Source organism: Trichosurus vulpecula, chromosome 2 (genome assembly GCF_011100635.1).
Source record: "Trichosurus vulpecula isolate mTriVul1 chromosome 2, mTriVul1.pri, whole genome shotgun sequence".
In the NCBI taxonomy this organism is placed as follows: domain Eukaryota; kingdom Metazoa; phylum Chordata; class Mammalia; order Diprotodontia; family Phalangeridae; genus Trichosurus; species Trichosurus vulpecula.
The window spans coordinates 14991099-15063187 of record NC_050574.1 but is presented as its reverse complement, the minus strand read 5'-3'; the positions used below and the strand labels follow the sequence as shown (position 1 = coordinate 15063187).

Sequence of the window (72089 nt, the reverse complement as noted above, 5' to 3'; positions counted from 1 at the left end):
CCCCCCACCAGAGAAGGGGCAGTTCAGCCTATTTTCAGCAGCTAAATGGCTCAGGGGGAGACACTCTTGTTGCCTTTGGAGTCAGGAAGACTTCAGATCCTTACTTAGCTGTGAGACCCCGAGCAAGTCACTTGTCCTCTTGTCAGCTTCAGTTTGCTCTTCTGCAAAATGGACATCCTCATAGCACCTACACTTGGAAGGCTGTCAGGATCCAATGAGACCCGGCATTGCTCTGTGCCACATCATTACAGAATCCAACACACTCTCCTGTGGGCAACAGGTGGTTCGGGTAGGCAATAGTCCTGAGAGGGGTCCCTCCATGCTTTGGGGCCACTTTTTAAAAAGGCAAGCTGCGGGGCTCTCAGCAACTTTCCACATAAAGGTAACCTTCCATAGGTCAGCCCCATGTAGTCTATTTTTCTCAAACAGAATACAGTCTTCTCATTGAAGGTCTGGCTAAAGTATTCTGGAGTCATAAGGGATTTTGTTTCTCACAACTCTGAAGCCTGTGGATTGTTGGTTCGTCAGTCATTCTGTCAACAAGCATTTATTAAGCACTGAATATATGCCAGGCATGGGGCTAAGAGTGGGGGATTCAAATACCAACCAAGAGAAAGCCAGTCCCTGCCCTCAGTGAACTTACTTCTACTGGGTAGGGGGATGTGGTTGGCGACAATGCCCAGGAGTTTGGAGGGCACAGGGAAGATGTGGGAGTATTAGCTTTGGGAGCTGGCACATCTCGCTGCTGGCCCACACTGAGCTGAGCATGGGATCCACTGAAGTCCCCAGATCTTTTCCCAGAACAGTTGCTGTCTAACTAGGCCTCTCCATCACATTCTTGTCAAGTTAATTTTCTGGACTGAAGTGAAAGACTTTATATTTTCCCTATGGAATTTTACCTTATTAGATGCAGCCCAATGTTCTTGCATGTCAAGATCCTTCCGGACCCTGACTTTCTTCTCCAGTGTGTTAAGTTTTCACTCCAGGTTTGATGATATCTGTAAATTTGGTGAACTCTCTCTGCCTTGATCCAAAGTTTTTTAAATGTTCCTGGGCCCTGGGACAAGTACAGATCCCTGTGGCCATTCCACTAAAGTCCACTCTTTGAACCCACACCCCAGTCGTATTTCATTCATGTAGACCCCATCTCTCCATCTTCTTCACAAGGATAGTACGAGGTCCTTTCTCAAAATCACTGCTAAAACAGACCCCCAACATTTCCCTCATCTGCTCCATCTATATGAACAATACATTACATAGGTCCCCCCAAGGTGGAAGAGTCATTATAACACTGGCATGCAAATTAAACATTTGAAATGAAAATTAATTTTAATAATTTTTTTAAAAACTTGGTTCTTCTAAAGTATTCAGAATTCTCACTCGCTTCTATTGGTCCAGGGAAGTTTTAAAGGCCTTCGTGTAAATGGATCTTTGGTTCATGTGGCTCCATTACTCTGGATTCTCTATGTGTACTAAGCGGAACTCTGAGAGCCAGGTTCAGGATTGAGAGGAAGGTAGAGGGTCTTCCCTTTGGATGGCTGGGCCAACAGGAGGTACAGAAATTTGCCAGCTTAGTTTTATACCAAACAACCAAAGAAATACTTTTCAAAGGCAGATAAAACAATAAAAAATTTAAAAAAACTTCATCTCTAGGGACAAAAGATCTAAACTATCTAAGGAAACAATGAAAACATGACCTGGAGTCAGGAAGACTCACCTTCCTGAGTTCAAATCTGACCTCAGACACTTACTAGCTGTGTGACCCTGGACAAGTCACTTAACCCTGTTTGCCTCAGTTTCCTCATTGGTCAAATGAGCTGGAGAAGGAAATGGCAAATCACTCCAGTATCTTTGCCAAGAAAACTACAAATGGGGTCACAAAGAGTCAGACAGGACTGAATAACAACCAAGGGATAATAGCCCTTCCAGACCATAAACTAAACTACAAATCAGCAACCATCACTAACATTTGGTACTAGTTTTAAGTGGAAAAGACCAACTGCACTGACTAGACATGGTCATTAAGTGAACTTAATAATTCAGTGTTTGAGAAACTTGAAAACACAAATTATCATAGAAAAGCCAGAACTTCTGGGAAAACTGGAAAAAAATCTGGACAAAATTAGCTTTAGACAAAGACCTTATACATCAAACCTCCAAATGAATTCCAAATGAGGATGTGACCTGATTATTAAAGACTCCTCATAATAAGTCAGTAGATTATCCACCTATCACACTCATGGTTAGGGAGTGAGTTAGTAAACAAATACAGAAGAGAGTCAGACTTCTTATTACAGAAGATAGAAAAACCTTCACATGAACAAAATGAATGGATCTAAGAAAGGGGAGTGACAGTCAGGTGAGAAAAATCTTTGTCTTCAATTATTTCCAGAGCTGTAAAAGCAAGAATTAGGTTCTTTCTCTTGGCAGAATAGAATAGAGGAAAATAAACCATGGGTAGAAACTTCAAGAGTCAAGTTTAGGATTGATGGGGGAAAGCCCTTCCTAATGGTTAGCCAAAAGTGAAATGGAGGGGCTGTGATGGAAGGCAATTGGGTTTCCCCATCACTGGCTGTCTTAAAGTACGGACTAGATGAATTGGGAAATGATTAACAAAACAAATAAAAATACAATAAAACAGAGATGATGTTAATTAGTTGTCTTCCAAGTCAACATGTGGCCACTACACTAGTCTCAGCTATGGACTGTCTCATGTCCAGTAAGTTGTATAATCTAATGGAAGGCTTTCTCACATTCATGACCCATAGACCAACAGAACCCCCAAGCTCTGGGTTTTAGAGAGACCATTTTCTATCTTAAAGGGATCCATTGATTCTCATTTGGTCACCACCCTGTTTCTGTTAGTAATTTCAGGCTGGAATTCAAATATGTCTTCTCATATGTGTATAAAAGGATTTCAATACCCATGCAAGCTCCTGGTATTATATGAGAAAAGCCTTTATGTTACCATACTTAAATGGAGAACACCACAAATGGAGAACACAACCACTACAACATGTTTGCCCACAAACTGACAATCAAAGTCTTTCTAGATTGGGAAGGTGATACACTGCCTAGGAACCTAATATAATTCTTTAAATTTATAGTGCTATGTTGTGGCTTGCACTCTTTCCTATGAAGAAACCAATATAGTCCTTCAGTTGATACAGAGGAAAATAAACAAAGCTAAATGCATAACATACACACTAATTGTCCTGAGATACTGGAAAACATGTAGAATGGACAATACAAGTCCTTCACTCTGGGGGTTAGCCTTCCTAAACTCATGACACATAGATGTTCACCCAAGGGTTCTTGGTGTCCTACATCATGGAAACGATGTAAATGGCTTTTTCTCCTTCACTTCCTATTTTGGAGACATTTGAGAGGTTATGAGGATCAGAGAAAATGTCTAGTCCTCAGTATGGCTGGTTGTAAGAAGTCATTCTGAAGTTTTCTAGGCAGAATGAATTCTCTCTCTGATGTCAAGTCAGAGAGGATTTCATGCAGAAGGCCTTCCCATACTGATGACACTTATGTGGTCTCTCACCAGTATAAATTCTCTGATGTCCAGTAAGTTTATCCCTGAACTAAAAGGATTCACTACATTTAAAAGGTTTCTCTCCAGGGTGAATTTTCACATGGTGAGATAAAACTGAGTTCAGTCTGAAGGCCTTCTCACATTCTTGACATTCATAAGGTCTCTCTCTGGTATGAATTCTTCTATTTGGCAAGACCTGTTTTTTTTCCAAAACACCTTTTCATGGGCATTACAACTAAAATGCCCTCAAAATTCCTTTCTACCACCATGATATCGAGAGGGTTTCTTTCCAGTGCGAATTTTCTGATGCTCTTTGCTTCTGTCAAAGCCTTTCCCACAGTTAAGACATTGATGAGATTTCTCCCCGACGTGAATCCTGTCATGAGAAGGAAAGAACAGGTGGTCACTGAAAACCTTACCACATGTATTATGGCCCCAAGCTTTCTCTCGAGTAAGAATCCTCAAATGAACAACAGATTCTGGGGAAAACCTTCTAACACTGATTCCCTTCCTGGGATTTCTCTTCAATATCTATTATCAGATGGGAATTCATGGGTAGCCTATGCCTGAAGGCTTTCCTATAGTCATCATATTCATTTGAATCCTCTTCAGAATGTATTGTGAGATATTCAGTGAAGTCAAATCTAGAACTGAAGAATTTCCCACAAAAATTATACTTAGAAAACATTTTCCTTTGAGTAGATTTCCATTTGTTATTTTGGTCTGATAAAAGATCAAAGTTCTTTCTGTCATATTTATGGAGACTTTTTCCTGTAGATGCAAAAAGGACCAGACCTAGATGTGAGCCTTTGCCATACTTACTACTTGCTTATGGGGAGTTTTCTTTTGGGGGAAATTTCACCTAGTGAGAATGATTCTTTTCTTTGTTCTACTATCTGCCCAAACTGGCATCACATTCCCAGGCTTCTCTCAAGCTACAGATCAACAGATGGCCCCTTGTAAGATTCTTCTGAGAAAATGTCTCCAGAGAAAAATCATGCTTGACAGATGACTCTTTGCTTTCTGAGCTAGTCTCCCCATCAGGAAATAAATTTGAATTTTATATGCCTTTCTCACATCCACCTACTCTGCACTTATACCTGACTTGAGTCACCTCCATGAAAAAATATACATCGTCAAGCTGTAAACAAAACCAGAAACACATCCTTGGGGAGACCTTTCACATTCACCCTCACAACAGACTTGACAGAAAGCAAAGTCAGCTTTTACATCTGCCAAATGGCTCAAAGAGATTTAACACATGGCTATTTAGTGACAAAAACAAACTCAAGCCTGGATCTCCTCAATTCTATTCTGGAAAATGGTGAATCAAAGATGAAATTCCATAGGATCAAATGGAAAGTCTCAGTCCTAGGTACAAAATTTTTCTCTCTATTTGTGAAGAGATCCAACCAATCTGGAGAGCAATTTGGAACTATGCCTTAGTTATTCTTAAGAATACAATAAACCAAGACAATTCCAAAAGGACTCACAATGAAAAATGCTATCAACTTCCAGAGAAAGAGCTGATGGAGTATGAATGTAGATCTAAGCAACTATTTCTCACTTTCCATATTTTTCATGTTCTTCCCCTCTTTGGGTCTGTGTCTTCTTTCACAACATGGCTAATATGCTAATACATTTTCCATGATTAAACATGTATAACCTATAATGAATTGCTTACTGTCTCTGGGAGGGGAGAGGCAAGGGAGGGAGAAAATTTAGAACTCAAAATTTTTAAAAAATGGATGTTTAAAATTCTCTTTACATGTAACTGGGGGAAAAATAAAATATCATTATCAAAAAAAACCCCACAAGAACAAGTGGGTGTGTCAAGTTTAGGCAATGGTGTTCTGAAAAAGATTTGAAGTCTCAGTGGACTGAATATTTAGAAGGAGCCAATAGTGTAAAGTGGCAACCCAAAAAGAGAATTCAGTCTTGGGCTGCATGAAGAGAGGCATGCTTACCAGGAATAAAGTGATAATCCCTCCATCATGTAGCCCAGTCAGGGTGTGTACACATTGATAAAAAGGTTGATGCACACATTGCCAGAGCTAGCTCAGTGTTCGGGAGGCTCTGAAGGAAAGTGTGGGAGAGAAGAGGTATTAGACTGATTACCAAACTGAAGGTCTACAGAGCTGTGGTGCTGACCTCATTGTTGTATGCCTGTGAAACCTGGACGATCTACCAGCACCGTGCCAGGAAACTGAATCGCTTCCATTTGAATTTTCTTAGGAAGATTCTGAAGATCACCTGGCAGGATAAGGTACCAGATGCTAAGGTCCTTTCTTGAACTTAACTGCCAAGCATTCAGACTCTCCTTCAGAGGGTGCAATTCTGATGGGCTGGCCGTGTTATTCGAATGTAAAACATATGTTTGCCAAATAGACTATTTTATGGAGAATTTACACATGGCAGGCATTCACATGGTGGTCAGAAGAAGTGATACAAGGACACTCTCAAGGTCTCTCTTAAGAACTTTGGAATTGATTATGTGACATGAGTGAATTAGCTTCCTGGAGAGGTAGCAGCTCCCTTCTCCCTGGAGGACACTTCAAGCACATTCTGACAGACCACTTGTCAGGGTAGAAGAAAATTTCTGCCCTCAGAATTTTCAGTGTATGTCCACCAAAGATCACCTAGTAACACACAATCATTTCCAGTTGGAGAGAGGATCAAAGTTTCCATTCTTAAGTGAAAATCTCCCTCTACCAAGTAGCAATGTCCTATTATATTTTAGCATCACTGAAAAAATGTTTTAATTCTACAGAAAAGTTGAAAACCTTACATCATATCACACAATTTCTAAATGGATGTGTAACCTTAATGTTAGAGATCATACCATTTGAACATTATAAAAGATACAAACCTTTCACAGCTTTGGGGAGATATAATCTCAACCAAACAAATAGAAGTAAATACAAAAGATAAAGGAAGTAAGTCTGATTGCATGAAGCTGGAAGGCTCCCACACAAACAAAATTAATGCAGCTGCTGTAAGAATTGGAATGGTCAAACTGGCAGAAAATCTTTGTATCAAACTTCTCTAATAAGGGTTTGGTATTCAAGATATTTTGTCAACTCCCAATTCCCAATATCTGAACATCCAAAAGATTGGAACAGACAGCCATCAAAAGAACTACAAGTTATTGACAAGCTTGTGTAAGAATGTTCCCAATCACAAACAAGAGAAATGTAAATCCAAGCAATCCCCAGGTTTTGATTCATATCCAGGAAGCTGAGGAAGATGACAAATGACAAGAATAGTCCACATTAGAGCAGTTGTGGGAAGAAAGGGATGCTAGCATTGGAATTATGAGTCAATACAAACATTTTAGAAAGCAACTTGTAATTATGCAAATAAAGAGATTAAAATGCCTATGCCCTTTCACCCAAAATCCACTACTAGGCTAATATCAACAAATAAGATAAGAACGAAATCCCTATACAAACCAAAAGATTTCTGGAAGCATTTTTCGTGATAGCAATGAATTGGACACAAAGTTGATAGCTACTGATTAAGGGATGGCTAACCAAGCTGTGGCACAGGGAAGTAATGGAATATTACCATGGTGTATAAAAAATGCACCTGACAAACAAAGGAAGTCATAGGAAGATTTCCATTATGTGATACAGATTAAAGAAAACAAAAAAACTCAATCACTACAATAATCTAAGCGGAAAGAACAACCACAGAAAAATCAAATCTGAATATTAGAATTGCAGGAAATCAACATAGCCCCAAAGAGGAGATGGGAGATGAAGTCTCATCCCTTTGTAGAGGTGCAAGGTCCAAGGGTGTGGTGCAATACATAAACACTGAAGGTGTTTTCTGGATGTAGTGGTTGCTTTGGTCAAAGGAATGTCTTTCAGATGAGGGAAGAGAAGAGATGAGAACAAGCATTTATTAAGGACTGGTCAGTCTGCTAAGTAATTTACAAATATTCTCTTGTTTTATTCTCAAAACAATCCAGGGAGTTGGGTGCTACTAGTATCCCCATTTTAGAGTTGAGATAATTCAGGCTGTCAGAGATTAAATGACTTGCCTATGGTCACACCACTAGTAAGTGTCTGGGGGTGAATTTGAATTCAGATCCTCCTGACTCCAGTCTCAGTGCTCTGTCCACTGGACCACACCTAGCTTCTGGGAAAAACTTTGGTGATGTATGACAGACAAAAAATATCAATAAAGATTCATCTTCAAAAAATAGAAAATAGGGCTACAAAGTCTTGGTTAGGGTTTTCCATTTGATGAAATGGACCAATAGCAATGTTCATTCTGGAGGCCCACCCTTATGGAAAATAAGCCCTGAATCAATTACTCCCTCTTTGCCCATTCCCTCTAAGGATTCCCCATTCAATCTGGAGCAAGGGGAAACCATAATATCTCTATCAAATTGAATCAAATAAAAAAGATGTTCAGTCCTAGTTTGGACCCAGAAAAATGTCAGGAAATCAAGATCACGTCATTGGTGGAGCTTCCCTATCTTCCCCTCACCCACTTTTGTTCTGAATAAACGTAAATCAAAAGCATGGTCTATAGTCATTAACTCCAGGATCTCATTTTGACTTGTTATCTCTTTTTTGGGCTGTATATACATTACTCTAGTATAAGGAATTTCCTTTGTTTTATTTTCATATTTGAAATGAAGCAAAATATTAGGATGAAAAGAATTAAGTGCATGGGTCCTACCAGTGTATCAAGTGCCTCACATAGGGCTGAGGCTCAAGGGCATGGCCTTGAACATGTAACAGGTTGTGCTGGTGGTATTACAGAAGGCAGTATAGTAGGTGGAGAGAAAAAGTAGAAAATCAAGACTCGAGGGTCTTCAGCCTTTCAGTCTCCTAGCCAGGAGCCAAAAGTCTATGAAGATAAGGGAAGCTGCCTGGCATTAAGGGGTCTGGTGTGAGAGTAATGGGAACTTGAAAGTACCATGAGTCTGGTGCCTGGCTGGACAGGACATGGTCGGTTATTTGTATCTAGAGCCTGATTGTCACTTGTCTGGAATAGAACTCATTCAATCCAACCCGTTTTCCTCTGTGCTCTCCTTACATCCACACCTCGGGCTCTGATGTACCCTGAAATTGGGTGGCTTTAAAGGTTGTGTTTGGAAAGTATTGATCATCTAGCCTGGACCAAAGATCTGACATTCTTCTAGGAGTAGTTAGGAAATGACTAGGCTCTCCTCCGGAACTGATCTCCCACACATCATGGTAATAATCTAAATCCACAAGCATCCTGCACAGGGTACCTGCAGGTTCAGACCCAACTTATAAGATGGATGGATAGAGCATGAGATTTGGAGTCAGGAAGACCTGAGTTCAAATCCAGACTCAATCATGGCAATGGGACATTGGGTAAATCACTTCATTTCTTCTGCCTTGGTTTCTTTAATTGCACAATAGGGTTGCTGTAAGGATCAAATGACATCATATCTATAAAGGGCTTAGTGCTGTTCTTGGTATAAAGTGGCCATTGAATAAGTGGTTCTCTCCCCACTCTCTCCTCCCAAAGAGAAAGGGGGGTACATAACCATAAAAGGAACATTAACATGGAAGGTGCATTGTGGAAGACATGGACTTTGTGGACACATTCATTGGGAGATTTGTTTTGCTTCATACGCATAGTTCTTACAAAAGTTTTAAATTTTTTTTCCCAGTAATGATGAGGAAAATGGGAGAGAGAAAATAGATTTTTCTACCTTAGAAAATATAAAATTTTGTTTAAAAGATAAAAATAAATTCAAATGCAGGTAGCTGGTGATGTGGAGGTGGAATCTGTGGGATGTGATAAGGTCATCAGCTGATAGGGCAGAGGAGCCAGGATGGAACCATGGAAGTATCATCACTCTTACATATTCAAAAAATTTTGTCTGAATGAGGAGGCCAAGAATTTTAGGGGAAGAAATATAAATTATTGTGGATGACAAGGATAAGCAAAGATTACTACATGTCATATTAATGAGGCTGGTGACCTTGCACAGCCCTCTGTCACTCAAATCAAAGTCAACCGCAAGTCAGGTCATCATTTCCCTGTTGTCATGGTCCTCTCTGAGAACAAAGGACAAATAGGACACCAACATGTCACATTAAAAGTAGTAATTGTAAAGAACTCTTGGATACTGGTTTAAAAACATAGAGGGAGAAATGTGGAATAGATTAATTACTGGGAAAATTACTGGGAAATTTGACTGTCAGTAAGAAACATTGAGACCTGGGGCCCTTTGCTTTTCTTTGTTCCTGGGACCCTTTTGGTAGTGTCATGAGGCCAAAAGTATTGTTTTGTTTCATTTTGTTTTGAATAAGTTGAAGAAAATGTTAAATTTCAGTGAGTATCTCACAGCCCAATTCAAAGACTTTCTGAATTCTAAGCAGAGACTCGATAGGTGCCTATGAACCTCAGGATGAGAAGCCTTGGCTTAAACCACATTATGTATCACAATAAACCCAAAATGGATAAACTGGTCAGATTATCATAAACTGGCAGGATACAGGATTGGTAAATTATCTGGAAATGGACCTGTCCAGGTGAAGTTGGAATTCTCTGAAAAGGGCCTGGTCCCAGAGTCTCGAGTGTCCGCCCTAGACGTGCCAAGTCCCCTTCGCAGCTCCACATCTTACATTTGAGAAAAGTGACCCTCAGATGAAAGCAGACATCTTGCATGCAGGGTCTCATCTCTTGGGTGATGTTACTACTAACAATAGTGAATGTTCGTGTGGCAGTTTCAAACTTCCACTTTACAAATAAGTCATTTCTTCAGGATCACCCTGTGAGGTTTGTGCTTTTACTATCTCCACTGGATAGATGAGAAAATTGAGGCTCAGAGAGGGTCAGTGACTTGGCCAGGGTCACACAGCTAATAACTGTCAAATTCAAGAAGTCCTGTCTCTAAGATCAGCACAAAAAGCTGAGCAGGCCGCCTGGCTCTCGGTCCTTGGGGCTGTAATCCCTGGCTTCCATGGAGGGTCCCCTCTCTCCAAGCGGCAGATCACTTCTGGCTTGGAAAAGCGAGTCCTGCTCCCAGAAAAGAGCAAAGAGGGGGGGAAAGTGTCGGCTCAGCTATCAACATATCACGATTGAAATTAAGGTAAACTGAGGCAATTGATTTATCAATGTAGCATGAATTTGCCAATAAATAGGGCCTCAACCTCCTCATCAATCACCCAGAGGTGAGGCTTACAGGTCATTTTTATAGACAAAAGGAATAGCATCCACAGGAAAAGGTAACATCATAGATTGGGAAAACCACATGGTTAGTCACAAGGCCAGCAGCATCATGGATGGGGACAACAAAATTTCTGGCTGGAGATGGGGTATATAGGACTAGCAATGACTCCTCCTTCCACCTGGTTGCTTTCTGGTTGTGTCCGTCTGCAAGGTGAGTCCGTGGTACACGGATAAAAGACCAGACTTCCTGGAAGAACAACCAGTGGGATTGAGATGACAGATTTCCTGGACATAAGAACAGACAATTGATTTCACAGAAAAGCTGAACTCCTAAAATTACCTTGGAGAAAATGAGTAACTAATAGGAAAGCTGAACTTCTAAACTTGGCTCAGAGACAATTGTACATGATTTAGGCAGCTACAAAAATATCACTGGTAATACAGAATGAAATCAATTGTAAAGTAAAACCAATTTGGTTTTTTTCCCGAATCTTAACTCCTCTTTTTGGGAAGAAGTGGGAGCTAGGTTTGTCCAGAGACAGAGGACAAATGACCCTTCAAAGATGTTCTCCATTCTATTCTTAGCAACCATGGGTGTGAGGGAGGAGCGGGGAGGTGGGGACATTTGTCCAAGACTGAATGTGGATTCATTACAAAAATCTATTCACTGGACACTTTGCAGGATGAGAGGGTAGGAACATTTTGGATCTTTGGGTATCAGAACTTGAACTTTAGGGGATAATCTTAGACCCTTGGGAACAGAGAATAGGGAAGGTACAGGGTCAGACCAATAAGGGGCCAGTTTCCAGGTTTACAAAGCAAAAATCTCCCATAAAAGGTAAGCTCCCTGAAAGCAGAAATAGTCTTATTTTGTCTTTGGGTCTTTACTTCCTAGCACAAGGCCTGGTAGTAGAACTGCTAAAAGGTCTTTCACATAGGAACTAATAATACATTAGGTCTTAGCCCATGAAAGGACCAGCAGTCTCAAACCTCTTCATGCCACACATAACAGCTCAACTCCCAAATATTTTCCAAATGAGGCAACAAAGTTCATTCAATAGACAGAAGCTGACTCACCCAGGGAAGCTGTTCTTACCCAGATGGACCAGGTGCCCATAATCCTCCAGCATCATATGCCTGTACAGCTCCTTCTCAGAAGCGCCAGGTATCTCCACTCCTCTGGGCTGAAGTCCACGGCCATATCCCTGAATATCACTGATTCCTACAACAACAAATGCATTTTAGGTTCACCCAGGGACCACCCCCCACAGGAATCTTAGTGGAGAGGTGAATCTGGTCTGTACATCAGGAGGTAATCCTCCTAGATTCAGCCTTTCAAGAGTTCCATAGCAAATATCTGTGGTTCAGTTAGGGACAGTTCCTGAGTCACAGCAAAGCACAATCTTCCTTTTTGGGGAAGTACCAGTGTGTGGATGAAGGCACGCTGGAGCCTCAAGACCACTGTGTCATATTGTTGTGTGTCATCCTGCTAACTGTTATAAAATACCCTGTCAGTCCTTACTCAGGCTCTTTGGTCATTAAGAGGGACCAATGATAGAATCTATTGCTCATTGCTAATCTAAGAGATTGATTGTATTTGGAACCTTGTCTCTCAGTTCTATGCAAACACCCATCTTTTCTTATCAGGTTAATAAATGTTATCTTGTGTAAAGAATTGCCTCAGTTTACCTTTTTGTTAAATTGTAAATGGAACAGCATAATGTTCTAATGAATAATTTCCAATGAGAAACAATATGGCAATCCCTTTCCGTGATGAACTGGACGCTATTTCTATTGGATCACATAAAGAACCCTTGACAATTTCTTCCCAAGTGTTCAATTTCAGAGTAACTGAACCATTATGATTATGGTAATGCCAAGGGGGGACTTTTCTTTTACTCCCAAAGTCACCTTGGACTCTTATAATCTACAAGTACTGCATCCCCTGGGTGCTCCCTGTGAAGCCTGGTTCTGACATGGGACACAGCAGAAAGGTCTCCGAAGGAGCCCAGATGTTCCTCGGCTGCCTTGAACTTCACCAAACCCTTCTCCCCAGCACTACACCCACCTAGAAAGGCTTTAGGGTGGTCCTGGACATCGACTGTCTGCTTCCCCAGCCCTCAGAGCCTGGCCACAGGGTGACAGCAGTGGCAGCTCAGGACCGAAAGGACAAAATGGCCCCAGGCCAGTTTGGCCTTTTGCCTGTGCTCCAATGACAGGGGCAGCATGTTGGAGAAGGGTCTTAGGGGGTCTAAGGATCGTGGGGTTTGTAGAGGCTGTATCAACTTTACTCTAGTGTTGGTCTGACGGCTGTGAAATGTAGGACAGTCCAGCAACCAGAGAATGGACATTTGGTCAAATGCAGGAAGGAAATCATAGCAGCTCTGATAGTTTCCCATCTGAAGGAAACCAGAGCAAAGTAGGAATCAGTCAATTACTTAAGTGTCCATTTTCTGATCTGCCCTGTGCCTGGCCCTGAAGATAGGATATAAAGTGAGACAGTGCCTGCCCTCGTGGGGTTTCCATTCTCCTAGGAAGATATGGCATGTTCATACGTCACAATCAGAGACAGAGCTGACATTCATATAGGACCTTCAGTTTTGCATAGTGAAGTTCAGGGTATGTAAAAAGTGACAGGGGTTGGTAGGATGCCGTGGTTAGAGAATGTCTGGCTCTGGCCTCTTGGTACCACTGTGATAAGGAGCCTGATGGGGAAGCAGCCCCGGCTCTGACTTCTTGCCATGCCAAGGACAATAAGTGGGTGCTGCCCCAATCTTTATTTTGAGCTTCTAGACGTTGCCCTTGAAGGTCTGGAGGGCACAAATCTTACAGCTCCCTGCAGCTGAGACTTTGAAGGGAGCTGGAAGATCTTGGCTGAGTTGAGGAGGGAGAGGGCTCAGGCTTGGGCAGCCAGTGGAAATGGCCCCAGTGGGAAGCAGGATTGTCTTTCTTATTCCACCCCCTCCCTAGCCATTCTCTTCTCCGCATGGAGATAGTTTGGGGGACAGGTTAAAAGCAGCCACTTCTCCAATACTGGAGCCAATTCTCTAGGGCTAGTGAGCTGCTGACTGTTAAATTTTGATTTACTGTTTTGTTCTTTGTCTAGATTCAAGGATATGGTGGGGAAAATGTAAGTAATACAGATTGAACTCTAAAGCCTAGCCTATATACATTTTTTCCCCTGGAAAGTGGGGTTGTTAAACATTTACTAGCACACCACTGATCGAAATGTATACACTGTACACTCTAGACTAGGGGCGCTTAACCTGGTATACATTACCTTGCTTTTTAAAAATATGCTGATACCTGTATTTCCACAGAACACTCTGGCCCAATCTCCCAGATGCCCCCACCTCTTCCAGGACTCAGGGAAGTTTCTGCTCCTTCTCCAACTTCCTTTCCCCTTCCCTGTCCAATACACTGTAACACACTGTATCCACACTACTCCTCTTATCTAAATGTTCCCTGCATCCTAATTTGGCCTCAAAAGTAGAGGAATTAGAGATAAATGTAAATAGAAATTAGGACCCAGAAGCAAACCTCAACCCTGATTTTAGAAGTTACCAGTCAAGGTTGCGTGAAGTTATACAATCTCACATGTACAGACAAAATGCCCAACTGTCCCCAAATAGCCTGTTGGGCAGATTTAAAATCAAGAAACATTTTACCGAGTTGGCCAAAGATAGATAACAAAGGCTGCTTGCTGAGTATTTAACTGGTGCCTCACTAAGTGCTCAAAGGTTCCTTTTCAAGCCACAAACAAAAGAAAAACAAAGGCAGAGAAAATTGTTCCCAGGAAAACATGGTCCAGGCTGAGCTTTCCAGACCACATGGCAGGCCCGTCCCAGGGGACTGAGGCCTGGGGTCAGACAGAAAAGGCCCTAGAAGGTCTATAAAGTACTTTGTGAAGGGGATCTCTCTTCAGGCTCACAAGTGGTAGTGGCGATCATTATCCTCACTTTACACATGAGGAAATTGACACTGCTGATTTTTTCAGATCAACCTTTCCTGCCCCAATCTCTGTTCTGCCTTTCAGACTTCTCGAGCTGTATATCCAATGTGATATATCGAGAAAACTCAACATATCCAAATAGAACTCACTATCTTTCTCCCTAAACCCTCCCTACCTCCTGACATCACCTTCCTGATGTCATGGTCCTCTTTGGGAATGAAGGACAAACCCCAACAACAGGAGGGGCTAACACCAACCTCTCAGTACTCCAGGCTGAAAACCCAGGAATCATCCTGGACTCCTCCCTTTCTCTCACCCCCCAAATCCGACATGGAACCAAGACTGTCGATTTCACCTCTGCAACATTCCTCAGACATGCCCCTTCTCCCCTCTGTCACTGCCCTTGCCACCTCATGCCTGGACTATTGGAATACCCTGCTTGGGGGTGGCAGGGGGAGGCCTGTCTGTCTCCAGTCTCTTCCCACTCCATTCTATCCTCCACTCAGCCACTAAAGAGACTTTACTAAAGCCTAGGTGTGATTATGTCACACACACACACACACACACACACACACACACACACACACACACCCCACTCAATAAACTGCAGTGGCTCCCTATTGCCTCCAGGATCAAACACAGAATGCTCTATTTGGTGTTCAAATCCCTTTATAAACTCTCCCCCTTCTCCCTTTCTAGCCTTCTTACATCTTACTCCCCAACACATATTCTTCAGTCCAGTGACACTGGCCTCCTGGCTGTTCCATGAACAAGACACAACCCTCCCAATTCCAGGTGTTTTTACTGGCTCCCCTTCACCCACTGAATGCTCTGCCTCCTCACCTCTGGCCACTGCCTTCCTTCAAGTCCCAGATAAAATCCACTTTCTACAGGAATCCTTGCTTTGTTGTTGTTGCTCGGCTGCGTCCAACTCTTCTGGCCTCATTTGGCGTTTTCTAGGCAAAGATACTGAAGTGTTTTGCCATATCCTTCTCCACTCGATCCACTAGGAAACCTAGCTGCCCCTGGAAGCCTTCCCTAAATCTTCTTAATTCCAATGCTTTCCCTCTTTCCCCATTTCCTATTTATCCTAATGTATAAATTGTTTTGTCTGTTTGTTTGCGTATTGTCAGGGCAGCTAAGTACGCAGTAGATAGAGCTATGGACCTGGGGTCAGGAAGATTTGACTTCAAACCCAACCTCAGACACCATTTACTAGCTGTGTGACCCTGGACAAGTCACTCAACCCTGTTTGTCTCAGTTTCCACATCTGCAAAATGAACCAGAGAAAGGAATGGCACACCATTCCAGTTATCTTTGCCAAGAAAACTCCAAATGAGGTCACAAAGAATCAGTTAAGACGCATAGCCAATACCAGTGAAACTTGTTCATCCAAGTCAGTGTAAAACAGAAACCAGAGAAATTATACAGAGGAGAATATGTACTAGGTCAGGGCTGTCCACCAGCCAGCAGTGTGATTTATGTGGTGGCCTACAAGCATAGAAATTTACATAAATGCTTTAGTAAACAAAGCCGAGGTACTGCAGAGCTCTCACTAAAATGGCAAATCAAAATATATTGTCTATTGTTTCAATAAAAACCTAAGGTTGGACAGCCTTGTACTAGGTGATACAGAGTGGATAACCCTTCCATTGGGAGTGAGGCAACTTAGCTCAACCAAAGAGAGAGAAGCCCAGATTTCATCCAAGGGGAAGTTCCCTCAAGTCTCTAGTGTACCAAGCTGAGGACAGGGCCATGATGGGGATTGCCAGCTCCTTTCATGTCAGCTTCTTCCCAGAGACCTTTTACTCACTAACCTGAAGTGGGATTGACACCATCCGTCTTCTCTCTTGAAGCTAGAGGTCAGAGAAACCCAAAACAACAGCGAAGCCCTAAGAGACTGAAAAAGAATCTCCTGAGCACAAAGAAAATGAACCTCTCCTCTCTCCTATTCTCTCCAACTCTGCTCTGTCCCTCAAGTAGAAAAGGGGCAGGGATTCCTACCAGCAAGGAGAAAGTCGCATCCTAACGGGCTTTGGGGCTTGGGTTATAGGACTTTTACTTTCAATGATTTTGACTCCCTCATAGTCTGCTGTATCCCTACTTGGACATGGCATCCCAAGGCTCCTCTCATTTCAGAGCTCAAGAGATGATTACTTAATAAATTTATAGGAGAGGAAGATTTGATAAAAAATGCCTGGCTTTGGAAATGACTCCTTGGTATTGTGGGAGAAATAGCTCTTCTCCAAGTTCATGTGGTAGCTATATATACATATATATATATATATATATATATATATATATATATATATATATATATATGTATATATATATATTTATCATATATATGCCAAATATATATATTTACCATAACATAGAAATTATAGAGGTAAAAACCTAGGTTTTATTATTATGCTCAAGCATAGGCTCAGGCCTCAAAGAAAACCCAAACCACCATTGTGGGGTCCAAAATTATCCAATCTATATTAAAAAAAAAACCACTGAGGCAGAGCTCTGAGCCAATAACCATTTATTAAAGGGAACAGACCCCTCAATGAGTGGGACCTCAGATCTTTTGCACAACCCGAGATGCTCCATCTGTCTAGGGTCTTACTTTTATAGTACTTGATACCCAGACACATAGAAGAGACAAAGTAAAATACTGAGTCTCATTGGTTGATAGACCTTGATTTTGACCCTCCAGGTGGGCCAGAAATGATGCATCAGCATGGGTGGTCTCAGGATGGGCAAGGTAGCAGTCACCTCCACTGCCTAAGTGGCCATAAGATGGTCCCCTCCTCATGTTGGGCAGGAGAGTGGGGTCCATAGGTACAAAAATAAGTCAGGGGACTTTCCATATCACGTCAAGACATCGACTCATGCTGGGTGTGGTCATCAGCATTCTTGTGGTTAGGCAAGTGAACTTTATAACTTAAAAATCAGTGGTGAACAGCAGATTTGTAGTTTTAAAGTTTGAGGCCTACTTTAAGAAAGAACCTATCTTATCTAATTATCCTTATATACTATATGTAAAACGTGCATTAATACAAGAACCTATACTGATGTTAGATGACCAAACCAACTCGTTGTATATTACTAGATGAGTATATTACTTATAATTGCTAACAATCATTACCTCTTATGGAATCACACTGAACTGATTAATGCTGATGGGAATAAAACAGGGGTCCAATAAATAATTTCCCTCATCATTAGGACTCTAACTAGGCTTCTTCTAGGAAAAATTATGTCAGAGTGACAGAAAAATCATTCTTTTACATACTGCAATCTTGCACATTTCTCTTAGGCTATAAAAGTTAAAGGGGAGATAGATCCATGATCCCATACTTCCTTTAGTGTCTAAAAGCTGAACAAACTTAGCGCAACAGAGTCATAATTTCATAATCCCCTGAAGAAATAAATCTTCAAACAAACTCTACAGGTAAACTAAGTCAGGTTACAGATTAAACTCCATTTAGAGGATTCACAAATAGATTGATTGAGGAGAAGGACCTAGATTCTTTCTCTGGCTTCTGATCTAAGGAATGTTTAAGGCTCTAGGTAAATTTTTACAACCCATGGGACAGGTTTTGGTCAGACATCATTAATGGTGACCGACTTCTTGGGAACCAAAACTTGCAGGAGGAATAAAAAGAAATTGCAATCATGGCTAGGCCAGCAGTAACTCTTTTTGATGGCTCACTTATAAATCTATTAGCCTCTGCCCTGAGCATATTAATCAACTGGACTTATGCATCCACTCCTACAGGCAGACATGAATATTGGAAACACTGGATACACAGTAAAACAAGAATAATGTAACGATAATCAATATTAAAAAACATAAAGTCTCCTTGATTCAGCTTGTTCCTGGATGTTGTTCAGTCAATCAGTCGTGTCTGACTCTATGTGAAAGTCCACGGGGTTTTCTTGGCAAAGATACTAGAGTGGTTTGCCATTTCCATTTCCAGTGTGTCTCCATTTTACAGATGAGGAACTGAGGCAATAGGGGTTAAGTGACTTGCCCAGGGCCATGCAGTTCATAAGTATCTGAGGCCAGATTTGAACACAGATCAACTCCAGGCCCAGTGCTCTGTCTACTGCACAACCTAGCTGCCTCTTTGTTCCTGTAAACCATTCCAAATGTCCCTTTAATTGACTTATTTCATCTTAGGTCTTAGCTGTCCCATAGAGCTGTCTAGTCCTTAGATACGTTTTCCTTTGGAGATACTGAAATAGGCCTCATCTCTAAGGTCATTCTGGAGGGGGCTCTTCCCAGCAGATCCACTTCCCCGCCTCCGGGTCTCCTGCAGAGATTCCCTAAATAATGCCAATAAGACTCCAGAAGGATAAGTAAGACCTTACACAGCCTCTTAAACTTGGTCTTTCAGTAATTTGTTCATGGGATGAAAACCAATTCCAATATTATGCATCTTATCTCATTACCATTCATTTGATCATTGATTGTCCTTTGCTTTAGAAGAGGACCATGACATCAGGAAGATAATGTCATAACTTGCAAGTGAATTGGATTTGAGTGAGGGAGGGCTATGCAAAGTTACCAGCCTCACTTTGTCCTCCAGGGCCATCTGGATGCAGTGGCAGGATATAGATGAGGATGACTGAAGATGGCCCTGGATACAAGTGGGAGACCCTGGTCTTTTTAAGCTAAGGTCTTCCCCAGGTCTCAGTTTGACTGAGGAAATGCCCATTAAAGCTAGGTAAGAAATGAGACAAAGAAAGGTCTCTTTTACCCAGACAAAAAAAAAATTCAACCTGGGAGGGGAAGATCCTCAGGGTTTCTGACCAAAGCAGAAATAATTGCTATTTACACCCACTCTGAGCCGTCAGAGCCCAAACAAGCGAAGCTTGGGCTGGGACCTATTGCTGATCAATCAATGAGAGCGACAGTGATTTGGATTTAAAGCCTAAAGGTCTTGCTACAGAAGGAATGGTTAAAAAGTCAGAGGATCTTTGCTCTTGAAACGCTGAGACTCAGGAATATATATATATATATATATATATATATATATATATATATACACGTGTGTGTGTACATATATATATATATATATATGTAATAGTTATCTTCAAATATTTAAGTCCAACCATGTCAACCACCATTCAGTAAACTCCAGAGGTTCCCTATCACCTTCATGAGCAAATATACAATCCTCTATTTGGCATTTAAAGTCCTTCACAATGTTGTCCCCTTCCTGTTTTCTACTCTTCTTATACCTTACTCCCTGTCAGGAGTTTTTTGGATCTAGTGACACTGGCTTCCTTTTTGTTCCATGAACAAGACGTTCTATTCTTTGGCTCTGGGCATTTTCTCTGGCTATCCTTTATCCCTGGAATGCTCTCCTTCATTTCTGCCTATTGGCTTCCTTGGCTTCTTTGAAGTTCTAAATAAAACCCCACCTTTTAAAGGAAGCCCTTCCCAACCCCTTTCAAATCCAGTGCCTTCCTTCTAATTTCCTATCTATCCTGTGTATAACTTGTTCATACATATTTGCTTGCCTGTTGTCTCTCCTATTAAATTGTAAGCTCCTTGAGAGCAAGGACCATCTTTTGCCTCTTTCTGTATCCCCAGCATTTAGAACAGTTCCTGGCACACAGCAGGTGCTTAATAAATATTTATTGATGACTACTTAAAGAGATGTCATAGGGAAGAATTAAAGATGTTCTGTTTTGCAGTACTGGGAAAAAGGTCAAATTAATAACTGAACAATTTCCCACATTGATGTTAGTTAGCAAATAAATTATTTCATTAGATCCTGTTACAGTTGCTTTGGTCTGAATTTGGTCTAACTTTATGTGAACCACATATGGAGACTCTTCCCTACAAGTCCTCTCGAAGGGGAAAAGGACTGGACATAGACTCAAGGATTGGCCATAATTTCCTGCCCTCACGGCCTCTCACTTTAGTGGGGCATTTATGCTTACATTTCTCCTCTTTGTTCTGTTGCCTTCCATAACTTGTCACCACACCCTGAGGCTTTTCTCAAGTCGGAGACAAGGGGAAGTTCTCTTGCACACTCTTTTTGGGATAAAGGTTCAATGACAATGTCCGACTCTGAGGATGACTCCTTGGTTTCAGGCCTAGACTCCTGATTTGAAAAAAATTTTGAAATGAGAAAACCTTCCCACCCCCACGCTCTTCCATTGCAAACATAAGCTGATTTCTTTCTCTTCCAGAAGCAACAAGAGGAAAGAAATAATTCCACCATCATGTATTTGTATAGTCATTTATAGGTTATCAAGAGCTTTTACAGTCATCCTCACAATATGCTTGGGAGGCAGGGAGGTCAGTTATGAAATTTTCCAAATAAGGAAACTGAGGTTCAAAGAGATTAATAAGTTTCTCAAAGTCTCACCAAAAAATAGCAGAAGAAACAGAACTCGATTGATTCTGAGCTGCCCTATCACAATGGAGCAAAGTCTTCAGATGTAGAAATAAATAAGCAGTGATTAACCTTCAGGTGGTGATTACAAGGACTCTTGCACTGAGCAGAAGGTTGGACTAAAGCTTTTTTTTAATGGGATTCTAAGCTGGGAGATTAAGAAAATGGATATGAAATTTAACTAGGTTTTAGGAAACGTTTTGATAAAGTATCTCATACTATTATTGTGGAGAAGATGGAGAAATGTATACTAGAACATAACATAATTAAATGGGGTCAGACCTGATTGGAAGGGTGAAATTAAAACAAAACAGATTTCAGAAGTTCTATGTGACTGGGACAGGAAGTCTTCAATGACATAACCCCAAAGAACACCTGGGCTTGGTCCTGTGCTGCCAAGGCATAGATGCCTTATTCATCCAATTTGTGGACACTAATAAGTTGGGAGGGATAGCTAACACAAAGAGTGACAGAATCAAGACCTCAAAATTCCTCAGGCTGAATCAAGTAAGAGGATATTTAGCGGAGATAAACGTGAAGTACTATGCTTGGGAACAAAATATTGGTTTCACAAGTACAGGATGAAAGAAGCATAATTAGTGATTTATCTGCAGAACATTTTGGAGTTTTCTGTGGATGTCAGGTCAAACATGAGTAGGCATCATGATCTGAGAGCCAAGAAAGCTGAGTCCTGAGCATCGTGATGAAGGGCAGAACTGCCAGGAATAAGGCCGCCAGAGTCACTCATTCCTCTGCCCTGGGAAGGCTACATTTAGAGGACCGTATATATGGTGAAGGGTCTGGAGTTAGTACCAAACAAGGATTGCTTGAAGGAACTGTATTTCCTACAGATGATTAGCCTCAGAAGACAAGAGGAGACTCAGGGGAATATAGGAACTGTCTTCAAGGATCTGAAGGGGGACACTCTTCTACTTTTTGCCAAAAGTGCACAAGTGGGAGCAATTCATGGACATTTTAAAAGAAAAGTTTGACTTGGTGAGGTTAAGACCAAGGCCACACAATGCATACCAGGAACACCAGGACCTTTACTTTTTATATGTAAAAATATTACCAGTACTCTTATGACTATGTACATATGCATATGTATAGATGTATGTGCATATTATATGATATATATCATATACTTTTCATGTGCATTACTGTCGATCAGTTCACCCATCAATAATAAGCCTTCATTTCAAGGGCCTGGGCTGCAGCAGGCCCTGAGTAAGAAATAGTTACCCATTAATGAAAATGGGGGTAGATAGGTGGCAAAATGGATAGAGTGCTGAGCCTAGAATCAGGAAGACCTGACTCTAGCTCAAATCCAGCCTCAGACCCTAGCTGTGTAACCCCAGGCAAGTCACTTAACCCTGTTTGCCTCAGTTTCCTCATCTGTAAAATGAGCTAGAGAAGGAAATGGCAAATCACTCCAGTATCTTTGCCAAGAAAACCGTAAATAGGGTTACTAGGAGTTAGACATGACTGAAAAACAATGGTGACAATGACCTTTTGAAATGTGTCATGTATGTTGTTGCATATTTATTGCTGCACTTGTGCATTTCTGTATATTTGAATATCATTTATTTTGCTGTTATGTTCACAAGATTATGTTTTGTATTGATGCTCTGATAACATCTATTGTGCAGAAAAACAACTGATCTGGAGAACCAATCGAGGAGGAATAATATAAGAAATCAGACTACTTGAAAATTGCAATTAAAAAAATGAATCTTGATTCAATGTTACAAGAAATTATCAAAGAAAATTGCCCTGAAGTTCTAGAACAAGAAGGCAAAGCAGAAATAGGAAAAAATCCACCAATTGCCACCTGAAAGAGGTCCCAGGAGGAAAACTTACAGGAATATCATAGTTTCAAAGCTCCCAGGTTAAGGAGAAAATATTGTAAGCACAAGAAAAAAAATAATTTAAATATCACAGAGCTACAAAATGGATTATGTAAGACCTGGTAGCTACTACATTGAAGGACCGTAGGTCTTGGAATACTATACTCCATAGAGTAAGAGAGCCGGGGTTATAACCAAAGTTACAACTGGGCTACAACCAAGTACAACTGGGTTACAATCCAACAAAGTTAAGTATGATCCTGAGTCAGAAAAAAAAATGGACATTTAATGAACTGAAAGACTTTCAGGCTTTGTGACAAAAATCCCAGAACTTAAGGGAAAATTCAACATGTAACATATAGGAGAAATATAAGGTAAACATTAAAGACCAGTTATGTGGGACCCAATCAAATTGTTTAGGGTTGCTTGTATGATCATAACTTAGCCTAGTGACTGGTCTGATGGACCTAGTTCTCTTGTCACTGACTGATCCCTATACTCCTATGCCCAAGGTAGTAATTAGTATGGACTGACCAATAAGATCTTTGTAGACGTATTTGTCTACACTGGGGCTGCCAGCACTATCAGTGATTTTTGTGCTATATGGGTTAAATCTGTATCCTGGGAATCTGTAGCAGTCTGGACATAAGAAATTAGTTGCCTCTGGATTCAAGTCTCCTGCTCTGTATACAGTTCCTATCCCAGAATGCATCACTTTCAGCACCCATGTCTGATCAGAAAAACTTTACACACAGTTGGTAGACAATTTCTGTTCCTCACTTTTTGTGAATGTCCATTAGTTCTCTTCACCTGCTCATTGGAAAGGACAAGTAATTCTCCTACAGGCAGTAGGGTGTCGAAGTGAATACTCTTGACAGGATCCACGCCATTCCCTGGAGCTATTTTGTGAACAGGCATGATGTCCATTGTCTCTACAATTGGTATGGCTCAGCTTTCCATCAGTCACCTACCTTAATGATGACAATGGAGTGACAACTTTTGTCAACAGAACTCTTCCCTCTTTGAAGGTCTTCACACCATACTGAAGGTCAGGATGTCTTTTGTTTCTGTCCCATTTTTCTGAACTGAAGAGGTGGCTGGTTAATGGGCATCTCTCAGTTTCTCTGTCAACTGCAGTATGGGTTATACTTCATCCAAAGTATCAGAACATAGGTCCCTAGGCAGGTGTTTGTTTATGGTTGGGCTGTATTTTTAATATTGGCTTTCTGATGGTGTTATGTTGCAGCTAGCTAGCTTTGTCTTGCTAGTTAGCCATGCTTTGCTTTATAACTGATTGCTGTGTACTGTATGTGTACTTTTGAAATGTGATGTGTTATGACTGACATGTAGCCAGGCATGTTGTCCCTCTAGCAGCCTTTCAGATGATGCTCCATTGCATGAACTGTTAGTACCCATCTATTTTTAGTTTCATCGGTATAGGCCCATTACATGGGATGCTGGAAAAATGAACCTTGTTGGAAGGTGCTGGTTCAGTATTTATACTGTGTAGTTACAGGTTCAGGCTTGCCCCAGATGATTTTTGCCCAGAACTACAAAAGGTTTTGTCCCAGAGGAAGAATGTAACCAGTGGCTCAAGTTCATTTGCATAAAATTGTCCTCATTGGTGGATATTTATTACTCAGTATTCCATGCTTGGGTGAACACTGGAGTTAGCAAGAGCTTGGGAGAGGAGAGATCTTAGTTCTTTTCACTTCCACCTTTGAGAAAGGACACATGAGGTGCCAGGTCAGCAAGAGATCTCTGGTGGGAAAGATTGGGAAGAAGCCGACATGAATAAGAGCTAATGCCTTAAGCATGTCCCTAACCTTAGCTTGCCAAACGAAAGACTTCTGGGTTTTAAGAGCTGAGCTGAAAAATCCCTCTCGGTGGGTAAGCTCACCCTTCATGTTGTCTAGTATATTCTAATCCACACATCTCTTGATTTGTTTGCTATTGGCCTAGATAAACTGGTTTATTTGTTAGACCCTTCCCCCCCTTCCCTGTTAAAGGGACAGCAATGAGAAGAGAGGCTTGAATCAAGAAATTTCCCCTAGACTAGTAATATTTAAGGAGATAGATATAATTCGAATCCAGTATCCCCTCTCAGTGTGGAGCCTTGTAGCACCAATCCCTAAGAGACACATCTGTGCAGACCCATGTGGACACACACACCCTACACATTAACTCCAACATGGGCAGGGGGAAGGTACCTTTGGAGTTGAGGTCTGATAAGTAAGGACTGAAGATAAGACAAGGCATCGAGGGATTCCTTGGTGGAAAAGAGTGTAGAGTTAGGGTGGCCGTCTTTGGGGTCCTGATTAGAGAGAGGACAGGAATATATGTGTGGGAGGGGAGGGGACGTGATGGGAGAGCAAGAAGGGGAGGACAAAAAGGAGATCCTTCTGAAGAAAAGGGTTGGGAGAAATAAGGCAGAGGGAGAGATGAAAAGCCAGGAGATTCTGATCCGTGGGAATAAGGTCTGAATTCCAGGGCAGGGTGAAGGTGGGAGATGGCAGTTGTAAGCGAAGGGGAATAAGGTGGAGCTGGCCCAGGTGAAGTGTGAATGGAGCTTCTGGGGGTCTAAGAGGCCCCAGGTTTGAGAGGGGCCATTCCCTGTGCACTGAATTCCAGTGTGAGAAGGCAGGGCTTGGGGTTAAGATGAAAGCAGGGGCCTAGGGTCCAGCCTTTGAATGAGCCATGCCAACTGGAGGGGCAGGGCATGGGCACCTGGCTCCTGCAAAGGCAAGCAGAGCAGACAGGCTGTCCCCACTCAGTGGCAGGTTCTGGACCCCAAGACCCAGTCAGGGGCCTGAGGGGATAGGATGGGAGGACAGGCCAGTCCTGTGTACTTGAAATAAAACCTAAAGACAGTTGCTCCAGTCAAAAGATCTCTACCTTGGGAGGGATCAAACTAGGGTCTAGGAGAATCAGCTCACCTGAATTTTTCATAGACTTTCTCTCACACAGGTAAGAAAAAAGGGAACATCAAAGGAAATGCTCCCTTCCCCAAGCATTTGGTCATAATAAGCCTTTTCCTAATCTGACACAGGGGTTGCCTGGGGTCTGCTGGGGCAGCTCTGCCCTCATCCATGGCCTGTACCGAGGCCCCCTCTCCTATAGGCTTGGCGGTCCAGGAGTTACTTCACTTGTACCCTGCTCTCCTGAACAGGTACATGAAGACGGGGGAAACCCTCCCCAAGGTCATAAGATCATCTTATACCCACCCCTTCCTCATCCTCCCCTTACTCTCCCTCGCCCTCAGCCCCCGTGTCCCTTTAGGAATAGCACCCCCTCCCCACCCCCGCCCCGCTTCCTCGTCCCCTGATTGCTGCTTCCCTCCCTACGCTGGGAAGACCTCCCTTCCCTTCTCCCCCAGCATCCAAGGCAGGCGAGGCTCCTCCGGGAGCCCAGACAGTTGCCCGCAGCACAGCGGTCCTCGGGCCACTGAAGGGAAAGGACAGCCTAGGACCGCAGGCCTGGGTCCGGCCAAGATGGAGCCACGCAGGGTCTGGGGGAGGGACACGCTATTTGAGGTCCAATCCCAGGGCCTCAGGGGCGGGGCAGCTGGAGCCGGGAGGACCCCCGAGCCCAGAGCGTGCCCGGCCCACTGAGGCCCCGGCCCCCTCTTCCCCTTCCTACGTGGCCCCGCCTCGGCCGGGTCAGCCCTGGACTCCTCCTCCAGGAAGCCTTCGGCGCTGGCAGTGGGAGCCGATCGCCGGCCCTCAACTCTCTGGGAGCCCTCCTCTCCTGGCCTCAGGCCCCGCCCCGCCTTTGCTGTCTCGTCCTCCACTCAAACCTCCTGGTGAGTCTCCTGGGTTCCCTCATCCCGCGGGGGACCCAGGGATCTAGCTTAAAGCCAGACCTCAGCTCCCCCCTTTCTCCCCCATCCGGCCTTTAGCCCCATCCCTCTGGACAAAGGGAACCTGCCTTCAGCCCCTCCGCACGTCTGCCTAGCCCCCCATCACTCCCCAGCATCCTGCCTTGAGCCACGCCCCCAGGCGTCCTGTCTTTGAGTTCCTCACCGCCTCCAGCCCTGAGCCCCTAGCCCCACCCCCACTATGCCCCCCGCCGCGACCTTCAATCGGCCTTCAGCAACTCGCCGACACCCCTCACTCTGCGACCTCGGTGCAACCTGGTCCCGGCCTTCCCACCTCCCCAGTCTCAGTATCTTGCCGCTAGCCAGCTCCCAACCCTGTCCCCTTCTCCCCCCGCCCCAGGACTGGCTTTCAAACTGCCTTCAACCCTATCCCAAGGTTAGTGTGCCCCAGGCTTCCCTCCCCCAACCGATCCTAATGTTTAGCTTTTATCTTCGGTCCCAGCCAGCGTTCAACACCCCAGTGCCTCCCACTCACAACACCCAAGTCTCTACCCATTCTTTCTGACCGCAGCCATGCTCCCCACCCCCACCCCACCGAATCCAAGCCCGTCATCTCCAGCGTAGAGGTGCACCACTCGGACAAAAGAATCCTGCCCCCACCACAGCTCTAGGACAGGGGCTCAGGAGTCCTGCCTACCCTTCCTCCTCAGCTCCACCGCAGGAATGCAGGTGCCCTGTACACTATCACCCACTGCCCTCCAGCTCCACAACGGGGACCCAGACACCTTAGGCCCAACTCTCCTGGCTCCCAGCACTCTACCCACCCGAACTGCACTCTTCCAATGCCCATTGTCTTATCTCCCAGACTTCCCCTCTGCTCCAACTCACAGTCCTCCTGTCCCCCCTTCCCCCATTTCTTTCACAGCCTTCCCTTCCTTTCGAGGACCCAGGATTTTTCTCCCAGTCTCCCCTTCATCTTGAATACTCTTCTATCAGCTGCCCTCCTTGCCCCAGACCCAGTAGTCTGAGTTCACCCCAACCCCTCCTCAGATCCCCCTCAATCTCCGTACATATTGTCTTCTAGCCTTGCCCTGGCCCCACTCAGACCTTCCTTTCCCAGGACCCTCCTCATGCTCAGCCTCCGATTCTCCTTCCCACCCTTCTAGATCAATCAGTCAGGTGCCTAGGATGGGGAAAATTCTGATTCAGCTGGTCTCAGCCCATCTGGGACATCCAATCTCTTCCTACCTCTCCAGTTTCCAAAGGAGGAATTGGGAGGGGGAGAAGTAGGAGTGTGAAATTTTGTTTCTGATCAGACTTAATTTTCCAAGGCCAACCCTGATTGCTGGCTGCCTCTTTTGGTTTGACTCTGTGTCTTAAGGGCAAGACTAGGGACTCTTGCCATTCTTGGTCTCTGTAGGTCCTTGTAGGGATGGCCAGCCTCTTTCTTGGGAGGGGAAAGGCAAGAGTCCTCCCCCTCACTAATACTTCTCCCTCCTCAGCTCAGCTTGCCAAGGATTTGGGCCTGATCCAGGAGGAAAGCATGGGGCCGGGGGGAATGGCCTCTGGGACGGGGAAGAAGCCATCTCAGGTAAGTCCTGTCCATCCACAGACTTGACGAACATCAGCAAACATGAACATTTCCAAAGACATGGGAGAGCAAAAGATGATTTTATATGAAGTTGTCAGGATCTATTATTTATAAATGGAGGTTTTAAATTCCCTTCCCCCATTTCTAACAGCTCCCTCCCCCAATTTTTATTTAAAGTTTTCTCTTGTAGAAACTATTTACAGCCAAATGGAAACAACTTCACACATTAGCCTTATCCGGATGGGCTCTGACCAGAGTGCTGAAATCTTCCTCAACTGCTTTTCTTTACTAGGTTGCATTCTGTAGGAATTGTCCTCTTGGTCCTGCCCACTTCACTCTGCCTCAGTTCACACAAGTCTTCCCAGCTCTTCCCCATTAGGGCACAGTGACATTCCATTTCATTCATAGACCGTATTACATTCAGCTAGCCCCCAACTGACAGGCTCCCACTTTGTTTCCAGTTCTCTGCTACAAGCAAAAGGGCAGCTACAAACATTTTGGTACATATGGGAACTTTGCCTCAGCTACTCTTTGTTCAGCCTCTATTAAGTTGGATCAAGTTTCAGAATCAGAGTATCTCAGAGATGGCAAGGACCTCAGCAGTCAATACTGAACTCAATGCCTAAACTCAGAGAGAATCCCCTCTCTGAGTGCTTGCCACACCTTTTCTCACCATGCTTCCTTCCCTTACTAGCTGTGTGGCCCCAGGCAAGTCACTTAACCCCTGTCTGCCTCAGTTTCCTTATCTGTAAAATATATGATGATAGCAGCTATCTCACAGGGTTGTTGTGAGGATAAAATGAGAAAATAACTGTTAAAAAAATGTCCTCACTGGTCCTAGTGGGGGGATTGAACTCCTTCATGCTATCCATTGCCAATTCTAGACTCTCCTTGTTCCAACATCATTCAAGAGTCCTTCTGTCCAAATTGATCACCTAGTCCTAATGGCTGTTTGGGATTTTTTATCTCCTTTCTTCCTTAGTTGTGTCTGGTTCACTGTCTTTCCACCCCAATTGTTGCCATCCTGCTAGGGAAGTTCAGCATGCATACTAAAGTTTCCTTAAGTACCTAGTTCCTCAGTCTCCTCAACTCCCATACCGAACTCATTCACTCTACTTCAGCTACACACAAGGATGTTCACCCCATTAAACTGTAAGCTCCATGAAGGCAGGGACTGTCTTTTGCCTCTTTTTGTAACCCCAGCACTTAGCACCATTCCTAGCACATAGTAGGTGCTTAATAAATGTTTATTGATTGATTCATGCCCTTGGTCTGGCCGTCACCCATTCTCCATATTGCAGAGCTCTGTAATTCTTTTATCCACTCATAATTTTTTCCTTCTTCCTGTTCCTATGCCTTATTACCCCTAACACTATTCTTTTTTTAATCAATTTTTATTGATGTCTTTGGTTTTTTACATCATTATTGTTTTCCCCAGTATCCTTGCCCCCTCCTTCCAGAGAGCCATCTCATATAATGAGAGTCTTTTTTTAAAGACAGAAAAAGGAAAAAGAAGAGAAAAAGACCAGCTCAACCAAGTGATAAACTGAAAGAATTGAAATACATTTGCAATGTGCAACACCCATGACTTCATAACTCCCCAGAGTGGTGGGTCCGGAATGAGTCTTCTCTCTTTATCCCTTCTTTCCAGCCGCGCTGGACATTCTCTTTTGATTTTTTTTTTTGTGTGTGCATGTATGTATGGATGTTCTTTCGATTTACATTATTATAATCATTGTGTATATTCAACTCTACCATTTTTTCATGCATTTTATTTTATTTTCAGCTAAAATTATCTCCTTCCTAATTTCTTCCCCCCTACACCCCACCCCCACCCTGAGAAAACAAGAAAAACAAAGTCCACCACAAACATTTAGAGTCAAGCAAAGCAAATTCCCTCATTGGCTATATCCAAAAAATGTGTCAATTGCACTGAGCATTACTTCTTATCTGGAGGTGATGCTTCATCATAAGTACTGCAGATTTGTTGTAGGTCTTTGTTCCTTGTTTTTTAACCTTTCATAGCTTTGGGTAGGAGAGGCAGTCTTTTAAAAAATTATACATTTATTTATTTTTACTTTTCAACATTCACTTTTATGAGATTTTGAGTTCTAAATTTTTTCCCCTCTCTCCCTGCCCCACTTCCTAATAAGGCAAGAAATCTGATATAGGCTGTACACGTACAATCTAATTAAACATATTTTCCTATTAGTGATGTAAAGAAGAATCAGAACCAAAGGGAAAAACCATGAGAAAGGGGAAAAAAGAGAGAGACAATAGTATGCTTCAATCTGCATTCAGACTCCATAGTTTTTTCTCTGGATGTGGATAGCAGCTTCCATCATGAGTCCTTTGGAATTGTCTTAGATCATTGCATTGCTGAGAAGCGCTAAGTCCATCATAGTTAATCATTGCACAATGTTGCTGTTGCTGTATACAATGATCTCCTGGTTTTGCTTACTTCACTTTGCATCAGTTCATATAAGTCTTTCCAAGTTTTTCTGAAATCCCCCTGCTCATCATTTTTTTATGGAACAATAGTATTCTGTTGCATTCATATACTACTACATGTTCACCTATTCTCCAATGGATGGACATCCCCTCAATTTCCAATTCTTTGACACCACAAAAAGAGGTGCTCTAAATATTTTGTACATGTGGGTCATTTTCCCTTTTTTATGATCTTTTTGGGATACAGATCTAGTAGTGGTCTTGCTGGATCAAAGGGTATGCACAGCTTAAACTTATTCTTTATCCACATCATAATCACCAATCTCTGTACTCTTCGGTGTTTTTCCAAGTTACCCTCCCCCACCCCCCATAGTCACCACCGTCCCAGTCTTAACCCTTGGTAAACCAATTTAACTGTATACATTTTGCTTCTTTAAATCCCTTGTTGTCTTGTCCTCTCATCAATTAAATCCTATAAAACTCCAACCCTGGATTACTCCTACCATTGACTTTCTCTGCTCCTAGTCTTGTGCCATTGAATGGAACTGGAAGGTATCACTAAACTGTACTGATTGGTTCTATTCTAATTAGAGTTATCCTTTCCACCTTGTGACTTTTCCCATCATGCTTTTTATATATTGCAATTCAGCATAAGAAATTAAATGGGAAGTTTTTGGAAGTTTTGCAGAAGCCACAGATGATATGTAAAGGCCAGCAGACAACACAGAAAAAGTTCAGAAACTCAAAAATGTGTAAAATATATGTAAAGTGTTATATAATATCAATATATTTTCTCTTTTAATACTGTAAACATCCCATAAAAGAAAAAGAAAAAAAATTAGACTTCTTCTGTGGTACAAAGGGAAGGTTAAAAAAAACTTTATGTGAATTTTCCAGATTGTAGGGGCACTGTGATCCTAACCCCCTCGATGTGGAAGGGGTAACTGTAGGTGTCATCTCATCTCCAGTGGCCTTCCCTTCAGCTAGACAATCTTCCTCCTCTTTATCTTGATCCTCTATCTCACTCATCCCAGTGAATCTTCCATTTCTTCTGTTCTCTCTTCAAGCTTCCCATGGCAGTTGCTCCTATCACCTGCTCAGATTGGACCCCAAAATGGAGGTCATTTGCCTCGAGCTGTCTCTTTCCTTCTGCTCAGCTCGTACCCCCATGACATCTTTTCCAACAATCTCATGCTTCATTCCATTTGAGAAAAGTCTGCCCTTCACTTTGCCAAGAACAACCCATCTGCTGGTGCCCTTAATCTCATCCACTCCTGTTTTCTTCACCATATTGGCTCTACCATCATTCCCCTGCTTCAAACCAGTCTTCAGTTTCTCCATTTCTACTGATTCCTTTCCTACTGCTTATAGAAGCATTTATTGTCGTTTGGATTTCTAGGCCATTATTTGGTCTATTGTGAATTTCAGGCTTTTGCTAGATTGGGTACCTGTGAGCTGGGGTATCTGCCTATTTGTGCAGCCATCTTGCCTAGAAGTCCCCAGGAGATGAATTCTTAATCAAAAGTTAGAGGCAATTACTGAAGATAAAATAAGTAATTTTTATGTTTGGTTGTTGTCCTTCATTCTTGAAGAGGACCGGAATGACATCACTCTGCTAGAGTCAAGTTTCAGTGTGTCTGACTGTGTCTGATCAGACCAATACAAGCTTGGAATGCTCCACCACAGGTCAGGCACAAACAGTCCATGTGAACATTTGGGGTGGATTCTCTAAATTTGTGCATCCTGCATTTCCTTTGAGCTGTTTCAATTCTTCTTTGCTCACTGAGCACAGCACCTTCTCTGATGTGGGCACGCCATGCTGAGCGGTTCTGTGCCAATGTCTCCCATGTCACACAATCAATTCCAAAGTTCTTGAGAGAGACCTTGAAAGTGTCCTTGTATCACTTCTTCTGACCACCATGTGAACCTTTGCCCTGTGTGAGTTCTCCATAAAACAATCTTTTTGGCAAGCATACATTTGGCATTTGAACAACATTACCAGCCCATCAGAGCTATGCTCTCTGAAGCAGAGTTTGAATGTTTGGCAGTTTAGTTGGAGTAAGGACCTCAGTGTCAGGTACCTTATCCTGCCAGGTGATCTTCAGAATCTTCCCAAGACAATTCAAATGGAAGCGACTCAGTTTCCTGGCATGGCGCTGGCACACCATCCAGGTTTCACAGGCATACAACAATGAGATCAGAACCACTGCTCTGTAGACCTTCAGTTGGTGGTCAGTCTAATACCTCTTTTCTCCTGTACTTTCCTTCGGAGCCTCCCAAACACTGAGCTAGCTTTGGCATTGCATGCATTAACCTCATTATCAATGTGTGTATCCCTGGACTGTACACTACCAAGGTAAGCGAACTTATCCACAGCATTCAAAACTTCTCCATTTGCTGTAACAGATGGTTCCATGTATGGATGGTGTGGTGGTGGCTGATGGAGCACCTGTGTTTTCTTGGTGTTAATTGTCAGGCCAAAATTAGCACATAAAATTAAAGTATCTCGCAATAGAAGGGAAGTGGTCAGCTAGGAATACATCTTTTTAATCAGCTTTCTTAGATAATAATAATGATGATAATGATGTCGTGCAGTCATTTCAGTCGTGTCCAACTCTTTGTGACCCCACGGGAGGTTTTCTTGGCAAAGATACTGGAGTGGTTTGCCATTTCCCTCTCCAGCTCATTTTCCAGATGAAGAAATTGAGGCAAGCAGGGTGAAGTGACTTGCCCAAGGTCACCCAGCTAGTAAGTATCTGAGGCAGGATTTGAATGCAGGTCTTCCTGACTCCAGGCCCAGTTCTCTATGTGCTATGGTGCCACCTGGCAGCTCTGATCATGATAATAGCTTGTGCCTACTTTGTGCCAGGCGCTGTGCTGAGGGCTTTTCTTTTCTTATTTTATCCTCACAACAACCCTGGGAAGTAGATGCCATTATTATCCCCATTTTACAGAGAAGGACACTGAGGCAAACAAAGGCGAAGGGACTTGGCCAGGGCGTAAGCATCTGAGGTTGCATTTGAACTCCATCCGCTGCATCCCCAGCTGCCTAAAAAAGGTTTTGGTATCCAAAATAAATAGAATAGAAATATGGTCTAAGGGGTGGCCAGGTGGCGCAGTGAATAGAGCACTGGCCGTGGAGTCAGGAAGACCTGAGTTCAAATCCAGCCTCAAACACTTACTGGCTGTGTGACCCGGGGCAAATCACTTTCTTTGCCTCAGTTTCCTTAACTATGAAATGAGAATAGTAGCAGCACCTATCTCAAAGGATTAGTATTTATAAAAGGTAATTAACAGAGCCTGGCACATAGTAATAGGTTCTTTTTATAATTTAATTTATTTTATTTTTTTGAGGGGGGAAGGCGGGGCAATTGGGATTAAGTGATTTGCCCAAGGTCACACAGCTACTAAGTGTGTCAGTGTCTGAGGCCGGATTTGTAATATGTTTTTAAATGCTTATTCCCCCTTTCACTTTTCCAAAGAGATATTTCTTTCCACAATATAGCAGGAACAAAAGTACAAAGAGTTTTCCTAATACCTTGAGGATATATTCTCCCCTCAACTACCTCAGTCTTCAGGGGAATAGGTTCAAAACTTCTCTCAGCATCTACGTATAGTGGATCTTACCAAGTTCATTTCAAGATGTGGCATGATTGCCGGTTGAATCCTTCTGATGGGGTGAATGTGTCTCCTTGCTCTCTGGGGCATTGATGCTCAGCTAGCCGCAATGCCCAGTCTCAATTTTGACTCCTGGATTCCAATGGCTCATTCTACCATTGTCTGAGGCTTTGCTTCCTGCACCTAGAAGGTAAAGGAATGAATGAATAGGACAAGGAGGCCACATTTGGGGGCCTATATGGGCTCAGATAGGAGGGCCTGTCACTTTACAGCATGGTACCTGAAGAATGAAATATTACTGTGATGTAAGAAATGAAGACTATGATGACTAGAGAGAAGCACAGGAAGATGTAAATCAACTAATGCAAAATTTATGCAGGGTTTATAAAACAATACACCCAATGAGTGTGGGTGGAATTAACAGCAACTACAAAATAATCAAAAATGAATGGTGCAAAATTACAAAGAACAAGCTCGACATATGATGTGACATTCTCCCTTCTTTTTGAGGGAGTTTGGGAACACAAGGGCATGGAACCTTGAATATAATGTCAGAATTTTTTTTTATTTACTGACTGGTTTTGCTGATTTTCTTTTCTCTTATTTTTCAATTCTTTGTTATCAGAAGTAGCTCTCTGACAGGGGTAGAGTTACATATAGAAGTATAGACAATGTAAAAACAAAATGTATTTCTAAAAGAACCCTCTTCATATTTCTCCAGTAGATAAAGAGTGAAACTTACTGTCTTAGGAAATAATTTATATTACATCAATTTTTTTTTGTCTTTTACCAAAGAGAAAATATTTTTGTACCTGCTAGGTCCTCATAGGAAATTCACAAAATTATCTATAAGGATTCTTTATAACATAGCACTTATGATAAGTTTGATGAGGAAGACATTTCACACTACATTCTCTCCCTCTGTCTTCACCAGAAGCTCTCATCAGTAATGAATAAATCACACCCATCCTTCCTCACACTCTAGGACAAACTAGTTATAATAAGATGTTTCTCAACTGTCTTCCAACTACTAGTATAAAATACTTTCCTTGACATTCCATTTGGTTCTTCAGGTTTATGGTTTCTGAAGGAGTCCCCAACACTTTCTAGGAGTGTGACCTTTGGATAAGTCTGTTACCTTCTCTGGGCTTCAGTTTCTTCTTTTTAAAGAAATGAGGGAGTTGTTCTAAATGACTTAATAAAGTGTCTTCTAGCTCTAAATCCTATGGCTTTGGGTGTTTCCAGGAATCAGTGACATTCAAGGATGTAGCTGTGGACTTCACTCAGGAGGAGTGGTGTCTCCTGGACACTTCCCAGAAGGCTCTGTACAAAGATGTCATGCTGGAGACCTCCCAGAACCTGCTGTCCTTGGGTAAGGATAGATTGCCTTCTGACCCAAACCCTGCCCAAGGAATTGTGAATCTGCCACTGAAGGGAGGATTTTTGTTCCTTTCCTACCTGTTATAGTTTCCATGCATCAAGCATTTAGCTGTTATTAGAAACTGTGATGTTTAAAAAGATTTGAGAGACATAGTTTCTGGGTAATTTAATCATTTTATTAATAAGGCCAGCAGGTTATTAATAAAAGGATGATCATTTGGCCATAAGATGGTCATCTTAGAACAAAAGACCCCTAATGGTGGTGGGGGGATGTCATAGTTTATATGCCCTTCAAAGAGGAGGTGTTCCTAAGGGGTGGCAGTCAACTTAGATTGGTTAACACAAAAACAGTCATGGACTTTATTAAATGAAGTTCTTGGAGTACATCACTTAGGTCACTCAAATCTTGGTCAAAGAGACATTGATTTCCATATCACCTGTCTTGATAATAGGGAGAATCAACCTTTCCTCAGGCCCGTCTGGGCAAACACAATGAGCAGGAATATACCCATTAGCCCATACTTAGAATTTCTTTTATTGTCTGATTAAATCTTGGCCTGGGTAAATCTCTAAGAGAGATTTCCCACACTGGTTGGTTTCTGGATGGGGAAGTAGAAAATGGGAAAAACCTTGGTTGTAATATAATAATTAGTTATTAAACATAGGAGAGAAATATTCATTACTCACATTCCCCCATTTGATTCTAATTGAGAGATGAAGTCTCCTCAATGAATCACTAACTGATATTACCAACACTTCATCAAGGGTTCTTAACTATGGGGCTTATGATGGGTAACAGTGTGAGGGGAAAAAGGGGAGAAATTGATTGACGCATTGGCAAAACTAAAGAGGGCAGTCCTCTTTAGTAAGGAGATCTTACAGATAAAAGACACAAAGAGAAAAAGTAAACAGTAAAAAAATAAAATTGTCCATTTAAGACTCAGTAGTCTAATTGAATGTCTGGTCCGTCTCAACTCTAGGCAAAAGTTATGTAGATGGCCAATCGCACTGAGCCAGGCTTAAGTCAGTCAGGTGGGATATTTTTCCATTCAATTCAGATTGAGTCAGGAGACTCCTATCTCAGCCCGTGCCAAGTCATTCTCCCAAGCCTTTTCCCATGAGAACCCCACCTGTAATTCATGGATGTAACACCCCAGAGGACTGCTGGCATCATGGATTACTGGCTCAGGAGCATTCTTTGATGACCATATCTGGAGTCAGATTCAGAATAATATCAGTTAACAGTCCCATAAAGTCTTAAATAGCAAGTTCCAATAGTCAGAGCGTCAGGTAGGTTCAGCTCTCAAGGACCACATATCCCAGACAATAAGTATTGATTATAATCTCACATTGCTAACAGTAAGAGATTGATCAGGAAAGATCACAACTTATCTTGACGTAACTAGTACTTGTGGTAAGTAGATGTTTTTTTCATCCCTAAGTTTAATATTACACAAAGGATTTTGCTTTGAGATGCCTAATAGCAAACAACAAAAGATTCGGGATAGGATGTGTAAATATAATAATTCCAAATTGCATACTGGGAAGAGTATATGAAACATTGCCTATAGTAAACTATGTTCAGTTATTAACCATGTTCAAATGGACATAAACACAGACCACTGCTCTCAGAATCCCTTTAAACAATGGCAACGTCTTTAAGGTGACTCTTAAGTGATTTGCATACATTTCAGGGCATGCTCTATACACAGGTTCTAATCCCAGATTAAAGAACAAATGTAAGTAAAATCAGATTTTCTATTAAGGTGACACAAAATAGGTTATAAGTTACTACTAATATAACTGACTGCCCTGAAATCTTATTCCTTAAAACAAAAACAAAAGATGTTCCATACTTTTAACCTCACAACTTAATAGATTTACATCTTTGCTTCACAGGCTTGTTTACCTTTGTCTAATTATACTCATATCATTCTGAAAGAGTGAGATACTTCAGGAGTTGAATCTTAGACATATGACAAGTTCAAGCACTTATTTCACGCTTGCTTAGGCCATGGAATGACTACAAATGCAGACCAAAACAGCAAGATCTTTTCCACTTACAGCCTATTACAGTAATCTAGATGCTTTGGTATTAATCTAATAACTAATAGATTCAGTATTGCAATGGCAAATTTCTGCTTTGTCTACCCTGATAATAGAAATTTTGCTATGAGAGATATAGGCAGGAACATGGTTATAATAGCATCAAAACTGGTTCTCAAGGCCTATACCACTTTAAGTAACCTAGCATATGGAACCAGGTGCACAAGATTTCTTGTATGGGAATGTCAAACCTTTCCCAAGGTCCCTTCCCTACCTTATTCCCAGGGACAACTATTCACTAGCCTTAGATCTCAAATGTTGCTTCCATTGAGCTGCTGATATTTCTCTTAAAGCGCCCATTTAAGGCCGATCCAAGGACACAGCAAACCTGAGAATGAAACTCAGAAGTTCACCTAGATTTGGACATAATTGTTATCAATGTCAAATTATTGCAATAAAGTAGGTTACAAATAAAAATTTAGTAGGCCTCTTAAAAATAAAGATTTTTACAAAAGCCTTTTTTAAACATCCCTTCCTAAAAGTGTTTCTTAAAAACAGCTTAAAATGTATCCTCATGTTAAAAATGATAATCACTAAACTTTCACAAAAAAAAATTAGTTGGAAACCTCTAAAATGACAGATAGCTCTTTCTTATTCAAGCCTAAAGCAAAAATAAATCTTTAAAATTGGAATTTATCAAAGCTAAATTGGCATAAAAAGTATCATAAATAAATCCAAAAAGTACCATAATAACAAAATAAATTCCTAATCATCACAAATTCCTAAGTACCACCCGTCCTCTCATCAAAAGCTGTTTGCAGTGGGGAGTTTTCTAGGAGATATGTGTACACACACACACACACACACACACACACGCGCGCGCGCGCGCGCACACACAGAGGCACACACTTATATGTATATTTTCAATTAAACTAGCCTTATCAAAACAACAAAGTTTACCAGGCCTTTATAATTTTACTCAATACCTTTTTCTTCCCTTTGTCCTTAAATATAGCACAGGAAAATTCATTATATTTTGGAATTCCACATAGATGGTGACTTAAACCTCTAGGAAAAACAATACTGACCAGTTGCAGCCAACTTCCAAATTAACATATATATATATCCTTAAATGAAGCAGGTTTGACAAATACACCCCCATTTGGTGGAAGGATTGCCATTTACTCAATAGGAATTCCACAACACAGAAAACTCTTACACAGGGTTGATAAGAATTTGTGACCAGATATCCTTGTAGGTTTACAAAGGAGACTTTATGAGGTCTTTTCTTTGTACAATTACCAAGTTTCCTTTTTAAAAATATCTGTATAAATACTTGATTAAAACAATAACCCCAAATAACAGTTAACAATCTCATAAATTTCATAAGTGATAGCCAAATGATTTTAGGTAAAATTTCCTCTTAAATATAGACAAAACTGGAAGCTTAAGTTCTTAAATCACAGTACTTCAGAATATCATAGCACATGGTCAGCCAGGTTGATAAAATGACTTAATAGCTTCCAAACCCATTCATTAATTTTTTTTTTTTAAAGAAACATGGTAACAATTCTCAGCTCTGAACAACCTTTTCCTCTGGTTCCCAGTCCCTTGCCTCCTTTATCTTATTTTGAGATTTATCAAATAAGGAGCTAGCTTAAGCATTCAGTTTCCATTTCGCATCCTCCCAGGAACTCTAAGCTGCATATACTAGGAAATGCATATAAAGTTTTACAAATAGTTTGAAATCACATCTGTTATCATCAGGTTAGCTTCAAAGGTGGCAGGCTAAAACATCCCAAGACTCTAAGCTGACCTGTTGCTTTTGACCCAGGCAAAGAAATCTGAGGACTTTGATTTAATGCTGACAGACTGTGGCCAGTTTCCCCAGACGGAAATCTCCGGAGCTTTCGCAGTGTTACTTAATTAAATAATTGAACAGTACATGGAAACGTTTAAGATTTTGTATAATAATCACAAATCACAGTAACTGATATCTTTACCATATCCAACATTTTTGTAGTGTTAGATTTTAGTTAGGCCTTCCTACAGATTTGTCTTGAAAGATGGAGGCACATGATTGACCGAATGATTATTGTGAGAAATAATCGTCTTACAAAGACTTCCGCCTGGCTGTGAGTGAATTTAGAAAAAAAGATTTTTATTTCATGTCATTTCTGATGCATGACCCGGCCAAACCCTTGTGAAAAAGGGTCATTTCATAGGTGCAAGCACACCATAAGACAGTTACAAAAGCTTTTTATAATCATCCTGATCCGAATTTCCCTCCTTCATTCCATTGGTCAGGTCAGAGTTCACAGCCAATCTGAAAACACCTAAACCCCACCCCCAATTATATCCCTCGTTTTCACATTTCAATCCCTGCCCCCCCCCCCATCTTCATTTCCTTTATACTTTATTTAATAAATGCCTTTTTTAAGTTTCTGCATCAGATAACATGAGAAAGGAATATTCTCAGTTGCTAAGAGAATTGACAAAAGCCATGAGTTGAAGATTCAACCCAGGATATCCATAATGAGAGTCCCATGATCTAAGACAGCATCTGGATCAATGGGCCCCATCCTTGGTGAGCCACACCTGGTCTGGTTTTTTTATGCACACAGGGAAAAGGCCTCAGAACAAAAGAAGAGGAACCTGCTCTTTGACATGCTGATTATCAGGTGGCCAACATCCCCCCTCCCACACTCTCCCCCCATCTACAAGCAGTCTTATCGCTTACATTAGCCCCCAGTATGACTTCGAATCATGTTTCGTATAATTTCTGTGGAAACAAAATTCAGCCATCCCTTACATTATCTAACCTTACTCTTAGACTATAGCTGGTTAAAAATTGATTTCTTTTTTTTTTAATATTTTTTTATTTTTAGTTTACCACACACGGTTCTACATAATTTTGAGTTCCAGATTTTCTCCCCTCCCTCCCCCCTCCCTCCCCAAGACGGCATAGAAGCTCATATAACTACCATGTATAACTTTGCATTGAATTAATTTATACACTAGTCAAGTTGTGGAGAATAATTATGACCAATGGAATGAGTCATGAGAAAGAAGAGGCAGAACCAAAAAAAAAAAAACAAAACCCAAGAATAAAAACAGAAGGGAAGAAAAAAGGCGAGCATGTAGTGTGCCTCAATCTGCATTCAAACTTCACAGTTCTTTCTCTGGATGAAGGTAGCATTCTCCATCGTGAGTCCCCTGGAGTTGTCCTTGCACCTTGCGTTGCTGAGAAGAGCGAAGTCTGTTAGTGTTGGTCCTCACGGAATCCATATATCTGTGGTTGTGTACAATGTTCTCCTGGCTCTGCTCCGCTCACTCAGCATTATGTCGTGTAGGTTTTTCCAGGTTGTTACGAAGTCTGTATCATCCCCATTTCTTATGGCACAATAGTATTCCATTACCTTCATATACCACAGCTTGTTCAGCTATTCCCCAATTGATGGTGTTAAACCTGAAAATTTGGTTGAAGGAAACAACAGAGCTAGGTGATAGAAAAATCCATGTTGTTTATTATTTTCCCTTAAAGCATGGCTAAGCTAGCTTACTTGTATGTACAAGGAGTCAGAGCATAAGCTCTGGCTGTCTGAACAAAGGAATGAGAAGACTTATGTACGTTATTTTAGCAGACCCAGCAAGCCTGTGTTACCTCACCTTTATGGCCCCCATGTATGCTTAACCATGATACAAGAAGAGGATTTTCCTTAATGGAATAGGGTTGTAAAGAATGTTGACAAAGGTCAGTTAATATTCCTTAGGTCAGTCTAATCTGGTCTTGTTGACAGAGGTAAGAGTATTTCCTGAGCAAACTCTAGAGAACAAAGAAGCCCAGGTCCTGGATCTTCTTCCAGTTACTCATTAATTCAGGCTCTGGGTCTGGTTGAAATTAAAAATGATATAAAATGGTATAAAATGTTCCACAAGTGTTATAATAATAAATTTCACTTAAAATCAGACCAGAATAAATTCAATTATATCTGGATCTATTTTCCAAAATGATATCATACAGAGCCTCAATTTATAATTTCAGTAATTTAGTATTATATTTTACACCAGGGTTATTTATTCTAAGCATTTCACATTATGGGATTCACTATTTCCCACAAATCCAAAGCAAAAGATTTTAAAAAGTGATAGAATATAACTGATTTTAATTATCACATTTAGCAGTACCTTGCTTATCAAATATCTTCTAACTTTATATAGTTGCCTGTATTGGCTTTCAAATCAAGTTGTGAAAATTTTCCTTGATTAGTCTAACAACCATAACCCTGACTACACCTTGTTCCACTGATTTTTAATATTTCCCTTTGTTCCTCTTCGAAGAACAACAATTTCCCTGATCTGGCTTCTCATCTGCCTCTCCAACTTTGGCCTGCAGGTGGGGCTTGGTTGTTCTCCCCCTCACCTCCTACACAGTTTTATTTCCCCCTCTAAATCTTCCTTCTCTTTAAAACAACGAGGGTAAGATGCATTTGAAAGACTTGAGACCTACAAATCAAGTTTAAAATGTGCACCTGACTAAAATAACCAAGGTCCCATCTTTTATCTGGCCAAAATAGATATTTTTTTCTTTCTATAGTTTTTCCAAACTTTACCTAGCCTTATCTCTAAGTTAGGATTTTTCCAGGCTCTGGGTATGTATTCCCATTCAAATGCATTTAAGTTTATTACTCACCTGCTATATCTGGCACTGGCTTTTCCTTTTGTCTTTCTTGCAGCACAGAAAAAAAAAATCCTTTTTGTGGCTATTTCGATTCACTTTAGATGAATTTGATTTTTACTTTGTTGCCCTTTAAAATGTCAGAGGTAGCTTTCTCTCATCTGCCCTTGAAGCTCTGGGCCCCTTGGTAAAAACCGGGCCTTGTACTTCAGGGAGGTGCTCAGAGAGAAAACCTTCCCCGATTCCCTGTCCGAAACTTACAGTTACCCTTTCTAAACCAGTGATCTCAGTCTGCTTTTTCAGTATCTCCCCCACACACACACCAAGCAAATACAGACCACATCCCAAAGACAGAGACAGAAACAAACATAGACAAAAACATACAGCGTACTCTCAAAATGGCCTTAGTTTATCTATTAAGCCCTGTTAAACAGAACTCTCAAAAGCTGTCTTCGGCAGAATACTACATCTCCTGCCAGAAGTCCAAGCCTCTTCTACCACCAGAACTCTCCTGCAAGAGACTTTGGACCATACTTGGCTTGTTAAAAATATACTTACATTGTCTAGGAACGAACAATACTTGTTGGGAAGCCAGGAACGTTTTAATTATAATTTACATTTATTCCTCCTGAATAAATCACCTGAACAGAGTACAGGAGGAAGTACAAAGGACTCAGGTGGACGTCAGTCCTTTTATTGACCCTCACCCCGAATCTCCCTCCAGGCTCTTCATTGGCCACATACAAACCCCTGACTGTCTACCTCATGCCCTCCTCAAATGGCTTGTTTAAGCAGGCATCTAATCTTTCATCTTTCCGACCAGAGGCCTAGTTCTGCTAAAGCTTGGGGTGGCGGGGAGGGGGGGGGAAGGAGGGGAGGAAAAGGGATACTTTCAACTCTGTGGAAACAAAACACCTCCCGTTTCTCACATCGTTTGACAAGACCGAAATGGTACAGGCCCCTATTCCACAGTGTATCCAAACCTCCCAGGTGGCTCTCCAAAAATCTGTGCACACCATAGCACTCTATATGTCTCTAGACCCATACCAAGGAGACCACCCTTTACTGCTGAGAGTAAAAATTCAGAAGGGCTATAGTTCAGACACTTAGGACAGACATATAGGCACATATATGCGTACCCAGAGATGATCAAAGGTTAGAATTGGAAGTTTTAGATTGAGGAGAGTCAAAATCTCAACTTAGAGTTTCTCAAGAAAGGGCCTTTCTGTAGGTGAAGAAATCTTACCATGAGCCCTCAAAAAGTCCATTTCTTGGGAGACCTTAAGCCAGACCTGTCTCTTTTCCTCAAGTGTCCCTTCATGGTGGCCATAACTGTGATGTTTAAAAAGGTTTGAGAGACCTAGTTTCTGGGTAATTTAATCATTTTATTAATAAGGCCAGCAGGTTATTAATAAAAGGAAGGTCACTGGGCTGTCTCTCTCTGACCAAAGACCCCTAATGGCGGTGGGGTCACAGTTTATATGTCCTGCAAAGAGGAGGTGTTGCTGAGGGGTGGCAATCAACTCATACTGGTTAACACAAAAACAGGTGTGAGCTATATTATAATGAAGGTCTTGGGGTTCATGATGTCGACCTGAAAGTTTGGCTAAAGGAGGCAAACAGGCTAAGTGATATATAAATTTATATTGTTTATTGTCTTAAAGCTAGCAGATACATGATCATAGAATCAGAAGCAAACTTCTGATTGGCTGACAGAAGAAGGACAAGGTATAAGTACACTAAAGAACAATCCCAACTCCAGTTTATGGTCACCATACCATAGAAGGAAGTTTCTTAGTTGAATGAGGACAGTAAGACAAGACAATTGACAAGGTAGTGTCACTTAGAGATTAAGATCCTAGTATATCAAGACAAAAGAAGTCCCACTGTTCTGGTTACAGACATCAGGTCACCAACAGGAAAGGTACCCCTTGTCAATCTTATCTGGTCTTTGAAGTTGCTAACACAGGAAAGGGCAGTTTTAGGGTAGAGCAAAGCAGTTTGGTTGATTAATTCAGGCTTTGGATCTTATTGAGGTTCAAATAATCTGAAAGGATTGTCAATGACTTAGGTCACTCAAACCTTGGTCAAAGAGGCATCAGTTCTACATCACCTGTCTTGATATAGAGAGAGTCTTCCTTTCCCCAGGCCTATTTGAGGAAACACAATAAGCAGGCATATACCCCTTAGTCCACAGTAGAATTTCTTTGATTAGATCTTGGCCTGGGTCAAGCTCTAAGGGAGATTTCCCGCACTGGTTGGTTTCTGCATGAGGAAGTAGAAAAGGGAAAAAAAAAACTTTAGTCCTAATACAATAATTAGTTATTGAATATAAGGGAAATACCAAAGATTCCTAGTCCCTTCCTGTCCAAGGAGACAGGAACCCCCTATAAGAGATGATTGAATTTTGTTTCCACAGAAATCACATGAAACATAATTTGTGAAACCTAAGGAGTCATGCTTATGGCTGATGTAGGAGATGAACTGATTGTAGTAGAAAGCAGTGGGGGATGTAGCCCAGAAGTTGAGAGCAGACACTCTCTTTTGTTCTGAGAAGGCCTTTTTTCCTGTGAATCAAAAATTGCTGGGCCGAGTGTAGCTTACCAAGGATGAGACCCATTAACACTGAGACACTGTCTTAGATAATGGGACTTTTCTTTTGGATATCCTGGGTTGAATCTTCTACTCGAATTTTTGTCAACTCTCTTAGCAACTTCCCCGCTCCAGAAAAAAAAAACCAACAAAAAACAAAACAAAAAAAAACAAAAACCCAACTCTTAGCAACTGAGAAAATTCCTTTCTCATGTTATGGAGATCATAAAATCCAAGTGACACATATCTCTGGATAAGATTTTATGGTTTGGCATTTCCTTTACTAAATAACGTATAAAGAGAATGAGGATGAAAGTGGGGGCGGGGGGTGAAATGTGGAAGTGAGAGATGTAAGCAGGGGTATAGAATCATGGGAGGGTGGGGTTTAGTTGTTTTTGGATAGGCTGTGAACCCTGAAATGCCTGACCAATGGGATACAGGGTGGGGAAATGTGAATAAGGTTAGAAATCATAAAAGGGCTTAGTAATTGTCTCAAAGTGTGCCTGCACCTGATAGGTTACCCTCTTCCACAAGGCGGTAATGGCCAGGTCACCTGTCTGTAATGATGTGAAATAAAAATCTTTTTTTCTAAATTCACTAATGGCCAGGTGGAGTTCTTGATAAGACAATTATTTCTCACACCCCTGCTTTCTATTCTCACATCAAAGGTCTTTTCATTGTCTAATAGGAACTGAGAGCTTCATTCATTTTTCCTCAGACTGTCCCTTCCTAATTCTAGGGAGCTTTAAGTGAAAGATGAAATTACAAAGGTGAAAGATGGTTATCCAACTTTTCTTTGAAAACATCCAATGAGGAGAATTCCCTAATTTCTGAGGCAGCCCTTTCCCCTTTGAGATGTGTCCCATCCTTAGGACCTTCTTCTTGACATAAAGTCTAAATATGTAACCCACTGCTGCTAATCTTGTACTCAGGGGTCTGTCAGGCCAAGTCTGTCCTTTTTTCCCCTTGATTCTTCTCCCCAGTTCAAATGGCAATGCTGGAAGATGTGAAATGTTTCCATCCTTCTAGGAGGGAGATAAAAGAGGTACCAATTCTGTGATTCCAAATTGGTTCTATGACTCTTCCTCTTTCCCTCCAGTAACTCCTAGCATCATTGCATACACTATCCCCAAGGGGCCCTTGAAGCCATGCTCTGGCCCTTCTTAGCATGCCCCCTTTCCCTAAAAAGAACTAAATTCTTGAGTTCCCTGGGTGCTCAGAGCTTTATTATTTATCATGAACAGGGCTTCCAGTTGTCAAAGCAGATCTGATTTCCCATTTGAACCAAGAGGAAGCTTGGATGCTAAAAGAAGACCCAAGAAATTCCTTTATAGGTAAGTGAGTGAAACTGTTATCTCAGGAAATTATCATCTGGAAATATAGTAGAGAACTCTCCCACAGACCCTGGCCCCTCCCCCCCAAGGTCATTTATAAAAGAATAAGGCCATCTTTTCAGTTCAATCATAAATTTTTTTGGTCAATAAAAGTCACTTTCCTGATCTCTCTTCCCTGATGTTTGCCTACACTTGAAGAAAGTCTAGTCCCTGGTGTGACACAGAGCTTTCTCTTTCCATATTCGTCGTGATCTCCTTTATCCCAGAAATAATTTTTTTGGGTCACTTCCCCTGACAGTTCATTGATGGGACAAATGATCCATTGCCTAATAGGTCTAATATACTTCCTAACCCTGAGAGGGACTCAAGCGACAGAGTTGATGTTTGCTGCCCTTAAGGGTTTGAAAGCCACCTTGAAAGTGTGAGATCTAGCTGTGGAATAAGGCATGCTGCCTTCTGTGGCTAGGTCATGTCTCTGGTACACCTACGATGTGCTTTTTTTTTTATGATGTGCTTTAAAAGTAGATAAAAGACCAATAGAACTGTGGACTCAATTTGATAAGATGGAATTTATTTGGGCTACATATGAAATCCTATGTACATGTTCAACAGATCAATTGCATAATTATAGGCTGGGGGAGAAGCATCCATACTACAGTATGTGCAAAAAAAAAGCTAGTGGAGACTATAGTGAGATACGAAAGCCAAGAAAGCAGATGTTCAGTCAAGTTAAGGTTTTTTTTAAAGCACTATGTTCCAGACACTGCACTATGTGCTGTGAATACAAGAAGAAGCAGTGATAAAGACCATCCCTACTCTTTAATAGGGGAGAGGCAAGACAATACTAAAAGGAAGCTGAAGGAGGGTTGAAGAGGAGGGCATGGTTGGGGAATACAAGAGAGTGCAGCCTGGACAGGAATGGAGACATGGCTGGGTTGGGCATCCACCTTAAAATCGAGGTTCTAGAAGAACCAGCCCACCCAAGGAACATCCAGTAGGGGTAGAAGTATTTCTGCTGTGTGAAGTCTTAGGGTGGAATAAGCTGCCAGGGTGAAGAGGTTTCTATGGCTCGGTAGAGAAAGTCTGGGAGAGTCAGGAGTTCAGCCTTGAGTAGAATGAAAAGAAAGACTTGGGCTGAGTGAAAAGAAACCTAGTGACCATTCCAATGGAGTTAATAGTCCCATTGTACACAAAAAAGCCAGGACTAGACATGTAGTAGGGATGTGTTCCATTCCAGCACTATACTTTGATAGATATTGGCATACCAAGAGAAGAGTAGTATAAGACAGGCAGGTACTGGTGGTCTCTGATCAAGCCACTGAAGGAACCCCACCTTTAATGTGATGACAGAACCATTAAAGTGTAATTGATAAAGCGTGGTATGAATAAACAGATGAAAGAGTAAATAAATGGATGAATGAATAAATGAAAAATACTTATTAATTGATTTCTCTATGGAAAGCACTGTTCTTGGTGCTGGGGATACAAATAGAAAAGCAAAGGGTCCTGGCCATCAGTGAGCTCACATTTTATTGTGGTGCTGGGGATCAACCCATAAAAATTTCAGTTGTCTGGCAGATAAAAATGTCCCATTGTCCTTAGAATACTGTATGAATGTTGATGATAACACATGTTCTTTAATTTCCACCCTTAAATCATATTGAGGTGTAGGGTGTTTTCAGGGAAGACTAGTGTCCTTGGTGTGAAGGCTACCGAGCCCTTTTCAGGGCTGCTGAACCCTTTTCAGAGCTGCTTTCCACCTTTGGTCTCCATCTTCATCCAACAATCACCTGTGGCTCCAAGAAGCTGTAGCATGTACAGTGGCCACACCCTGGTAAACTGTTTTAGCAGACAGGCTAAACTAGGTTAAGAGCAGTTAAGTAGTTAAGAGGGGTCTCCAGCCCATTGGTGACTTAGGGGGGTGTCTACCCCAAGCTTGTGAAGACTTCCTCTGGTGGAATGGGTGGATAAGAACAATTTGTTCCAATGGTGATGAAGGCAGCTGAAGCAGGTGCTGTGGAGAGCTTAGAGCTTGGTCAGACATTGAGGACTCCAGTGCATCTCAAGCCATCACCAATTGTCTTGACTGTCCTGCCACTGGACCATGGTGACTCTGGAAGAGAGTAAGGCTGATGACTTAGAGCAACTCTGTCTCACTTAAATTCAATTTATGCATGAATTAAAAGACATCACCTATACCGTTTTACCATTTTTACCTATCTCCAAGTCCTGTGGTGACAGAAGTGATGAAGCAGCAGATGTGGATACACTGGGAGCTATAGTCAGAACCCTGCACACAGATGGCCCAGGTTATAGGGTCATCTTCTTACTGGAAGCAGCAGTGGGATTCGGCAGCCCCCTGGGTGTCTGAGCAGCCTTTTAAGGACTGCCCTACTGGTGTGAGGAATGTGCTGGAAAAGATTCATAAAAATGTGTGCTTACCCAACCCTGCCCTGTTTACCACAGCAGACCGGTCAAAACTGTGGCCAAAACACACACACACACACACACACACTTCTGTAAAGATGATTCCACTCACCATCGACACATGGAATGTGTGCATACTTATGTAGGGTGTTCCTAAAGTCTGGACACATAGGAAAAAATGCATATTTTCAAGAAATGAAATGAATGAAATTTTCAACAACATTTTATTTAATTGGAATATTAACAAATAGCATCTTCAATTCATTTGTGATGCAAAGGTTGATGTGCTTTGCAAGATTCACGTGAACTCGATGCATAACTCCACATTGCTGTCAATTGCCTATGTGTCCAGACCTTAGGAACACCCTGTAGGCAACACAAAATCCAGTTGACCTGAAAGATGAACAGCTCTCTTTAGAAGAGAATTCAACAGGTATCTCCTGTACAAATAGCAGCCCTGAGTGAAACAAGGCTGCCAAGTGAAGGCCAGTTTATGGAAGTCGGAGCTGAATACACATTTTTCTGGAGTGGCTGCAGTGGAGAACACCACGAAGCTGGTATAGATTTTGTTATCAAAACTAATCTAGACTACAAGCTTGTATGCCTACCAAAAGGAGTGAAATGATAGCCTCATGCCACATGCAGGAAAATGCCACTCCACCATCGTCAGTGCCTATGTTCCCACCATGACAAACCCTAATGAGGTCAAAAAAGTATTTTATGAATATCTGGAGACCCTTGTCATCAATGTGCAAAAATAGGACAAGCTTCTAATTCTGGGTGACTTCAGTGCTATAGTAGGCTTGGACTACCAGACATGGCAGAGAGTCCTTGGGAGGAATGGAGTTGGAAACAGCAATGGTCACTTATTACTGGGCACTTCTCATCACCAACACTGTCTTCCATTTACCTAAATGCAATAAAACTTCATGGATGCACCCTTGTAGCAAACATTGCGTTTAATAGACTACATGATTATAAGGAGAAGAGACAGACAGGATGTGAGAGTGAGAAGGCAATGTGTGGGGCAGAATGCTGGACTGATCTTATCCTCTCCAAGCTAAATATTTGCATTTAACAAAAGCAGTGTCCCCAACCGGAATTAATGTCAACAGATTAGAGCTCTTCTCTGAGTGGGAACAGATCATTGCTAACTTGGAGGGAAAGTTGAGCCAACACACAGGTGGTAATAGTGGAGCAGACAAGGAGTGGGCAGCTTTCAGAGATTTGATCTATAGCACTGCATTTGCTCATCTGGGTCAGAACACTCACAAACATCAAGACTTGTTTGATGAAAATGATGGGGAAATTCAAAAGCTGCTAAATGAAAAATGGGAACTCCACAGGGTTTACCTGCAGGATAGTTCATCCATCTCTAAGAAGGCAGCATTTAATTCCATCAAAAGTAAAGTACAAGTGAAGCTTAGTGAGATGCAGGATTCTTGGCTCTGTAAGAGGGTAGATAAAATTCAGTTTATGCTGAGAGTAACAATCCAAAGTGTTTTTATGATGCCCTGAAGGATGTTTATGGGCCAAAGACCTATGATGCACCTCAACTACTCAGTGCTGATGGAGCCATATTGATTAGTGATAATGACATGATCTTAGAGAGATGGGCTGAACACTTCCATAGAGTTCTCAACAGACCATCATCGATCAATGCTGAAGCCATTGACTATTTACCTCAGGTTGACGACAATTCCTGCCTAGCTGAAGTTCCTACTGAAGAAGAGGTTTTGAATGCCATTAGGCTCCTTTTCTGTGGCAAAGCCCCTGGTGCTGATTCTATTCCAGCTGAGATTTACAAGGTGAGAGATCCATTGCTCCTACCAAAATTAACTGAAATTTTCTGGGTTATATGGCAAGAGGAGGTTATCCCCCAGGAGTTCAAAGATGCTTCCATTGTCCATCTCTATAAAGGTAAAGGAAATAGATTGTCCTGTGATAATCATGGTGGGGGGTGGGGGGGCTCTTTCTTCATCATTGATGGCAAGATTCTTGCCAGAGTCCTTCTTAATAGGCTGATCCTTCACTTGGAAGATGGTCATCCACCTGAGTACCAGTGTGGCTTCAGAAAGGGTTGAAGAACAGTTGATATGGTGTTTGCTGCCTGACAACTCCAGGACAAATGCCAGGAGCAGAACAGAGGTTTGGTAGTCAGTTTAATACGTCTTTTCTGTGATACTTTCTGTCAGAGCCTCCCAAACACTGAGCTAGCTTTGGCAACGTGTACCAAACAGAACAGGAACACAACATTTGTAGATACTGTCAGTCATGAGGGCTTATGGAAAATTATGTCAAAACTTGGTTGCCCAGAGTTCATCAGCATTGTATGTCAATTTCATGATGACAGTCTTGCCCAGGTTCTAGATAATGGACAATTATCTGTGCTTTCACCATCACCAGTGGAGTGAAACAAAGCTGTCTGCTTGCTCCCATGCTTTTGGTATGGTGTTTTTAGCCATGTTGTCGAACACCTTCATTGAGGAAGAACATGGCATCAAGGTCAGCTACCATACTGTTGGTAAATTCTTCAACTTGAAAAAGCTACAAGTCAAGACTAAAGTGGAGGGAATGTTGGTGCATGATTTTCTGTTTGCAGATGATTGTGCACTCAATGTAGCCTCTGAAGTCGAGATACAATAAAGTTTGGACTGATTCTCTTCTGCTTGTGCTAATTTGGCCTAGCAATTAACACCAAGAAAACACAGGTGCTCCATCAGCCAGTATCACACCATTCATATACGGAACCATCTGTTGCAGCCAATGGAGAAGTTTTGAATGCTGTGGATAGATTCACTTACCTTGGTAGTGTACTTTCCAGGGATGTACACATTGATAATGAGGTTGATGCACACATTGCCAGAGCTAGCTCAGTGTTTGGGAGGCTCTGAAGGAAAGTATGGGAGATAAGAGGTATTAGACTGGCTACCAGACTGAAAGTCTACAAAGCCATTGTGCTGATCTCATTGTTGTATGCCTGTGAAACCTGGGCAGTATACCAGCATCATGCCAGGAAACTGAATCAATCGCTTCTATTTGAATTGTTTTAGGAAGATTCTGAAGGTCACCTGGCAGGATAAGGTGCTAGACATTGAGGTCCTTTCTCAAACTAAACTGCCAAGCATTCAAACTCTACTTCAGAAAGTGCAACTCCGATGGGCTGGCCATGTTGTTCAAATGCCAAATGTATGCTTGCCAAAAAGACTATTTTATGGAGAACTCACACAGGAAAAGTGCTCACATTGTGGTCAGAAAAAGTGATACAAGAACACTCTCAAGGTTTCTCTTAAGAACTTTGGAATTGATTTGTGACATGGAGGACACTGGCACAGGACTGCCCAGTATGGTGTGCCCTCATCAGAGAAGGTGCTGTTCTCTACAAGCAAAACAGATTTGAAATAACTCAAAAGAATAGTGAGATGTGTAAATTTTGAGAATCGACCCCAAATGTTCACATGGACTATTTGTGCCCACCCTGTGGTAGAGCATTTTGAGCTCATATTGGTCTGATCAGGCACAGATACGCTGTAACTTGACTCTAACATAATGATATCATTTTGATCCTCTTTGAGAATGAAGGACAACAACCAACCAACCAACCAACCAACTAAATTATATCTGGTTGGGATATTGAGCTGCTTGACAATGCAATGGAATTTTGTGGTGAGCTGCAGAGGGGGTAGGGATGTGACCCCGAAGGAGTATTTGGCTACTTGCATCTCCACTGGGGTTGATTCCCAAGGTGATGCCTCCATAGATCCCTGGAAGTTACCTAATATGTGTTGAAGGGAGTATAAATATTTCTTCGGTTACTATAGCAACTCGACAAAAATTGACAATGAGATGGTGACTTAAAAACTCATAAAGAAACATGAAACATAGCCTTTCCCTACCAAAATTATAAGCAATAACAGACATTTCAAGAATGCATTTATACTTTAATGGATAGACTCTCTAGAACTATGGAAAGATCTCTGTCCTGGCTTGTACAGAGTAGGAGTTCTAGGCTCAGCTCTTCCTTTATAAGCTGTATGACTTTAGTCTTTTCACTTATCTATTATGTTTCCCATTTCTTGAGCTATAAAGCATAATAAGAATGCTTGCCCCATCAGACCTAGGCAGATCCAGAGGTTTAACTTGTGAATTTCTCTGTAAAGCAAGTCACTTTATAAGATGTGAGTTAATAATAATTTTTATTATTGATTCCTACTTTTTGAGTTTGAAGATTATTTTTCTTGACTGTGTGAATGAATGAAAAAAAATTAAACTGTTTATTATATGCCAAGCACTGTTTTAAGTGTTGGGAATCCAGATAGAAAAGTCCAGACAGTCCCTAAACTCAGGGAGCTTACATTCCAGTTGGAGGAAGATAACATATAGAAAAATATTCAGCCATAGTTTAGAAGGAAAGGCCCTAAAGTCATAAGTGCACTGGTATTGTAGGCAAAGTCTTGGGTCCTTAGGTTAAATCAATAGGTCAGATGACACTTCCTGGATGTCTGTAGGGTATAGAGACACAATGGAGGTTAAGATCTGGAGAGTGCTAAGAAGCAGTGACTTTGTAGGCTATAGGGTCATAAGGGTCTTCATGTCCCTTTGAGGAATAGAGTTGCTGACTCTGTTGTCATTGAAACAGTGTAAACAAACAATCTTTATGGGTTCTGGATGACATTGGGAGGGAACCATGAGAAGAGAGGGAAGGGCACCACTAGTGGTCACATATCTGGTCTGCATAGATGTGTACTGAGCATTTGGGATAGGGTGGGGGGAGAGAGGGAGAAAAAAGAAGAAAGAAGGGCAGAGAATGTTGATATAAATCCATTTTTTCTGCCAATGGAAATAAGCAAATATATTTCTGTCTTTTTATTTCTTTAGGTGGGGAAACCAGGACTCAAACCAAGGAGTCTATTCCAAAACTGAGTATTTCCTGTGATTTCAGTTTGAGAAAAATCTGGGATTGTGAAAGCAATTTAGAGAAGAAGCAAGGAAACTGGGAGAGTCATTCCAGACCATTCAAAATTAACCTCAGGAAGATTTCCAATAAAGAGAGAGATGAGGAATATAATAAATTTCAGAGGAATTTTAGTCAAGAGTTAGATCTAACCCTTTCTGTCCAACAGACAGTCCCCACTGGAAAGATGAACCATGAACATGATGAAAATGGAAGGAGCTTCAGGCAATATTCAGACCTAATTCAATTTAAGAAAATTACCTCGGGGATTGGATATCCCAAATACAGTGAATATAGAGACCATTTTACTGAGCAGAATAAGCTTATCCATCATCAAGTTAAACAAACTGCAGCAAAAGTTTTTCAAGATAATCATGGTGACACAGCTTTTGCTTTAATCCCAGACCTTATTAGTCATGAGAAAAGTCATACTGGTGAAATGTCTTATAAAGGTGATGAATGTGGAACAAGCCTTATCCATCGATCATCTCTTAGTTTACATCCAAGAGTTCATGCTAGAGAGACATTGCATGGATGTAATCAATGTTGGAAGGTATTTTTTCAGAGCACAGATCTTATTAAACATCAGAAACTCCACAGACCAGAAAAGCCTCAGAGGTTATCCCTTACTTCACATCAGAGGAATAATTCTGGGGAGAAACTTTATAAATGTAATCATTGTGGAAAAGCTTTCAGACAATCCTCCAATCTTGTTGTACATATGAGAATACATACTGGAGAGAAGCCCTATAAATGTAATGAATGTGGGAAGGCATTTACCCAAAGCTCTTCTCTTATGACACATCGCAGAATTCATTCTGGAGAAAAACCTAACAGATGTAATGAATGTGGGAAAGCCTTCAGTCAGAGCTCATCCCTTATTGCCCATCGAAGGATTCATACTGGAGAGAAGCCCTATAAATGTAACGAATGTGGGAAAGCCTTCGGCCATAGTTCATCTCTTATTGCTCATCAAAAGATTCATTCCAGAGAAAAACCTTACAAATATAATCAATGTACAAAAGCTTTCATAAAGCCTTCCAAACTTACAGTACACCAGAGAATTCACAATGGAGAAAAGCCCTACAAATGTAATGAATGTGATAAGGTCTTCAGGTGGAAGGCAAAGCTTATTGAACATGAGAGAATTCATACTGGAGAGAAACCTTATGAATGTAGTCAATGTGGAAAAGCTTTCAGACAATCCTCCAGACTTGAAGTACATCAGAAGATTCATACAGAAGATAAGCTGTATCCATGTAATGAGTGTGGAAAGGCCTTTCCCCAGAACTCATCTCTTATTATGCACCAAAGGATTCATTCTGGAGAAAAATCTTATAAATGTAATTATTGTGGAAAGACTTTTAGCAAGTCTTCCAAACTTGTAATACATCAGGGGATTCATACTGGAGAAAAGTCCTATAAATGTAATGACTGTGGGAAGGCCTTCAGTGAAAACTCATCCCTTATTGTACACAAGGTGATTCATACTATAGAGAAACCTTACAAATGTAGTCAGTGTGGAAAGGCTTTCAGACAGTCCTGCAACCTTGCTGTACATCAGAGGATCCATACTAGGGAGAAGCGTTATAAATGTAAGGAATGTGGGAAAGTCTTCGGTGAAAGGTCCTCTCTTATTGGACATCAGAAGATTCATTCCGGAGAGAAACCTTATAAGTGTAAAGAATGTGGGAATGCCTTCAGACAGAACTCATCCCTTATTGCCCATCAACGGATTCATACTGGAGAAAAGCCCTATAAATGTAGAGAATGTGAGAAGGCCTTCAGCCGGAGCTCATCCTTTATTGCCCATCAAAGGATTCATACTGGAGAGAAGCCCTATAAATGTAATGAATGTGGAAACGCTTTCAGCCACAGCTCATCCCTTATTGCTCATCAAAGGATTCATACTGGTGAGAGACCCTTTAAATGCAATGAATGTGGGAAGTCTTTCAGCCATATTTCATCCCTAATTGCACATCAGAGGATTCATACTGGAGAGAAGCCTTTTAAATGCAATGAATGTGGAAAGTGTTTTAGCCAGAAGTCATCCCTCATTGTACATCAGAGGATTCATTCTGGAGAGAAACCTTATAAATGTGATCAATGTGTAAAGGCTTTCATAAATGCCTCCAAACTTTCCGTACATAAGAGGATTCATACTGGCGAGAGGCCCTATAAGTGTAATGAATGTGGGAAGGCATTCAGCCGTAGTGCAAACCTAATTGTACATCAGAGGACTCATACCAGAGTTAAATCTTATAAATATAATCAAAAGTCTTTTGGACAACCCTCCACCTTTGTACAGAAGAGAATTAATGCTGGAGAGAAGCTCTACAAAGATAATGAAGGTGGGAAAGTCTTCACTCTGAACTCATATCTTGCTGGACATGAAAGAATTCATACTGGAGCAAAACCTTCTAAATCTATTTGAGGTGGGAATGCCCCTTGGCTGGAGAGTAGAACTTATATATCAGAAAATTAATACTGTTCATGAATCTATAGCATTTAATGCATTTAAAAAAAACTTATATCCATCATGTGTTACTACACAGTAACACTCCAGAACATTCATGGACCATAGTTTCTTCAGCCTTTCTGTAAATGATTGGCAACCACTTAGTTTCTAATTTGCTGCTACCAGAAAAATTGCTACTACAAATATTTTGGTGTATGGTCAATTTTTGAAGGGCAGCTAGGTGGTGTAGTGGATAGACTGCCAGGCCTGAAGTTAGTAAGACCTGAGTTTACATCTGGCCTCAGACACTTACTAGCCATGTGACCCTGGGCAAATCCCTTAACCCTGTTTGCCTCAGGTTCCTCATCTGTAAAATGAGCTGGAAAAGGAAATGGTAAACCGCTCCAATATCTCTGCTAAGAAAACCCCAGATAAGGTCACAAGAGGTGGACATAACTGAAAACAACTGAACAGCAACGATGATCACTTTCTACGTTTAGTACTAGATCTGGCCAGAAGTAGTGATAGTTTAATAATCTTTCTGGGATAAATCATATACATATATATATATATATATATATGTGTGTGTGTGTGTGTGTGTATGGATGTATATACATATACATATATATATATTTATAATTTATTGAATAGTGTTGGAAGTTATTTTGTACAAAGTGACCAATGAGCTCTTCATTGTCCAATCCAATGGCTTTTTATCAAACCTCATCCTTCTTGACCGCTCTGCAGCCTTTGATACTATCACCTTCTTCTAAATAGTCTTTTCTCTCTAGGTTTTAGGAAACTATTATCTCCTAGTTCTCCTACTACCAGTTGACTACTTAATCTCTGCTGAATATTCATCTGGGTCATGCCCACTAGCCCTAGGTGTCCCTCGGGGCTCTGTCCTGGGCCCTTTTCTCTTTTCCCTTTATACCACCTCAGTTGCTGATTTCATCAGTTCCTATGGATTTAATTACCATCTTTGTCCTCATGATTCTCAAATCCAACCATCCTGCCCTAAGCTCTCTTCTGACCTCCATTTTTGTATCTCCAACTACCTATTAAACATCTTGAACTGAATATCCAAGAGACATGTTAAACTCGACATGTCCAAAACTAAACTCGTCTCACTCCTTTGCAGAGGTGGGCGGTCCACTGATGTTGAACATTTCATATATTCGCAAATTTTTTTTTACATACTGATCAGCTTTAGTACTTTTTCTACCTTTTTTCCTTAAAAATATTATTTGTTATATAGGATGGTTTTCTGGGAGGGGAGAGATGTGGCAACACTGGGACAAATTTTAACAATATACGTTTTAAAATAAAACATATATAAAATAAAATTACTTGGAGACAATAACTTAATCCCAAAGCATGTGAGGGTTAAAGAACAACTCATAGAAAAATTTAATAAAAAGCAAATGACAGTAGTGAGATAAAATAACAGGACTTTTGTCATACAGATAAAGTAGTCCTGAGGAGAAGATTTATATCTTTAAACACCTTCATCCCTAATTAAGAACAAGAATTAAGAGCAGGAATTGAGTAATGAATAGAAGAGGAACCAGTTTGAAAACTCTAACTGAAGTCCAAACTAGAAAGTCTCAAAATCAAAGAAGAGTAACAATTGAAAGGAAATTAAATTGGTAAATAAAATAAGATGCTAGATTTTGTAGGGAAAAGCAGTATTGTAGATAAACAATTAGCCTGATCTTAAAAAACAGAAAGTAAAATCAAATTGTCAATACTAAAAAAAGAAATAGGAGACATCACAACATAATGGATAGAATATTGAACCTGGAAGTAATCCAGCCCCAGACACTTACTAGCTGTATGATTAGTCACTATTGGCTTCTGTTTCTTCGTCTGTAAAGAGAGGATAATAGTAGCACCCACCTCCAAGGGTTGCAGTGAGGATAAAATACAATAATAGGAGTAAAGCTTTTTATAAACATTAAACAGCTATATAAATGCTAGCTCTTTGAGTTGTTGATTTATTATATTTTTGGCAATTACATGCCAACATTTAAATGTAATAGATGAATATCTACAAAAATATAAAAAGTACATTAACATAAGGGAGAATCTAAGCAAACAAATTTCCAAAAAACAATTAGAATCATCCATCAACGAACTCTCAGAGGAAGTTGGATGGTGTGAAATTTATCCAATGTTCCATAAGTAATTAGTAACAATCGTACTTGTATAATGCAGGAGTGGCCATAAGGACTGACCCCTTGGAGTATGCACAGATATTGATAAAGCTGCTTCTGGAGAGGTGTGCCTACGTGTAATGGAAGACCTACACCTCCATTCAGAACACAGGAAGATATCTTGACTGTTGCCTATGGTTTTCTGCATAAAAACATTTATTTGGCAGTAGAATTGGAAATGAGAATACATATAGAGTGCCCAAAGGAACTAAAGCTTACTCTTTTCCCTGGCACCCTTCAAGTGAGAAAGAACTACAGGGGCCTCCTTGAAGTAGAGAGGGTCACATGTAGCCACGGACAGTTGGTTCTGATTCTTTGCTGTTTTGTATCATTCTTTACTGATGTTAAGGGAAGGAAAATCAGAGACAGAATAGACCAGGTTGCATATCCTTGTGAGCCTTGCAATGTTGGATGAACCAGAACACATAAACTAACAGAATATGCTGGGAGTTTTTGAGGCCCTACCTAGTGAAGAATTAGATCTAAAGTATGCCCTACTTGGTCTAGGCCAGGGAGGAATCAACCAGGCAGCTGAGATACTGTGTCATGGAAGCAAGAGAGCCTTCTTTTGGCTATACCGCATCTAGAAGAGAACAGCCTCTACAGGATTGAACCTATTCTCACTTTGGATGCTAGATGTAGAGGACAATGTACTCCCAGTTTCAAAGTTTTGTGCCTTAAGTCTTGACATATCTTCTTAGTAAACATGCTTTTGCAAAAGCTCACTGATGGCAACTGGTTATTGTTGATGACAAAACATTAATATGTGTTTTCGGCACATGCCTGCCAGAAACTAAGTGAGAAACATAGTAGCCCAGCTCTCAGGATATGACCGCTAGTGGAGGTTGAGAGAGTGAGCCTCAGAGCTCTATATGTGCTACACATAAATTGTTTGCAAAAATAAGCAAGGAAGGGATCCTACCAAATTCCTTCTATGTTACAAATATGGTATTAATACTTCAACCAAGGAGAGACATATTAGAGGATGAATATTGTAGACCAATATCCATAATGAAGCTGAATACAGTGATTTAAAAAAAAAAAACTATTAGCAAAGAGGCTGCAGCAGTACATCCAAAAGATTGTACAGTATTGTGAGGTAGGACTTCTACAAGTAATTCATGGTTGGGTCAATAACAGGAACACTCTAAACACAACAGATTATATTAATAAGAAAAATAATCAAAGTTACAAAATTATATAGATAGATAAAGAGTGGATGGCTGGAGGACAGAGTGAAGTTTATGATTTGTGAAACTCTGCTTCACTTAAATCCAATTCACACACAAGGTGTTGTGAGTTAAGCCTTTGCCACACATTTCTTGCATGTGTGCCTCACTATTATTATGGCATAAGTTTAAGCTTATTCTTCCCATGGATGCTGTGTGAATTTATAGGAAGGAGTGAGCTGAGTTTTAGAAGAATATTTTGTATTAACTGTCTTTGCTATGTTATCTAAGCATAGTAGTAGCTCCCCTCTAGGGACCCAACTTGCCAATTTGAGCAGAAGTTGGAGAATACTGGTCTTCTTTTTCCTCTTCTTCTTCCTTTTTTTCTTCTTCCCTCACCAAATGTGGTACCCCTCCTTACATATGGGTGCTATGTCCATAGGAATATAATTTTTGGTCATGTAGTTGGTAAGATATTTTGGAGTTTGGGGCTTAGATTTTAATTTTTTAAAAAATTTCTATTATTTTTTTTCAAGAAGCTGAATTTACTTTTTTACCTGGTGTAGTTTTCATTTATAATTTCTTTAGATATAGCTCTGAAAAAAATTGGCTTTTAAAAAGCCCATTGTGTTTCAAGTGGAGATACTTGACTAGTCTTTGAACTCAAATCACTCTGGCTCTCAATTGAATGGTCAGTAGTAGCCCCCAAACCAAGCCTTTGTGACTCATTGTTTAGGTTTTGATGGCTTAGACTGAGTGTAAATAGCAATTGTTTTCTGTACTGGCTAGAAACTTTTAAGAGTCTTCCCTCCCAAATTGATGGTTTTGTGATGGTAAACTGAGTCATGTTTTGTTTCAATTCTTACCTATCCTTTGGCCATTGAATGGACATTACCGCAGACAAACTGAGACCCGAGAAAGATATTAATTTAGGAAGGCCAAGGTCACCCACTGCATCTGGGCCATTGCCAGTCATCTTGACTTTTTTCCTACAACTGGACTTCAATGACTAGAGGAGAGAGTGAAGCTGATGACTTTGTGCAGATCTGCCTCACTTAAATCCAATTCACGTGCAAGTCATGATATCGCTCTCATGATGTCATTGGCCTTTTTTGAGCATGAAGGATGAACAAGATGCAGAAAATACTATTGACCAAAGTCAATACATTTTTCTGTTAAAAACTTGAGATTGCATAGTAACGAATAGACATTTCCTCTATATGGTATCTAAAATCAAGAGTCAGCATTATATATAATGGAAATTAACTAGCAACCTTTCCAGTAATATCAGGGACAAGGTAGGGAAGCCTGTTATCACTATTATTTCAAAAAATATATTCCCAGACATGCTAGCTGTAGCAACTAAATAAGAAAAATAAGTCAAGGGAATAAATTTAGGCAAAAAAGAAACAATAACTTTGTAGATGATATGATGGTCAACAGATAATTCTCGAGGGTCAACTGAAATTTAATTGAACAATATCTTCTGAAATGTGACGCCATTTGGGATTTTCTTGGCAAAGATACTGGTGTGGTTTGCCATTTCTTTCTCCAGCTCATTTTACAGATGAGGAAACTGAGGTGAACAGGATGAAGTAACTTGCCTAGTGTCACACAGATATTAAGTATCTGAGGCCAGACTTGAACCTACGAAGACTAGTCTTCCTGACTGTGGGCCCAGCATTGTGCCACCTACCTCTCTTTTCTGAAACATAGTAAAATATAAAATAAGCCACTCAAATCATCAGATATCCAGTACATGACTAACCAAACCCATCAGGAGGAAACAGAAAGATTCCATTCAGAAAAGCTAGAGAATCTATAAAATAGTTAAGAACCCATATAACAAGACACATGGAGAAACTATATGAATACATCTACAAAATATTTCTTACAAAAATCAAGACAAATCTCAATAAGTGGAGATATGCCAATATAGCATATAAAAATAATGGAACATGGCCGAGTAAAGGCAGGGACTCCCTTGAGCTCTCCCAAATTCCACTTTAAACAATGTTAAAATAATGCCTCAAAACAAATTCTGGAGGAGCAGAACCCACAAAAGAACAAGGTGAAACAATTTTCCAGTCTAAGGCAACTTAGAAGGTTGGCAGGAAAGGTCTGTCTTGCTGGGGTGAAAGTGGAGCACTGGCCCTGCCAGAGCAGGCCATACCTGGCAAGCCAGCAATAGGCCTTGTGGGCAACTGAATCTACTCGGGAAGCTTTTGGAGCTCTCAGCCCACACTCAAGGGGGTCAGACAACTGGTTAGAAGGAGATTATAGGGGAAACTTTGCTGGCACTGCATGCAGGATTCTGTTGTATTGCTCATACATTGTTCTAGGTCACTGCTTCAGGGTGAGGAGCAGCACTAGAAGAAGGAACTAGGTCACAGTTCCAGGGTGGAAAAGCGTTCTTGTGGTCACTCATAGACCAGAGCATAGACCAAGAGAGGAGTGATCACACCTCTCCTTAGATCACAGCAACTTGGAAGAACTGGAAACTTACAGACCCAGAGAAGTAGCTCTGAAAACAGCAGCATGAAAAACTTGAAGCCCAGGACACTACTCCCTACACCCTGGGAGCAGAGCCCAACTTCAACATAAAGCTAAAAGTGAAGAAACAGGCTGGAAAATGAGCAAACAACAACAAAAAATAACCTAGTTATTCAAAACAAACTCAGAAGACAACAATTTAAACACAGCTAAACACAAAGCCTCAAAGAAAAATGTGAATTGGTCTCAGGCCTGAAAAAAGAATTCCTAGAGGAGCTCAAAAAGGACTGTAAAAATCAAATAGGAAAAACTGGGGAAAGAAGTGAAAGTGATGCAAGAAAATCATGAAAAAAGCGTAAACAGCTTGGTAAAGGAGATACAAAAATACTGAATAAAATATCACCTTAAAAAACAGAATAGACAAATTATAAAAGAGACACAAAGATCCACTGAAGGAAAAAACTCCTTAAAAAGTATAATTGGCCAAATAGAAAAGGAGGTACAAAAGCTCCCTGAAGGAAATGATTCCTTAAAGATTAGAATTGGACAAATGTAAGCTAATGACTTCATGAAATATAGAGACAATAAAACAAAAGCAAAAGAATGAAAAATGGAAATGTAAAATAAGTCATTGGTAAAATAACTGACCTGGAAAATAGATCCAGGAAAGAGAATCTGACATTTATTGGTCTATTTGAAAACCTTGATAAAAAAAAGAGAGAGAGCCTAAACATCATATTTCAAGAAAGTATCAGGGCAAACTGCCCTGATATCTTAGAACCAGAAGGTAAAATAGAAATTGAAAAAATCCACCAATCACCTCCTTAGATTCCTGAAAGAGAAACCTCCCAGGAATATTATAGCCAAATTTCAGAGCTCCCAAGTCAATTAGAAAAAATTGCAAGCATCCAGAAAGAAATAATTCAAATACCATGGAGCCACAGTCAGGATAATATAAGAGCTTGTACAATAAAGGATCAGAAGGCTTAGAATGTGATATTCTGGAGAAAAAGGGAGTTAGGATCACAACCAAGAATCTACCCAGCAAAACTGAATCCTTCGGGTAAAAAATTGGTATTTAATGAAATAAAGGACTTTCAAGTATTCCTGATGAAAAGACCAGACTTAAATAGAAATTTTGACTTTCAAATACCAGACTCAAGAGAAGCATAAAAAGGTTATCAGGAAAAAAATAAGGGATTCAGTAAGATCAAACTGTTTACATTCCTACATGGGAAGATGATACTTGTAACTCTCAAGACCATTATCATCATTAGGGCAGTTAGAAGGAGTACACAGAGAAGGCACAGGTATAAGTTGACTATGATGGGATGATAACCAAAAAAAAATAAAATTAAGGGGTGAGAAAAAGGGATGCAATGGGAGAAGAGGAAAGAGAGAGGTAGAATGGGGCAAATCATCTCAACAAAAGAAGTACAAAAGAGCTTTTACAGTGGAGGGGAAGAAAGGGTGGTTGGTGGGCAACAATTGAACTTTCTCATCAGAAACGTACTGGCTCAAAAAGAGAATAAATTTACACACTCAGTTTGGTATAGAGATTTATCTTACTCTACAGGGAAGTAGGAGGGGAGAGCGAAAAGAGAAAGGGGAGTGGACTGAGAGAAAGAAAGGCAGATTGGGGGAGGTGGTGATCAGAAGCAAAATACTTGTGGAGGGACAGGGTGAAAGGAGAGAAAGAAAAGGATAAATAGGGGGAAAGTAGGTTGGAGGGAAATACACATAACTGTGAATGTGAATGGGATGGACTAACACATAAAATGGAAGTGGATAGCAGAGTGAATTAAAAACCAGACTTTAAGCAGAGAGACACACACAGAGTAAAGTTAAGGGGCTAGAGCAGAATCTATTATGCTTTAGGTGAAATTAAAAAAAAAGCAGGGGTAGCAACCATGATCTCAGACAAAGCAAAAGGAAAAAAAAACATATCTAATTAAAAGATATAATAAAGAACACTACATCTTGCTAAGAAATAATAAAGAAAAAGGACTTCTATGTACAAAAATATTTATAGTAGCTCTTTTGTGGTGGCAAAAACATTAGAAATTGAGGCAATGTTCATCAATTGAAGAATGACTGAACAAGTTGTCCTATATGATTGTGATGGAATACTATTATCCTATAAGAAATGATGAGCAGGACACTTTCAGAAAAAACCTGGGAAATCTTATGTGAAAGTGAAGTGAACAGAACAAGGAAAACACTGCAATAACAGTAATTGTTTGATGATTGTGAATGACTTAGCTATTCTTAGCAATGTAACGATCTAAGACAATTCCAAAGGACTCATGATGAAAAATGCTATCCACCCCCAGAGAAAGAACTGATAGAGACTTAATGTAGATTGAAGTATACTTTTTAAAAATTAATTTTTCTTGTTTTTTGTTGACTGTTTTCTTTCACAGCATGACTAATATGGAAATATGTTTTGCATGACTATACATCTATAACCTATATCAAATTGCTTTCCTTCTCAATGAGAGGAAGGGAGGGAGGAGAGTTTGGAACTCAAAATTAAAAAAAAATCTTAAAAATTTTTTTTCATTAAATTTGAAAAATATTTAAAAATAACAATATTGCCTAAATTAATTTGCTTATTTAGTACCATGCCATACCAACTAAATTACTGAAGAATTACTTTATAAAGCCATAGTGAATAATGAAATTCACCTAGGGCAACAAAAAGCCATGATTCTCATGGAAAATAGTGGGAGGAAATAGGAAGGAAAGGGTGTTATATGAATGTGTATTCCCTTCCCCATCCACCCTTGGAATCTTCGGACTGGACAATTTATCAGCTGAATCAGAGTAACATTCAGAGCCACCTAACTATTGTTTGTTTCTCTGTTTGCTCCCCACTCAGCACATAACCTGGGACCCATAATCACTTCTTTTTCAGACTCTCACCCTTAAGTGCAGGTTTCTTTCTCTGTCCCCACTAGATCTCTGACCCAGCAGTGGGAGTGAACAATGTAGGTGCCAAGTGACATTTGCTCTGCTCCCTGTACAAGGTCAGGCCTCTCTCTACTAGTTCTAGGAATGCTTCTTGCCATGGGGCACAGTTAGGGAACGGACACTGTGCTGGAAGCCTCCATGTAGCCTGCTCCAAGCTATATCATGTTCCTATGTTCCTAGTATGCATAGACCTTCCTGTCTTCCTATGCCAACCTCTCAGAAATAATGACACTGATTTTTTTCCTGGATTTCCAATCACTACTTAGTCTGGCTCATTTTCTGGATATTTGCGTAGTAGTTAGGAATAGCTCACCTATACTGCCTTTTGCTACTCTGACATTTTAACTGTTCTCCATTGGTACAGCTTTGAGTATGGGCCTATGACAATAATACATCACCTATTGTTCATCAGCTCACTTAAATAATATAAGACAGACTTTGTTTGAATAGACAGAAAAACTGGACACACAAAAGACTCCAACCTGAAGCCATCAGTAGTGAAATCCTGTCCCCTTCACTCTCTTGTAGACCTCTGCCCTCTCCCAAGGACCTGTACTATCAGGGATATACTGGTAAATGTTTAAGAACTAGGCTCTCTTGAGTGAAAAGAATGTATGCAATACACTTTTAAGCTTAATCTGCATTATTCACATTTCCTAAAGACTAGAAATCAGCAAAATCATAAATCAAGCCCTAATAGGCATCAATTGCCAATACCCATATTGAAAATTTAACAATAAGCTCTCAAAAGACATTTAGAGCTGCCTCAATATACCCCTGTACAGTATAGTCTTTCTGTACAATGACCTCTAGGTTTGAGACTTACTCAGCAATGGGGAAAATCATGAGGATTGCTCAAGAGTTGACCCCTGGTCCTCTTCTGAGTCCCATCTTCAGAGACATGTACAGTCTTTCATAATGCTATAGTATTACCCTGGGTGGACCTTCAGAAAAGAAGAATGTAGTCAAGTCCCTAGGAAACTGACCACATTTGACCTACACAATTGACTTGACTTGAAGTATGAGTCAATCAGTTAGTCAACAAGCATTCATTAAGCACCTAATAATATATGCCAGGAACCTTGCTAAGCACTGGGAATACAAAGAAAGGCAAAATACAGTCCTTGCTCTCCAGGAGCTCACAATCTAAGGGGGGGAAGGGAGGAAACAACATTCAAACAAATAGGCACAAACTATATACAGGATAAACAGGTTAATGTTAATTATTAATTAAAGATTAATTAAAACAGATTAAAATTAATAAACATTAATTATCAGATAAGAATTAAGAGGGACTGGGAAAGGAGGGATTTTAGCTGGGAATTGAAGGAAGCCAGGAGGTGGCAATGAGGAGAGAAGCATTCCAGACATGGATGATAGCCAGCGAAAATGCCTAAAGCCAAGAGATGGACTGTCCTGCTCATGGATCAACAGTGAGGCCATTGTCACTGGATTCCATAGTATGTGGTGGGATATAAGGTGTAAGAAGACAGGAAATGGGTTTTTTTTGGGTGGGGGAGGAGTGTAGATTAACAAATTTTGCTAAGTAGAGCATATTGTATTTGATTGTGAAGGTGATAGGGAGCCACTGGCCTTTATTGAGCAAGGGGGTGACATGTTTGGACCTGTGCTTTAGAAATGATGGTTCAAAGACATGATCCAAATGGCTTCTCTCCATTGACACTCTTTCATTTGCTCTCCCTTGGTTCAATCTCCTGCTTTGCCCTCATCGTCTCCTCCCCAGGAGGCCTGCACGAAGAATGTACTGGTATCTGAAAACTTTTCTTTTCCCTTGTTTTATTAATGTGTCTTGAATTATACATAATCACTCCCCAATGATCCCCCATGATGCCCACATTATAACGACATACACAAACACAAAGAATTGAACCAAGCTACTCAGTGCAGAGATAATGACTAAGAATATGTGACATTTTATATGCACATCTTGAAGACTGATGACAAAGTGTCCTGCCCACTTCCTCCAAGAGGGATGATAGACTCAAGATACAGGATTATCTGTGTGCGTGTGTTGTGTGTGTGTGTGTGTGTGTGTGTGTACATATACATTATGATTTGTTTTGCTTGATTATACAGGATCTGGTTTTCTTTTTTTTCTTTCTGGGAGTTATAAGAGGTGGAAGAGAGGGAAAATGCTTAATAATTAGAAATACACACACACACACACACACACACACATATACTTAAAAAAACAAAGTGTGCCATATCCATAGTCAGGCACATGCCTAAGAGGAGACTGTCTTTCGGAATCCATATGGATCTGAGTTTTTTAAAAAAAATTATTATCATTTTTACTATTGTATAAATGTTGTTTCTGGTTCAGCTTTCCTTACATTAGTTCAGAGAAGTCTTTTCATTCTCTGAATTATTCATATTTGCCATTACTTAAAGCATAAAAACCTTCCATTACATTCATATACCATAATTTTTAAGCTACTCTCCATTCAGTGGACCCTATAATTTGTTTCCATATTTTCTGTTACAAACAATATTTGAATATTCTGGTATATAAGAGGACCTTTATGTCATTGACCTCCTTGGGATAAGAGGTCAATGGCAGAAAGTTCTCATATACTAGAATATTCACAGCAATACTATATAAATACATATGTACATATGTGACATAAATATATATGCACATATGTATATATTTATGTGATGTATACACACACTATCTCATCTAACTCTCTCATTATGAAATCTCCAGATCATAAAGTATAAACAGAATACTTTAATATTTTTGCCTATGTAATTTTAAATCGATTTCCCAAATGGTTAGACCAACTAACAGCTCCACCAACAATGAATTGGTGTGCCTATCATCTCATAATTCTTCCAACATTGATTTTTATCTATTATCTTTGCCAATTTTAAAATTAATTTTACTCTTTTTTAATCTCATCCAAATTTCTCTCTGTATCCCTTCCTTTTTCCCTCCCATAGAGTCACCTAATGTAATAAAGAATTTTTTAAATACAAGAAAAAAATCCATAAAACCAACCACTACATTGCCAAAAATCTGAATATATCTCTATCTATGTATTTGTCTATCTATCTATCTATCTATCTATCTATCTATCTATCTATCTATCTATCACTCCATATATGCACCCTAATCCCCCACCTCTGCAAAGGAGTGAGGGAAGATGTCTTCTCATATCTCTTCTTTTGAGCCAAGCTTACTGTTATTTTGCAGCATTCATGATTTTGTGTGGTTCTTTCCATTTACATTGTTGTAGTCATTGTGTGTATTGCTTTCTTGGCTCTGCTTTTTTCATTTTACATTAGTTCATGAGTCTTTTCATTCTTTGCTGTATTCATTATATTCATTGCTTTTTTATAACACAGTAACATTCCATTTATGTATCACAATTTGTTTTGCCATTTCCCAAACAATGGACACCTTTGTTTCCAGTTCCTTGCTACTACAAAAAGTGCTGCAATAAATATTTTGCTATTTATAGCAACCCCCCCTTCTCTTATACATGACCTCCTTAGGTTATATGCTGATTAATGGAATTTCTGGATCAAAAGGTATGGACATTTTAGCAGCTTTATTTGCATAATTCCAAACTGTTTTCCAAAATGGTTGTTTTAATTCATATCTCAATTAATAATGAATTAGAGTTCCTATCTTTCAACAACCTCATCGACACTGACTATTACAATCTTTTGTCTTCTTTATCAATTTGTTGGGTGTGGTGTGAAGCCTAACGGTTGTTCTGATATGCATTTCTCTTACTGTTAGTGATTTTGAGAGCATTTTTTTTCATGCAACTCATAATAGTTTCCAATTCTTTTTTCTGAAAACTGCTTTTTCATATCCTTTGACTTCTTATCTCTTGAAGAATGGCTCTGGTCAAATATTTCTGTTAATTATCTATGTATGTTGTACACCAGGACTGTTCAACCTTAGGTTTTTATTGAAACAATAGACAATATATTTTGATTTGCCATTTTAGTGAGAGCTCTGTGGTAGCTCAGCTTTGTTTTCTAAAGCATTTATGTAAATTTCTATGCTTGTAGGCAGGCCACATAAATCACACTGCAGCCGCATTTTTGGACAGCCCTGTTGTACACCAAACACTTATCCAAGAAATTTCATTTGAAACAAAATTGTTTCCCAGTCAACTGCTTACTGCCGTATCGTAGATATATTAATTTTGTTTGTGCAGCAGCTTTTCAATTTCATATAATCAAAATTATTTATCTTCTTCAAAACCTTCTACCCCTTGTTTGAATGGGAATATATCTATCCATAATTGTGAAATACATTTAATCTACTGCTCTTCTAATTTTTAAATGGCATGATATTTAATATTCAGGTCATATATGCATTTTTAATTTATTGTAGGATATGGTATAAAATATTGGTCTAAGCCTAGTTTCTGCTAGATGGCTTTCCAGTTTTCCCAGAAGTTCTTGTAAAATAGTGAATTGTTTTGAAATAATTTATGTTTTGGTTGTTTATCAATCCCTGGGTTACTGAATTCTTTTTTTGATTTTTGATTCTTACTTGTTTAATCTTTTATTCTATTTTTAAACCACTGTCTAAGGAGTTTGGAGATTGCTGCTTTATAATATAGTTTAGGGCCTGAAAGTTCTATTTCCCCTTTACTGTTGCCTTCATTCCTATAAGTATTTCCCTTGATATTCTAGATCTTTTGTTCCTTCAAATAACAGCAAGAAAAAGAAGTATTTATTAAGCACTTACTAAGTGTCAGGCACAGGTACTGGAGATAAAAATACAAAAAAAAGGAAGTCCCTGACATCAAAGAGTTAACAATCTTTTAAAAAAATTAATTCAATTTTTTTATTTCCAATTTTTCTCTCTTCCTCTACCTGCTCCCACATTCATTAAGAAGAAAAGAAAAACAAAACCCATTACAAATGTCTATTTATCTATCTGTGTCTGTAAGCACACAAAACAAATTTCTTCACTAGCTACGGTTCAAAAAAAATAGAAGAAAATGAAAGAGAAGAAAATATGCTTCAGTCTGCATTCTGAGTCTACTAGATCTCGATCAGGAGGTGAATAAGATGTCTTATCATTAGTCCTTTGGGACTGTGGTTGATCATTGTATTAAATCACGTCTTTCAAAGTTATCTCTCTAATATTGCTACTACTATCTAAATTTACCTCCTGTTCTCTGTTCACTTATTTCTGAATCAGTTCATACAAGTCTTTCCAGGTTTTTCTAGGACTATCTCCTTAGATCTGTATGGAGAAGTTTTGGGGGGGAGAACACTATTGTTTTCCTGCTAATTTGTCATCTTGGCTCTCTATGAATTGTTCTTTTGCTCATTGTTAGGATTTTATTATGATGTCTCCATCTAGGTATGTGTATTTTGTTTGTACTCCTTGAATTTATTATTTGATTGCATTATGGTCTGTAAAAGATATGCTTATACTATTTCTGCCTTTTAACACTTGTCTGAAAGATCCCTAATACACGATCAATTTGCATAAATGTTCCATAGCAAGGAACACATAAGCTTAGTACTAATATTGGTTTGCAGTCTATGATTACTTTCAGCATAATGTATTTTCCTTATTTATTGATATCGTGAATTTTAGTTTTACTCTGCATGTGTTTGCATTATTGAAACTTCTGCTTTTTAAAATTTACCTCACCCATAGTAAATTGTGTTCCAGTGTCTCATTTTTATGCTGTTTATATCTTTGCTTTTTAGATGTGTTTCTTGTAAGCAACAGATTATAGGATTTTGTTTTCTTTTCCAGTTTGTCACTTTTATTTGATTGTTTAATCCATTCACATTCACGTCACTCCCTTTTGGTTGTCAACTTCCCCAGGTCTAAAGTTTTACTAAATTTATTCTTTTTTTTATTCTTGTTATTTAGTCATCATAATTCTTCTTTTTCCTCCTTTTTTCCTTCTCATAAGTGGTTAGTTCAAAATCTCCGCACCCCACCTACAATTATTTTGTCTGTTTTATGTAACTCTTTTGAAAAAAATTTTCTTTACCTTGTTCTCTTCCTTAATTTTCTTTCCTATTTTAAACTTTTATTCTTTAATTCATAAACTTTATATTTATTTATTCTTTCTTTAGTCTCTTTGTGTTCCTCAAACTCCAAACCATCCATGAGGTTCTTGACCATCTCTCTACCACTACCCCAGCAGGCTTCCTTTCATGTTAGCAATAGCCTCCATCTCTATGGCCTCTCCCTCTGATAAGTAAGTTTTTCTCCTAACTTCCATTTGAGAAAGCACCCATGCCAGCCATTATACTTTCTTCAAACACTGACCAACTCATGATGCCTCAGAATACCTTCCCTACTCTGCTTCCCCCACCCCCCCCCTCTACTTTTCAGGTCCCTTTTGTGTGCTTAGAATGTAAACTCCTTGTGAGCAGCTATCTGTATTTCTTTTTGCCTGTACTATAGTCCCAACACAGCATAATGCCTGGCACATAGTAAGCATTTAATAAATGTCTTATCTACCTATCTGTCATGGAGTAAAAGCTTCTAAAGTACATAGGGTGAATCACTGCTTCTAAGCAATCTCCATGTTATTGTTTTGTAGATCTTGTCTCTTCATCCCTTCATTCTGTTGTACCTCACTCTTAAAAGTACCAATTCCCGAAGGAAGTGATGAAGACAGAGGCATTATCCCATGGCAGAAATCTCCTTGTTCCAAGTTATTTTACCTCTTACCCTCATCACAGTAATTTTTTTTACCCATTTGCCTTGCAATTTCCTCTATAGGTTCATGCCCTCCAACTCTTCTGGATGGCAGGTGCCATCAGTGAGTTCTGATTTCCCTTCTCCTGAGGCAGTTTATCTTGAATGGAAGCACAATACTCTCTCAGAGAAAATGATCTTTCTGAGTACAAAACTAGGAGGACATTTTAGATAGTGGCAGCAATGTTGTAACAATAATCAACTGTGAAAGACTTAGCTACTCTGATCAATACAATAATTCATGATAATCCCAAAAG

General features: G+C 40.4%; 1 protein-coding gene across 1 annotated transcript; it reads left to right on the top strand.

Annotated features, from left to right (window-relative positions):
* The first annotated feature begins 26632 nt into the window (after positions 1-26632).
* Positions 26633-56329, top strand: LOC118838300 (zinc finger protein 271-like). The gene is made up of 6 exons (XM_036745546.1): positions 26633-26713; positions 28231-28319; positions 35634-35760; positions 46329-46418; positions 53724-54770; positions 54855-56329. Exons 2-6 carry the CDS (start codon positions 28272-28274, stop codon positions 56231-56233), a joined length of 2691 nt encoding a protein of 896 aa, XP_036601441.1. The 5' UTR covers positions 26633-26713; positions 28231-28271; the 3' UTR covers positions 56234-56329.
* Positions 56330-72089: the final 15760 nt, after the last annotated feature.

Excerpts from the sequence above, each read along its gene's own strand:
- LOC118838300 (XM_036745546.1), top strand. The coding sequence starts at position 28,272 with ATGGGGCCGGGGGGAATGGCCTCTGGGACGGGGAAGAAGCCATCTCAG. Across the intron at positions 46,419-53,723 it reads CCCAAGAAATTCCTTTATAG|GTGGGGAAACCAGGACTCAA; the intron begins GTAAGTGAGTGA and ends TTATTTCTTTAG. Across the intron at positions 54,771-54,854 it reads TAGTTCATCTCTTATTGCTC|ACCAGAGAATTCACAATGGA; the intron begins ATCAAAAGATTC and ends AACTTACAGTAC.